This window comes from Notolepis coatsorum, assembly GCF_963971535.1.
Source record: "Notolepis coatsorum genome assembly, chromosome: 6".
Classification (NCBI taxonomy): Eukaryota; Metazoa; Chordata; class Actinopteri; order Aulopiformes; family Paralepididae; genus Notolepis; species Notolepis coatsorum.
In genome coordinates, this window is record NC_140170.1 from 57644419 (window position 1) to 57716507 (window position 72089).

The 72089-nt window shown below is 42.4% G+C and overlaps 1 protein-coding gene across 1 annotated transcript; it reads left to right on the forward strand.

The window, feature by feature from the left end:
• Nucleotides 1-11072: 11072 nt before the first annotated feature.
• On the forward strand, nt 11073-52968 carry LOC311229494 (uncharacterized protein; the record flags this gene model as incomplete). The annotated part of the gene is made up of 6 exons (XM_084315575.1): nt 11073-11153; nt 32383-32460; nt 32564-32674; nt 36020-36133; nt 41987-42129; nt 52840-52968. The coding sequence occupies exons 2-6, from the start codon at nt 32430-32432 to the stop codon at nt 52966-52968; spliced, it is 528 nt and encodes a 175-aa protein (XP_084171701.1). The 5' UTR covers nt 11073-11153; nt 32383-32429.
• Between the last annotated feature and the right edge of the window lie 19121 nt (nt 52969-72089).

A 72089-nucleotide genomic window follows, 5' to 3' on the forward strand; every position in this document is an offset into this window, starting at 1 on the left:
ATGGTAATTTACAAAGACAATACCTTATAAAAAGTGAACACTGGAGGATAACCAACCATTGTTTCAGTGCATTTAGAAGTTTGCTGGTAACATTCACGTCACATGAACTACAGGGCATATCTTACTTGGTCTCTCGCATCGATGACTGCATTGTCCATTGATAAATGGATGAAGCGCCAGATGATCTGTGGACCAAAAAATATCCAATACATGCTTCCAAAGTATATAAATAATAGGCCAATGGACTGCATTAGAAAAGTGTGGTATGTTACCTACAGTATATACTTTTTTAAACTGGGTGACTGTCAGCAACCATTGGTTCTGTGCAAACGGTAAAAATGAGGGGGGAAAAAGATAAATAAAAAAAAACTATATACACACACAATGCAAATTATGAATGGAGTCGATACAGCTAGATCGCTAACATAACGTCTCATCTGCAAGTGGTCCAAACATGCCTATGCAATATCGACAACCGTGGCCCAAATACATGTGTTCAACGCATTTGTCTTGTACAGAAAACAGTGCAACTACCCATACACTATACTATACTATACTATACTACAATATACTATACTATACTATACTACACTATACTATACTACACTCAGCTAGCTATACTATGTACCGGTACACATGGTTCTGTCTGTATCACACAATAATGGATTATTTAGAAGTAATCTGTACTTCTGTGTGCCGGATTATTTAGAAGTAGTCTGTACTTCTGTATGACAACTAATAAAGAAACTATTTAGAGAAATCCCTCTTTGTGTGGTACAGAGCGAAGCATTTGTCACGATGCAGGGGGACTTTGCACGATGTGCAAAAATATCTGGTCTCACTCCTGATGCCACGCCTACTGCAGACACGACATTTCCTACACGGTAGCTTTTTCTTCGGGGTGGCTTTGTATGCAACCATTACATGCTTCACAAAGCCACCCACTAATCTGCTCTGCGGGTCCCCCAGTGGGGCCCTAGGGTCGACACGCCCCACCTGCTCAGCCCCTGCCTCCTCCTCATCCCCACCCCCTGCCTCCTTCCCTGCCTCCTCCCCTGCCTCCTCCCCTGCCTCCGCCTCCGCCTCCATCTCCGCTGTCACCCCAGGAATCTTCTTCTCCTTACCGTCTGTGTAGGTCCGCGCCACAGCCCTGGTGAACCGGAAGAGGTTGGAGTAATGCCCTTGTGGGTGCTTTTTTTTGTACAAGACAAACGCGTTGAAGATACATATTTGGATCAGATACATCACAAACTTTTTGGTCCACTTTCCAGTCTTACGTGTAACCGGATAGTACGATATATTCTGATCCAGCTGATCGACGCCGTTCATGAATTTATTGTACTCCAGGATTGATGATGGCTTGAGCATCTCCACCCTCAGCGCTTTGCCCTTCTTCTGCTTCTTCCACACCATCGCCTTTTCCATGGTGTCCTCGTGGAAGCTGCTGATGGTCTTCACGATTCTCTTATCGCGCCATGCCACGATCAGGACCTCCTTGTTGTTGACCGCAATGCGCTCCCCCACACCGATGTCACGTTTGGTAATGTTCTTGATGATGGCTGGCTCGCCCCGGTGCTTCCTGAGGGTACCACAGACGTCGGTCCTCAACTGTCGGAGCCTGGCGGACATACGTACCGAGTTGTAGAAGTTGTCCATGAAGAGCGTATAGCCGGCCCCAGACAGACGTCCAAGCAGACCGACGACCGTGTCCCCCAGGAGCGAGCCTTCCCGACAATATGGCTTAAATGAAAAGCAATATCCTGTGCGTGATTCGCACAGGAAGTAGGACTTGATGCCATAGCGGGTGGGCTTGTTGGGGTTGTAGACCCGGAAGGTCAGGCGGCCTCGCCATGCCATCACCCCCTCGTCAATGGCGAGCTCGCGTTCAGGCTGGTACAGCTCCTTGCACCTCGTGTTTACATGGTCGACTACAGGGCGTACTTTGCACAATTTGTCTCTAACCTCCAGGGAAGTATTGTCCGCAAAGTGGAGGAATCGCCAGATCAATTGGAACCTGTTGCGTGGCATGGTATCAGAGTAGTACGGTGTGTACATCATGTCGTCAGTGGTCCACATCTGGTCCACGCGAGGCTTCCGCAGGACACTGCTAAGGAAATGGAGTCCGAGGAACTTCTTCAGCTCCTTCAATGTGAGGGGCTTCCAAAGCAGTGCCCTGCTACTGGTTAGCGTGGGGTCCAGCCGGGCAATGGACTGCTCAGCGTAGAGGTTGGACTGGGCAACAATAGAGTTCAGAAAAGCATCTGTCAGGAACAGATCCATCCATTTCGCAGGCCGGTAAGATCTGAGTGCCTTGGCGTCCTGGAGCAACCCCGGTTGGGCTGTGAAGGGGATCCTTTGAGGCACCCAGCCCTCACGAGACCAGGCATTCTCCTCTTCCTGACGGATCGCAGCCCTGCTCTTCGCTCCTCCACGACCTGTCAATTATACAAATATACTATAACACCCCTACTGTAGACATTCATATGCCACGTAGTTACAAACTGTGTGAGTGAATGAGTGAGTGTGTGTGGGGTTCAGATGTCAGAGCTGGACGTGGTGTGGGGGTCAGAGGTCAGAGCTGGAAGTGGTGTGCAGAGTGAGGCCAACTTACCGCTCTTAGATGTGCGTTTCCGCCCTGCAACAGGTTCCGGCATGTCCAGACTAGCATCCAGTTCTAGAATCACATGATGTAATACATTACACTAGGGCAACGCATTGTCATTGTATTTACCACCATCACCACCAGACCAGGCCCTGCAGCAGCCAGTCACCACCAGGCCCAGGCCCTGCAGCAGCCAGTCACCACCAGGCCCAGGCCCTGCAGCAGCCAGTCACCACCAGGCCCAGGCTCTAGCAGCAGCCAGTCACCACCAGGCCCAGGCTCTAGCAGCAGCCAGCTACCACCAGGCCCAGGCTCTAGCAGCAGCCAGTCACCACCATGTACAATTACCTGCAGGAGTAGAATGTGATCCTATGTCGTTGCCAGTCTCAGCATCACTATCTGCAGGGTCTGCGCCAGAATCTGAATTGGATTAAATTCATTCAGTAAGTAAGTCTCACAAAACACAATAGTAATACATTTACACATACATAAATGTAGTTAGTACATACCCAAGCATGTTGGTGTATTGGCCCCGGATTCGGTTTCGGAGTGTTCTGCTGTGTGAACACAAAATAAATCAGCGGCCATCAAAGCATGTACATGTGTGTGTGTTGTAATCAATGGAATTTTACATATGCTACACAACCATGCATTTAAATATAGGCCTCGCCATGTGTCCATGCCATTGTGTATGTGTGTGCTGTAATCAATGGAATTTGCATATAGAGGCCTCACCATGTACTGCGAAGTTCAAAGGTGTTGGAGAGGATGCATGTCTTTTGATCTTGTGTGTGTGTGTGTGTACACACACTGCACACACACACACACACATACACACACACATCAAATGGCATGGGGTGAGGCATCTACACACACACACACACACACATCCATGTAACTAAATGTAGTGGCCTGTACATGCCTACTATATCCTATATCATTCAACTATCGATTTGAACATGCACAAAACAATATTCACATTGCAACATACCAATTACCACGTCGACCACCACCACCACGTCGTATCATGCCCAGCATGCAACTATTATCACTTACATGATAGCTACACACTTCAAAGAGCCACTTCAAAGGGCGTGCACATGCACACACACACACACACACGCACACAAGACAACCTAACTGTAGCACATGGTAGCGTGGCCTGTACTGCATGCCTACTATATCCTATATCATTCAACTATCGATTTGAACATGCACAAAACAATATTCACATTGCAACATACCAATTACCACGTCGACCACCACCACCACGTCGTATCATGCCCAGCATGCAACTATTATCACTTACATGATAGCTACACACTTCAAAGAGCCACTTCAAAGGGCGTGCACATGCACACACACACACACACACGCACACAAGACAACCTAACTGTAGCACATGGTAGCGTGGCCTGTACTGCATGCCTACTATATCCTATATCATTCAACTATCGATTTGAACATGCACAAAACAATATTCACATTGCAACATACCAATTACCACGTCGACCACCACCACCACGTCGTATCATGCCCAGCATGCAACTATTATCACTTACATGATAGCTACACACTTCAAAGAGCCACTTCAAAGGGCGTGCACATGCACACACACACACACACGCACACAAGACAACCTAACTGTAGCACATGGTCGCGTGGCCTGTACTCTACATCCCTACTATATCCTATATCATTCAACTATCGATTTGAACATGCACAAAACAATATTCACATTGCATTAGTAAACATGACGTACCGTTGCCCCGTCGACCACCACCGTGTCCGACTCCCACGTCTGAATCGTGCGATGAATCAGACTCATACCTCCGACCCAAGCCGAGATCATCGTCAGATGATTCCGGAGCTAGAATATAATAAATGCATATCAGCGTTAGGTTTGGCAAACTAACGTTACATAGTCACAGAATAAGCGGTAGGTAAATCATCAAATACACGTTTCACACACACACAATCACATGCATATCGCCGGCGTTGGTTTGTCGAACTAACGTTACATAGTCACAGTATGTAAATCATCAAATACACGTTTCACACACACACACAATCACATGCATATCGCCGTTGGTTTGTCGAACTAACGTTACATAGTCACAGTATGTAAATCATCAAATACACGTTTCACACACACACATATATATATATATATATATAAGACCGTGTAATTACCTGGTGGTTCCCAATCGGCGCTCCCATCAGATTCGTGGGCGGTCGAATCGCTGTCCCCTGACTCGCATGAAGAAGCTATGACCACAGCGGCAGCCTTCCTCTTCCTCGAACTGCGTCGGGTAGAGCCGCTCCCGGTCCCGGGGAGAGACGCGTTACTGGGCCCAGCAACGGTCTCACGGCTCTCTCCGATCGGAGCTACCAAAGACGTTGGTGCTGTTGGTGCTGCTGCTGCTTGAACAACCGCGGGTCCAAACGCCAGCTTCGTCTGAACAAAGCGACCCGCCGCCGGATTGTCCCCTCGCTTTCCTACACTACGTCTCTTCATACTGATCTAAATGAAACTACTAACTGATCAAACTACTATTACTACTACTGAAATATACTACCTAGACTACACACTAATCCCTCGAATAGTACTACTACTTAGCACGACTAAGTACTTTCTAAAGCACAGCTGAAACCTTACAATTAGTCTGATACTACCACTATACTGTATAACACTATAAATATAGACTATAGGCTGATCTCAATTCAAATCTCTCTCTCAATCTCTCTCTCTCTCTCTCTATCGCTCTATCTATCTCTCTCTCTCTCTCTCCTCCAAAACCTCGTAGATTCTGGGATCGCGCTAACGTTTTATACCTGTGGTTACATTGGCCAGGTATGCTGGCCAATCAAATGCCAGATTCATTGTGGGGTACAATATTCCCCCTATTGTGATAGTGTTAGAAAATAGGGGGACACTGCCACCTAGTGAAATTTGAGAGGAAATGCAGTTTCCGGTTAAAATTTTCTTCCAAAAGCTCGGCGGTGAAGTTCAGACGGGGAAAATCGAAAAAAGATGTAAACAGATCAAAGACGCTGTACAGCGTCCTCGGCACCTTGAGCATCGCCAGCAAAGACGTTGTAAATCGTTTTTAGGCAGTCAAAGTGTTAATATAGATTAAAATGGCAAAAAGAAAAAAAAAAAAAAACTGCCGAAGGCATTCAAAATATGTGTGTTCTACCCAAATAATGACCAGAAGTAAGTCCTTACTTTTTCTTTCCTCCTTATGTTTCTCAGGCCAGGTGGCCCATTACACCATGAGCCCATCTCCCGTTTCCAAAATGCATTACAGACTGTTTGAAAAAGCTGTTTTGCTATGATAATTGGTAATGAAATATCAAAATAATGTTCAATAAGATGTACTTGTGTTTAATAAGTTATTTTATTCAGAAGTTAACACAAATACATAATATTACCAGTACAGTACAGTATCTAGCACACTCTCAGGAGCAAAACAGAAAGAATCATTTCAAACTTGAACTATATGTGACATGGCTTGAATCAACTGCTCCAGTGGAGTTGCTCAGTGGCCAATTGTGTCAACCAGTGGTGCAGTGGCAAATTGACAGTAGGTCAAACGCTCCACGCGCATGCGTGTGCGCGCGCATGCACAGTTTTTTTTGGCTGCTCTCGTCCTGCAGCTGGATACTATTGCCTCACAGCGCGGCCGTCAGCGCGCGGCCCAGAGAGCGCCGCTGGCTCTGCGGCTCTGCAGCTGCATGCTTCTCCGGGAGTCCGGTTGGATAATGCCATGTAAAAAGCGATTGCGCGTACTTCAGCCTCAGTGAGCGAGGTATAACGCCGTTATACCGAGTTATACCAGCATTGCAACACTGGTGTCAACTGTGGTTGTACTGGGAAGCTCCCAGGTGTGAATGGAAAAGAACATCTGTGCTCAGCGAACCTACCCTGGGTAAATAAAGGTAGAAAAAAAAATGTAAAAAAACAAAAAAAAAAAAAAAAAAGGGTTTTTTTTTTAGATTAATGCGTTAATTATATTATCGCGCGATACTAGTATAGCGTTAACGCAGCACGTTAACGCCGTTAACGGCCCAGCTCTAATACAAATATATACGCCTTATGAATTCATAATACAATACAATAATACCTACTCATAATTAATTCATAATACAATACAGCATAATATACTATTTAGCTTTTACATACATTATCTATGTTCATATCAGCCAATTATACAATATTTTAATAATATATCCCTATCAGACACATGCCTTTTCATCCATATATACCTATCTCTTTATCAGACACATACATTTTCATTTACGTACACACTATCTATTAGGGAATGTCAATTTCTTTGGTTGAAAATGTTGTTTTACCACGATTTTGAAACGACATTTACTATTCTCCTGCTTAACATGTCTGGGAAGAGAGTTCCATTCCTGCATACCACGGAACATGACAGTTCGCTTCATTGCATTCAACCTCACTTTTGGAAGTGTAAAACCTCGTGCAGAAGCATGTCTGGTGGAATGGTTGTGTCTGTCAAGACTTAAAGATAAATTGTTATATAAAATTGAGGGGATCTTTGTGACAAGAATATTCCTAGTGAATACAAGGAGTGAGCAGAGTAATTTATGTTTGACAAGTAACCAAGTTAAACAACTGTGCATCGCTGCAACATTAGTTCTGTACTCACAGCGAAGCGCTATACGTGCTGCTTTGTTTTGTACCATTTGTAATTTTTTCAGTTTATTCGTCGTTACATTCGACCATACTGCAGGACAATAGTCAAGATTTGACAAAACCAGAGCTTGAATTACCTGTTTGATAGAATTTAGTGGTAACAAATGAGCACATCTTTTAACAACAGAAATCCCTCTTCCCATTTTCACTACTATATTGTTTATATGGTGTGACCATGACAATTTACAGTCTAATGTTACCCCTAGGAGTTTAGTCTCCTGGGCCCTCATTCATCAACGTGTCTTACGCACAGATATGTGCTTAACCTGTGCGTACGACCATTTCTAAGCAAAGAGTGGGATTCATCAATTTCAACTTGAACTTGACTTCGTGCTTATGTGTACGCACAGCTCTGAGCATGCTTAGCTGACGCCCAGTGGTAGAATATATTATTACAACAAGGAAATGAGCTTCTGTGCATTAGTTTCAACACTGGCATGTTCTGTATGAACCGTAATTCATTATAGTTCATTGTAAAATAGCAACAGTAGTGTAATTATGGTCAAAACCCTATAAATAGCATTTGGAATAATAGATCTTTCTCTCAGAATGAATGCAGCATGGTTTATATAGCGTTATCGGAATATACGGGGTGTACTGACTGACTGCGCTCCGCGTAGCTCAACTCGTTATTATTTTGCGCACAGACCGCAGAAACACGGGAACGTTTTGATTATATTTAAAAGGCTTTACGTTAAACGAAACAAGTGGAATTTCGAAGCTGTAAGCAGAATACAAGTCATATGAACACCCACGATATAGTATTCTTCCCCCTTTTTACTGTATAAGAAAGAATAAAAAACGCATTGCAATGACACCAGATAGTGGACAGACTATGTAAATATGATGATGGGATTCAAGTTCGCGTTTTTGTTGATCATAGGCATGCTGTCAGAGTATGATATCTTAATCAAACATTCTAGAACATTTGTCTCACAGATCATGTCATAATAGAACATAGGCTATGGCATGGTCCATCGTGATATTGTGTAGACTGTTATTACTGTACCGGTACCACCCATTGTGACAACAGCCTTGTGAGTCCTGCACACAAACATGATGGAATTCAAGTTCATGTATTGAAAGGCAGGCTACATCATACATGCAGTGAGATTCATTGTTCTTGTATATGCTCTCGTATTATTGTTTATATAGGCTACCCAATACTGACATCAAAATAGATTGTAGTATGCCTCTAGAAATCATATGCAGCAGGTAGAAAATTGACGGAAGATCCATTGCGATTTGGAATAAATTGAGGAGAACTTTAATCCCTGGGTATTAATCAAACAACACGGGAAAAGGCAGTCATATTCCAGCACGGTCTTTATTAGTGTTTGCGCTGCCCAGGCAGCAATGGTTAATAGATATCATATCCGACATCACCGTAAGTGTACACGTCTGTCAGCCTGTCTCATAACACGCTTCCCTTGGCTTAGTCCATTTTTCCACATTTCATGGGGGTATTCCATTACCGTATATGGTTAATCGGGGCGGTTCTGGTATGCAAATACTTAAAACAGTGCACGAGCTCAAACGTAGGATCAAAGTCATATTCATCATGACAGGTGTGCGTAGAACCTGCGTACGCACGTGTGGTGAATCCTGTTTTTTCTGTGCGTGCACTGATTCTACATTCTGTGCTTACGTGTGGAAATAGAACATTTTCTACGCCACGTTGATGAATGAGGGCCCTGGACTTGATTAATTACCACATCACTTATCAAAAGTTTCAAGACTGGGTTCGTTCTTAGAGTATGGTTTGAACCGAAAATGATGCTACTTGTCTTTGATATGTTTAGAACTAGTTTGTTATTCTTTATCCATTCCATCACTGATTGCAACTCTGCCTTTAGGACCGTATTTAATTCATTGGCTGTTGAGGCTGATGTGTAAATCGTTGAATCATCCGCATACATAGAAATATAGGACATATTTAGGACAAGAGCAGGGGTGCAGTGCTGGGCAAACGCGGTCAAACGACGTTTGGGCTTCGTCACTGAGGCCGAAGTGCGCGCATCCTATTATTATGCAAAGTCTAGGTGGTAAATGCCGGCCGGCCACACAAAAATGACTCGTCGCGGCACTTATCACCTAGACTTTGCATAATAATAGGATACCGACAACCAAATACAAGCCCTGTATAGGTGGGGGGTTGCTTGATCTCTCGACTGGAAGGATGAGACAAGGTGTATCGTCTGTTCTGTGCGCAACCGAGGGAACATGTATGCGCATGCGCGGGCGTTTGGCCTTCGCCCATATTACGACTGCACCCCTGGACAAGAGGCATGTCATTTGTAAATATGGTGTAGAGCAAAGGCCCAAGGCAACTTCCTTGGGGTACTCCACACCTTACCGTTTTAACTTCTGAGTAACTCCCATTAAAAAAAACGATTTGTTTCCGGTTTGCTAAATAAGTTTGCATCCAAGATAGTGCAGATGAGGAGAAACCGTAACATTCAAGTTTTTTAAGTAAGAATTTGTGATCTATGATGTCAAATGCTGCAGTAAAATCAAGCAAGACAGCTCCAACCATTTTCTTTTTATCTATCGCTTTCAGCCAATCATCCGTCATTTGGGTTAAAGCAGTCGCTGTTGAATGTAAGAATAAGTAATTGCTTCCGTCTGCTCCTTCTTGAACTCATTTGTTTATCATTTAATGAAGAATGGAATTATTTTGTTTATCCATTTTATTGTGTTTTTATATGGTTGATTGTTCGAGATAAAATAAACTCAACTCAATTATCTGGGGCTCATACAGAACCAAGCATTTCACTCTAATGTACTTTATACGTGACAAATAAAAGCAAACTTGAAACTTGAAGTTGAAACTACTGGGTAATAGTGCTAATCAGTAAGGGATATGTACAGTTATATATATCTACTGTGGCGTTGGGGCAACACAACACAGACACTGTATTTAAGGGGCAAACACCATGTTTATTGTCCATAGGGGAGAGAGAAGAATTGAGGGCAAACTAGACAAATTATAAATATAATTAAAGGGAATATCTACTGCTTTCTACAACTAGCCTACACTGTAATCATAACTATTATTAATTCAGAAATAAGGTTAGAGAACGAAGTAGCCCTGGTACTCTTAATTAGATTGTTAAATTCAGATATCAACTCTTTGAGATAGAGAAGGTGTACTTGGAGGTTGGAAGATTTCCATTGTCTCTCTGTTTTGCGACACAGATGTCGTAATTCAACCAAGGGGAGGAGTCTACGGGGTCACCGGAGCGAGTTACCAGGGGCGTGACGTCATCCAAGATGGCTGTGCACAGTGCATCACTGTTAGCAGCAAACGTTTCTACAGCCAGACTGTTTACAATGAGGAGCTTTTAACTCGCTTCTCTGATACAAACCCGTTATCAAAGGACAAGTTAAACACAACACATGTGTTATCGGTCACCGTCAACTCATCCGAGCAAACATTACTCACGTTTAACCCGATTGTGAACAAGATCAAGGATCCAGACCTTTGTTGTGAGTCGGACCAGAGAGACGTGTTGGAGACAATGAAACGAGTCTCTTTCTAACGTCTCTGTGGCAGAACTGTACCGGACCAAGACTTCACATCTGGATCAAAACCTTCTTCTAACGTCTCTGTGGCAGAACTGTACTGGACCAAGACTTCACATCTGGATCAAAACCTTCTTCTAACGTCTCTGTGGCAGAACTGTACTGGACCAAGACTTCACATCTGGATCAAAACCTTCTTCTAACGTCTCTGTGGCAGAACTGTACTGGACCAAGATTTCACATCTGGATCAAAACCTCCTTCTTGTGGAAACAGATCAGACTGTGGACACCACAGCAGCTGTAAGTACAATTATGTTGACATTGTTTTCCTCTTATTGCTCCTTCCTAGCAGCAGCACGGCGATCGAAAGGAGCCTTGAAGTTGTACAATCACAGCCTAATTGTAAAAAATTCCAAATGTTTTACATTCGTAGTACTTTACCATTTCCATGGTCAACTAACTGCGAGCATCTGCAGCGATGTGATTCTCTTCACAGTAATATTACATTTCTCCCGATACTCTGATACTCTGTGTAGCTGTAAAGACACTCATTGTCAATTCGTTTGTAATGTGTTTATCAGATCAACATACGTATAATAGATGTAAAGAACTTAGTTAGTTCACATCTTATTTCACATCTATGGGCACAGAGGTAACTACTGTAACCGAGGAATAGTCTGCCTGCCTATAGATAGATAGATAGATAGATACTTTATTAATCCCCTTGGGGAAATTCAGGTATCCAGTAACAGCTCAGGCAGTTAACAGACAATAGAGATCGATAAAAAAGGACAACCAATACAACAAACAATGAGAGAGAGAGGGGGGGGGGCAGGGCTGTACGTTAACTTTTTTTGCACATAGCACTGGTGCTACAGAGGTTGATAGTTTTGTAGCACAGGCCAAAATCTTGTAGCACAAGTATAAAACTTGTTATATTTGTAACAGTCACAAATGTGCCTATTGTATTTGTGTTATTTAGTTGCAGTGCCATGTTTGGCTGTCATTTAGTATATCGCCATGTGTTATTATTACTATGATACTCTCATATGCTATTTTCAATTAATATCATAAACAACATAAGGAATATTAGCATAATTTTGAGTGGACTGAAGGAATGAGTCAGCGTTAATAGTTTTAAATGCAAATAATTTATTGAAACATAGAAGTGGGGTCGGTTGGGACACACACACACACACACACAATGGGGGACCCTGATGTAAACAAGACAAACGTCTTTCTCAGGTCTGCATCCCCTTAACAATTGTGTGTATTGAGCCATACTGTACTGTACCCATTCTGCAATCTGTTAAATAAAGTTCTCATTCATTCATTCACACACACTGTTTCAACTCACCACCCCCGCATCATATTGTAGTCTAGTCTGTCTTCAAACTTCCACTCCTCTCGAAACTTGTTTATTTGAATATCAACATTATCTGTCCATCCTCAGTTTACTATAATATACTCCTGTCCTGACTAGTGACTTCATCATCTTTCCAAACGCACGCACGCACACACACACAGGGAAGGGGAGAGAGTGCCTCCCCATTTCCCTTTCCACACTGTGTCTGCTGGCTCTGCCTGTGATCAGGATTAGCTTGTTAGCTTGCTAACGTTGTAGTGATTGTAATGGTACATAAACGTTAATTTCGGGCGATGTGCGCATAAAGGAATGGCGACGGTGCAAAGCATGTAGATGCATTTGACCCGTTGCGAGAAGAAAAAAACACCACGGACTTATTTCGGGAAGTGTAGGCGCACTGCTGTGTTAACGCAGCAACCGACCAACGCGCTGCTCTGCTTGCAGAAGGCGCACGGATAGGGCGGATATGACTCGTCGAGTTGTCACAAGAGTTTTTTCAAAATAAGATTATCATATGCACCTGAACGTTGCTAGCTTTCGGAGCCTAGCTGGAGCTGCGCGTGGGCAGAAATGAGACCCGCTACAGGATTTTCAAAATAAGAGTATCTATATGAACCGAATCCCTATCGCACCAGTGCTACTGAAGTAAATCCATCCATCGCACAGACCGCTGTTGCTGTAGCACGTGCAAGATATATGTCGCACTGTACAGGCCTGGGGGGGGGGGTCATATGGTGTTGAACAGTCTAATGGCTGTGGGGACAAAGGACAGCCTGAACCGCTCAGTCCACGATCGCAGCGATATGAGCCGTCCACTGCGACTGCTCCTCTGTCCTGTCAGCGTGTGGTGGAGAGCTCAGTGGGTCCACACTCCTGCCCAAGGACTGAACAAGCCTTCTTTACCAGCCTGTCCAACCGCACGGTGTTCTTGGCTGACATGTTGCCTCCCCAGCAGACTGCAGCATAAACAACGATGCTTGCCACCACTGACTGGTAGAACATGTACAGCATGTCACTGCACACATCAAACGACCTGAGCCTTCTCAGAAAAAACAACCGGCCCTGTGCCTTCCTGTAGAGCAGTGGTTCTCAACTGGTCTAGCCTCGGGACCCAACATTTTCCTTAGTCATTAAGTCGCGACCCACATTTTTGAATATTTTGTGCAGTAATACACAATCTTTCATGCACTGTTAAAAACATGAAATAAACACAAAAAAGTGCAACAAAAGTGCAACTAGGGCTAAAAATCCAATGAAATAAAATAATAATAAATAACATATGCTTCTTAGCAGATTTCTTAGCTTAACATAACAGACCTAAGTTGGGGGAACTAATGGGATAACATTACTGTGTTAGCACTGTGAGAGTCATGTTCTTTGACTTCTCCAGTGCTTTTGATACCATAAGGCCTGGGCTGCTGCGTGAGAAGTTGTAGGCGATGCAGGTAGAGGCCCCCCTGGTGTCCTGGGTTGTTGACTATCTGACGGGCAGACCACAGTACGTGCGCCTACGGAGCTGTGTGTCAGACAGACTGGTCAGCAACACCGGGGCCCCGCAGGGGACCATTCTCTCTCCCTTCCTCTTCACTGTAGTGTCTACACCAACGACTTCCACTCTCGATCAGAGTCCTGCCACCTTCAGAAGTTTTATGATGACTCTGCGATAGTGGGATGTATAAAGGACGGTGATGAGAGGGAATACCGGGAACTGGTAGTGGACTTCGTCACATGGTGCGATAAAAACCACCTGCAGCTAAATGTGGCGAAGACCAAGGAACTGGTTGTGGAGCTGGGGAGGAGGAGGAGTGCACCTGTGACCCCCGTTTACATCAGGGGAGTTGATGTGGACATGGTTGAGGTGTACAAATATCTCGGTGTGCACATCGACAACAAACTGAACGGGTCAAAACACGCAGAGGCCAGAGCCGACTCTACTTCCTCAGAAGGCTGAGATCCTTCAATGTCTGTACAAGGATGTTGAGGATGTTCTATGAGTCGGTGGTGGCGGGCGCCTTCTTGTACGCTGTGACCTGCTGGGGCAGCGGACTGAGAGCAGGGGACACAAACAGGTTGGATAAGCTGGTTAGGAAGGCCAGTAGCGTGGTTGGGGTGGAGCTGGACTCCCTAGCGAGGGTGGCGGAGAGGAGGAGCCTTGCTAAGCTCCAGGCCATCAGGGAAAACCCCTCCCACCCACTATACACAGACTTGGTGGACAGGAGGAGCAGGTTCAATGCCAGGCTCACACTACCTAAATGCAGCACTGAACGGCACAGGAAGTCCTTCATTCCAACAGCCATCAGACTATACAATGCATCACTGTGCCTCACTGCATCACTGAGCACAGAGTGGCAGTTACCATCTTCCTAGATGTATTTATTTACTGTATATTTTATTCCATTTTTATTCTATTTTACTCTACTCTTATCTTAGGCAACTTGATTTGATTTGTTTTATTATTCTTATTCGTGACCTGTTCTGTCTAAATGTTTAAATGTTGAGTGATTTGCAGTGTCAAATTTCCCACGGGATAATAAAAGTATTTCCAATCTATTCTATTCTATAACTGGGGTTGCAACAAAAGTGCAACTAGGGCTAAAAGTAAAAACCCAATAAAATTAAATAATAATAATAAATAATTATGCTTCTTAGCAGACTTCTTAGCTTAACATAACAGACCTACAGTAAATTTGGGGGAACTAATGGGATAACTGGGGTTGCAACAAAAGTGCAGTAGGGCTAAAAAGTAAACACAATGAAATAAAATAATAATAATAATAATAAATAATATATCCTTCTTAGCAGATTTCTTAGCTTAACACATTGGCGGCCACTGGGATGAGTCTAATTAATCTCAAGAGGACCGGGAAATGTAAACAAACGTGGGGCTGTTTGTACAGCTAAATCTATACTTTATAGTATTGCTATCTGTCCATTCTCATTGTCAATTGAGTCCATAAACCGTCCCTTCAAAATGGCTTAAAGAATTATTTTTTTCATCAATACGTTCTCATTTTATAGCGCCGTGAATATAAGCGTTATACGGGATTTGGTCTAGTATATTTTCTGGAAGGCTAGATATAGGGCTAATAGCTGCTAACGTTATATCCAATGGCATTTCCGTTTTACAGATGCTACAGTTAAAACTCAAACTGCATATGATCGGCACGATCCTCAAGCATGTATGCATGAAAGGGGGGGGGGGGGGCGGGGGACGTCGTTTCTTATTATTGATTACCAATAACCGTGTTCGTCTAACTAGCCACATAAGCCGATCGGATGGATGGCTATCAAAACAAGGCCCGATCGGGATGTACTTTACGTGAAAAAGATCTTACTGTGGGCCGGTGGGATCCCCCCGAGCATTTCCCTGTTATCGATCGCCATCTGGTAGATCGATATGTCCATTGGCTGATGATAAATCCCCTTATTGCATGGTGAAATCTGCGATGCAAAACGTAATCCAAGGTACAGGCTACACTGTACACATATAGAATCCAGCTACTGGAAACTCCAAAAAAAGTCAAAAAAAAGAATGCTCCCTTCAGCCACAGTGCACACTGCATTATCGCGATAGCGCCCCTAAGAGGATCTGGCCGGTATTGCACCTTCTCTAATTCAAAGAGTAGGGTAAATCTGCAGTGCCGCTCGGCGACCTTGAATAGGTTATTAAAATGGAATAAAAGCAATAACAACTTGCCACTTCTGTCCACAACGGGTGGAATCGAAACACGGAGATATCCGTTGTTCGTCCCCATTGTGTAACATCCCAGGGAACTAATGGGATAACTGGGGATGTTGTTTGCTCCTGACAAGAGTCTCAAAGTCTGGGGTGATGGTAGACAAAGCAACACTTTTTTTGTGACCAACTTTTTATTTTATCTTTTTTTTTAAACAAGTTCAGAGGAAAGACATTCACATCAGCATTTCATATTAATTCCCACAGTGGCATAAAAAGTGTCTTTTCAGTATATAGATTGTCCGTCAGTATAGTCATATACTGTGTAGCCTGCCTGCTTGCAGTTGTGACAGTCTTTTGCTCTGTTCCGGCTTCTTAACCCCCCTCCCAGCCCCCCGGGTTCACATAGACATTTTAGGGGAAGGGGGAAACCATGATGCATACATGTATAGAATACAATTACCATTTTTTTCCCTTTTCTTTTCTTTTTTTTTCCTTATTTCTTTTAATGCAATGAAATGAAAAACCAAAGTAAATCATAATTGTGTTTGTTAGATAACCTCTGATCCTGTTACAAAGTAATAGGGAAAAATAAAATAAAAAGCAACAAAAAATACAACAACAGTAAACAGAAAAGAAACAACAACATGCTTTGTGTTCATTCTCTGGTGTCAAGGTACAAGTGTTCAACCTAGTGAAGTACTGATTTTACCTTCTGGGCCGCAGTAAGTAATATTTGGATCGATTCTGTTTCTGTCCTTGCGCCCTGTGCTCTAGCACTGGATGCCTCTAATCTCAATACTTCGTAGAAGGACAGCTTCCAATGGTAAATATGACTATGAGGTGGTTTCCATCTCATTACGAGCATTTTCTTTGCTGCCGTTAAACCGGCCAGAAACACTCTCTTTTTGTGAGGTGTTAATTTTAGAGATGAATCATCGTTTAATAATAAAATGTGTGGCAAACAAGGTATGTTTATCTCCGTTATATTAGTGAGAAATAATGCAACCTTGGCCCAAAAAGCTAGTACTCCTGGACATTCCCACATCATATGTATGCACTTTTTGCAGACATAAAGAACATAGGGGACTTTGTAAAATGTGTATTTGACAGAGTTTCCTGGGTGACAGATAAAATCTTTGTATCAGTTTGTAATGAGTTAATTGATTATTATAATTACGAGAGGTTAACGGAATATTATCCCATACATTCTGCCAATTTATGCAGGCGTTGTAATCCTTTAAATCTATGTTCCAGACAGTGGTATTACCTGTAGTTCTGTTTAGTTTTCCTTGTATTTTATTATATAACCCAGTAGGGCTGACCTTCGAATTTTTTTTGGCAATCGAAGCTTCAGGGCCGAGCTTCGATTTTAATTCGAAGCTTCGAATTAATTTTTTTTTCTTTTTTTTTATATATATATATATTTTTTTTTAATCTTATGTTGTGGGACTTGTACAGCACTTTGGTAAACTTTGTTGTTTTTAAATGTGCTCTATAAATAAAGTGGATTGGATTAATGAATTAAGTAGCCCCTTTCGTGACTGTGACGCAGCCAACACGGCTGTGTGATTTAATTCAAGGTGGATCGCTGTTGTCGTTTTGAACAACTTCATAGTTCATGGGAACTACCAATCCCCCAAATCAAGAATGTTTAAGATGAATGAAGTAAGATTTTGATTATTTGAAATATGGCCTGTGTAGACTAAACTATGCACAGAATTATGTCAGTCTACAAGGTCCGGATTCTACATGGTCCGGCAATGTAGACCTTGTAGACTCCACTACAGACCAATTATCAGTGAATGTTCATGCATTTTTAAGAAGGGCTACTTCCACAAAAAAACAAAGAACTCACCAAAACATCTCAGTAGCACCTTATCTAAATGTTCTATTTCATATATGGAGATTCATATTTATTTATGTATTGCATGCATTTCTACATTTTATTTCCTATTTTGTTTATTCATCCCAGTATCTTTCTTTTTTATGTGTGGAATTCTACAAGGCATTTACATTCACATTTACATTTAGTCATTTAGCTGTTCTGTACGACAGGTCATCAGGAAGGATACAACTCTATCAGCTGAGTAACAATATTCATCAAAGTGTTGCGTGTTACAGTGTAGGTTAGTTTATTAGGACAAGTGCATGACAGTAAGGTTAGTTAGGGTTAGATTTTTTAAATTTTATTTGTTTAATTTTATTTCAGATAATGGTTGAAGAAGTGCGTCTTTAGTCGACGGCGAAAGATTGGATGGGATTCGGCTGTCCTAACTGGGGTGGGTAGTTCATTCCACCATTGTGGGGCAAGGACTGAGAATAGGCATGTAGGTGGTGTATATGTGTTTGAGGATGATATCCTTCAAACAGGCAATAGTAGTGATGATATAATTTGGGCAGTGCTGAGCTGGGTTACTTTCCTCCAGTGTATTTGTCCCCCGGGCCCACCCAATGGCCCCATGCACACACACACACACACACACACACACACACACACACACACACACACACACACACACAGAAGTAAAAAAAAAAATTGAAAAAAAATTTTTTTTAAAGATTTTTTTTTTTTTAAACTTCGATTTTTTTTAATGTTCGAAGCTTGTGCCATCGAACGAAGCTTCGAAGTATTTAAGACAGCCCTATAACCCAGAAACAAAACCATTTTAACATTTATGCCACTCACTATAATCATTAAAGGTCCCATGCATTATAAATGTCATTTTTCAGTCTCTAGCATTGTATTATAGTAATAGGAGTTCGTATCAATGTGTTTTTGGGCCTAAATACTATATTGGCGAATTCCTCAGTTACAGCCCATCCCCTCTTTGCCTCTAGTAAATCGGGTCATTTTGATTTGACGTCCCTGAGCACGTCACTGGGCGCTGTGGATAGCGCACGGTGATGCGATTGGCTCTGTGGTTGGAGCTAATGCCCGCCCCCATTCTTGCTACCTACAGCCGACACCTACTACCTAGAAACAGGAATGCCGTCACTCGCCTATATTCCACGATGAGCAAACCCCGCAGAACATGTTCCGTTCCTGGCTGTAAAGCTACTAAGACGTCTTTGCATAACTTCGCCAACAATGGAACAAGTTCGTTTTTGGCGACCCTCCAAGTTCTGTCGCAACATCTAATACTCGGGTTTGTACTGCACATTTTTCCACCGAGGACGTTACCAATCAAGGTATTTTTGATGCTGGCGTGGTATCCATGTTGGTGCTAAACAAAGGAGCTGTACCTTCAATACGCGACCCGACACAAATAGTAAGTAGATATGTCGTAATTAGCCATCTAACTTACTGACTGTTGCTAGCTACGTTCACTGTTTGTATGTGTGAGGGAACATTGGGGGTTGGGTGAGATATGTTATCATAAATACAATCTAACGTTATAGTATATAACTGCTGCTCTTTATAAAGTAACGTTATAGAAAACTATTGAAGCAAGCTAGTCATAACTGCTAAATAAAAGAACACAACTAGTGAGAGGTAAACAAGGTAACGTTATATTTTGTGGCTTGGAATATATTGTAATTGTTTTACTATTTGGTCATTCTTAGGCCACAAGTTCCAGCGCCAATGTACGCCTTTCTCCTGCTTCAAGGGACTTCAGTTGCCAGACAGACAACCCAAAGATACGTTCTGTTGGTACACAGCTTTCTATGAAAACACTACGTTCACATGTCAAGAGTCAAGGTAGGTTTGTAACTCAGTGTGATGTAATGTAATAATGTGACCCAGGATTGTTTAGATTGGCCCTTTCACCCACCGCTTTCACCCAAAGCTGTAAAGGAATGTGGATCACCCACTTTCAAAACATCTCTCAAGGGACACCTACGGGAGACTGCAATTCAACACTGGCCCCTGTAAATATCCTAACCCAACCCCCTCCAATGTACAGTCATTTACCTAGTATGGTTTTGTCAATAGTCCAATGTACAATTTTGTTTGTTTGTATAGTGTCTCCCCCCCCCCCCCCCCTCAATGTACAGTTTTACTTGTTTATACAGTGTGCCCCCCCCCCACCTCCAATGTAAATTACCCAGTATGGTTGTCAATATACAGTATATATACAGTATATACAGTCAAATGTATATACTCCCTTTTCTTGACTCCTTCAGTATCACAAACAGTACTGTATTTGCAAATCAAATCTGGTATGTCATAAATGTATAGATGTAGCAGTACTGACTATCTGTATGTCATGTATGTCATATATGTCCTGATGAATTGAAAATGGGGGACCCTGATGTAAACAAGACGAAAGATTATTCATCTGTGTGTGTGTGTGTGTGTGCGTGTGTGAGTGTGTGAGTGTGTGAGTGTGTGAGTGTGTGAGTGAGTGTGTGAGTGAGTGAGTGAGTCAGTGAGTGAGCGGGTGGGTGGGTGAGTGAGTGAGTGAGTGAGTGAGCAAAGTTTTCAATAAATCCCTTGTTTGACTAAACTATGTTTTGTAAATAGGTGTTCAGGCGAAAGTCGTGTCTGTATCTGTTGGGGTTGGGACCCCAAATACTGGATACTGGTCTAATCAACAGGGACCATCCACGTCAACACCTGTGAAGGGGTTTAGACCCAGTAAAAGACCACGACTGGAGTCTGATGACGATGAAGTGACCTACAGCTCGATAGATGTTCCAGAGCCGCAGGATTCCACGTTCAACATTGACTCTTTGATGAGCGAGCCCTCAATTGTAGCGTAAGTTAGTTGTTACAAAGATCTCCATGGCCCGTAAAAATAGAAAAGCTGTATAGTTGTGCCGTGTTATTTATTTGTGTTTTTCTCGAGCAGGGAACCGTCAAAACCAATCTATGAGGTCCAGAAATACATCGTTTACGAAGACAGTCTACTGGAATTATTCCAACAGTGTCCGGTGTGCGATGCTCGATGTCATATCAACAAAACTACGCGAGGGACCTTCTTGGCTGTCTCCCAAGTTTGCCCCGGTTGTAAATACAGCCGTAAGTGGGCAAGTCAGCCTCTCATCGGGAGCACACCAGCTGGAAATATTCAGCTTTCTGCAGCAGTTTTTTTCACTGGCTCATCTTTCACCCAAATGGAGAAGGTATTTGATTTGATTGACAAGTCAGATATACATTATGTTTTTGTTTGTGATTCACACGTGCATATTAACAAAGCGTTATTCATTTATTCTTTTAGGTCCTAAATGCGTTACACGTCTCCACAATAAAGTACAGAGCGTTTCGGGAACACGCCAAGAAGTTCTTGGAACCCGCTGTTCTCAGCATGTGGTCTAAGGACCAAGAGGTTACCCTCGCCAGATTAAGCCAGAAAGAGACGGTGATAATCGGCGGTGACATGAGAGCCGATTCTCCAGGTTAGAAAAAGCTCCCCAATGTCAAATTTCTACTTTATGAATACATTTTTAATATTGCACTACATTGATTGAAATTGTTATTATTATTTTCAACAGGCCACAGTGCTAAGTACGGAAGTTACTCTGTGATGGAACTCGCCACCAATCATGTCATAGACGTCCAACTAATTCAGGTAATTAACAAGTCTGAAGAGACACCGCACCCTTCATTGTGCTCAAACGAACACAAAGCTCTCGGTCTTGAATCTTGAATCGCTGTAGGTGTGAAGTGGTCTGGCTGGCTGTGTGTGTGAGCGGGGGTTAGGAAATGGAAATTGTGGGATGGTGGAATTTTGAAAAGGCTATTTCATTGCTCTTCCCTTCCTTGTACCTCAACAGAGCAATGAGGTGGGAGGCAGCTACCATATGGAATTAGAGGGCTTGAGGAGAAGCCTCGCTCTTCTGAACGACCGATCTGTGACCTTGGACTGTATTGTCACAGATCGTCACCCGCAGATTCAAAAGTACCTGAGAGATCTGGGCATCAAACACTTCTACGATGTGTGGCACGTGGCCAAAGGTATGTCGAAAGGCATCCCACATTCAATCCCACCCCTCCTACCCACCCCCCCCCCCCCCACCCACCCAACCACCTCCAATGTACAGTCCCCCCCCACCCCCACCTACCCAATCCTAATGTATATACTCCTTTCTTTCTGGACTCTTTTTGTATCACAAACAGTACTGTAATTGCAAATCTGGTATGTCAAAAAATGTATAGATGTAGCAGTACTGTCTATCTGTATGTCATGTATGTCATACGACTGTTATGTAATGTTATGTTATGTAATTCAAGGTCTGTCTAAGAAGCTAGACAAGGTTGCACAAGCGAAAGACTGCAAGGTGATAAAAAAAATGGCGCCCACACATATCAAACCACCTCTACTGGACTGCTGCCACATCGAAGACGGCCGCTGAGAGGGTGGCTAGGTGGAAGTCATGTCTCAATCACATGATGAATGTACATGAACACGACGAAGAACCACTCTATCCGCGTTGTCTTCATGCTGACCGTGTATCGAGAGATAGTAGCAAGTGGGTTAAACCTGGTATGTCTGTCTGTCTTTCATCATGAATATATACTCAACATATTTATTTATGTCCTCATTCTAGATTGGTGTGATTTACAAATGTATACTTGCTTGAATAATTCTAATCTACTGTAATATACTCTAATGAAATATCTGAATGCAATTTCTTTTTTACTTTAGACTCAAAACCGGCCCACCAGCTCGAGAAGGTTTTGCTAAACACAAGGATCATCAAAGATGTCGCCAAACTAAGTCCACACCATCAAACGTCTTCATTGGAGTCCTATCACAGTGTGATTTTACGTTTTGCCCCAAAAAACGTTGTTTTTTCATACATAGGAATGCTTTGCAGGTATTTTATATTGTGTACAAATGACTAATTATGGACTCCTGATTTGTCAAATAACTCATTATGTTGCATTAGATAACCTCAGATCAACTACAAATATATTGCTTGTGCTTATTGAAATTTTCCTTTCAGACTATACCTAGCTGCAATGCATTTCAATGAAAACTCAAATCGCCAGCAAGCCACAAACGCTTCGGGAGCTCCGGCTTACAAGATGAGTTTTCCAAAGGCCAAAAAGGGTGGACACACTATTAAACCAAGGAAAATCCCAGCGACAGTCAGTAAGTCAAAATATCAACATTTATTATTGCACACACATGACCTATATAAATAGAAAAATATTTCCACTTACAGTGGAACAGCATTAATAACAATAAATTGAATAAATAATAACCTTTTTAACATGACAAAACAAATAACAATTTCTCATTTACAGACTATGTCAACCAGCTGATGGAGCTCCTGTTTGACTCCGTCCTTCGTGACCCCCAACCATATATCCAGGTGGTAGAGGCGATTCCCATCCCAGAACATCTGTGCGCACAGTTCGACAGGCCTTCCATGGAAGAAGCGGTTTCCGCCTATGTGTCACGCTTCAATCTTGTACCGGTCTGAAGCCAGTATAGACACCATCAGCATCCGGAAATTCGGTGCGGATTCGAACCACTACACAGGAAGGGATTACTACCCTCACTCTGCGGCCTAAGTATCCCCAGCACCACGCCACAAAGCACCTGTACGCGATATATCTGAAACGGCTAAAGAAAAAGAAGTATTATATTTATGCACAAATAAAATAAAAAAAAAGCTGGGAAATAACCATTTGTCATGTCATGTCATTGGACAGTAGCAAGCATTGATTATATGTGATGTGCAATAAGGATTAGATTGTGTTTGCAAGAAAGATTAGTATAGTCTGAGAGATGCAAGATGGAGAAACACCTGTAAAAAAATATATAAATCTGTAATAAATATTATTTACTTATTGATTCCGCTTTCTGGTATCCGGCCAAAATCTGCCTTGTAGATATTAGTTGCCATTTGGATGGTATAGGGGTTGAAGCACACTGGATCCAATCCCGGATGATCAACCATGCACAGTAGTCCAGTTGGTTCCTGGTTAATTCGACGTCTGACCTATATATATAGAAAATTAAATCGTTAGCCATATGCATGGTTTTCAGTGCTACCAAGATGCAAGGTTGTGTTACTACTTTACCTGTGGAACTTCCATGCAGCATACATTCTCAGCCTCTGTTGGCATCCGTTCACAATTTCCGCACGTGCACCTAGTAGATTGATTTGAGGGTGAATGAAATTATCAATCAATGATCAAAATTGCTACAATACAGTACTGCTCAATACCAACACAACTGCTATGATGGAGACCAGAGAAAGACTTTCGTCTTGTTTACATCAGGGTCCCCCAATTTCAATTCATCGTAACATATATATAGATAGACAGTACTGCTACATCTCTATATTTATGACATACCATATTTGTATTGCTACAATACAGTACTGCTCAATACCAACACAACTGCTATGATGGAGACCAGAGAAAGACTTTCGTCTTGTTTACATCAGGGTCCCCCAATTTCAATTCATCGTAACATATATATAGATAGACAGTACTGCTACATCTCTATATTTATGACATACCATATTTGTATTACTACAATACAGTACTGCTCAATACCAACACAACTGCTATGATGGAGACCAGAGAAAGACTTTCGTCTTGTTTACATCAGGGTCCCCCAATTTCAATTCATCGTAACATATATGACATATAGATAGACAGTACTGCTACATCTCTATATTTATGACATACCATATTTGTATTGCTACAATACAGTACTGCTCAATACCAACACAACTGCTATGATGGAGACCAGAGAAAGACTTTCGTCTTGTTTACATCAGGGTCCCCCAATTTCAATTCATCGTAACATATATATAGATAGACAGTACTGCTACATCTCTATATTTATGACATACCATATTTGTATTGCTACAATACAGTACTGCTCAATACCAACACAACTGCTATGATGGAGACCAGAGAAAGACTTTCGTCTTGTTTACATCAGGGTCCCCCAATTTCAATTCATCGTCAAGTACCGTTATTTCGGCAACCGTTAGACTAATGGTGGAATCAACTAACCAATCGTAAACTATTTGTAAGCCTCGATCGCTGTTGTTTGGGGGGGGGTGTCAGTACAATCTAACGTTAGTGTGTGTTTTCGACGGGCCGCGACAGAAGTACACAACCAATCTTTCGCCGTCGACTAAAGACTCACTTCTTCAACCATTATCTGAATTAAAAAAAAAAAAAAAAAAATCTAACCCTAACTAACCATACTGTCATGCACTTGTCCTAATAAACTAACCTACACTGTAGCACTCAACACTTTGATGAACATTGTTACTCAGCTGATAGAGTTGTGCTCTTCCTGATGGCTTGTCGTACAGAACTTGTAAGTCGCTTTGGATAAAAGCGTCAGCTAAATGACTAAATGTAAATGTAAATGTAAATTAGATAACAGTAACTAACAGTGCAATCAATCAACTTACCAATCGGAAACGATGTAATGTAAGCCTCGCTGTAGCAAATCGACTTCTTCTTCTTCTTCTGAATCATACTGTGGGTCGCTCTCTGGATCCCAAACATAATGTACAGCCATGTTGTATTAGTTAGTAAAATCGGTATATGTTTTTGCGTGTCGAAATAAAAACCTGAAACCTGAGACCTTCACCTGGATGGAATGACGGGGAGATGGGCGGAGCTATTTGGTGGGTGGCTGTCACTCAAAGCATTCTGCTAGTATGGGTGGAGCCAAGCCAATAATAGCCTGCTTTCATGAGGCTGAAAATGCTGGTTTTGAGTACAAGATTAGAAATATAAAACAATGATTATTTTTGGAATAAAAATTACAGATGTGTTACATAGACTCACAGGAATTGTGTAAAGTTGCCCAAATAGTGCTAGGAATAGCACTGCATAGCACCTTTAAGATCTTGAGGTAGAAAAATGCGGTTTTTAGTACTTGATCAGAAATACAAAACAATGAATTTTTTTTTTGAAAAAAACCTAGGTGTTCCATAGACTCACAGGAATTGTATAAAAGTGCCCAAATAGTGAAAGAAATAGTAAAATAGTTCCCCTTTAACATTTTTTAAATAAACATTATTTTTTTAAATGGCTAAAAGTGATTTTGTAATTTTGCAACCGTGGGTCTCACAGGGTACTTTTAACCCTGTGAGGCCCAAATAAAAAAGACATTAGCAACTTCAGAGGCCAGAGGGTGAGACCTATAAACACATGAAGGGTGCCGTGACTGAAAAAAAAGTTGAGAAACGCTGGTATATGGTGTGGCTCTTTGTGGTACCACAGTCATTTTTGTGGCTCTTAGTCTCTGACTGGTTGGCCACCCCTGACCTAGATCAACATCACATAACCGGGATCTGTTTGTGCCAGTGTGATCGCCCAACGCTACGAGGAAGCTGACGTTACTTTCAGCCTGTTTGTTTACCATTTTCGATACAAACTGCTCTGATCAATATATGACCCATACTACATAAATGATTTAACGTCGGCCACGGAATTATAAACGACCCCCCCCCCCCGTTCATCCGCGCATGATGAGTCATAACGTCTAGGATCATGTACAGTTGAAATTTTGTATCTGCCGTCGATTGGTATCAAACTGCATTTGATGATCTATGCATTTATGGCTATATCTCACGTTCTATGAAATACTGCAGAAAACGATAAAAACATATTTATACTCTAGACCGTATTTTTGTACGAATGTGTGAATGAAAAAGTAAAACGTTCCTACATCCTGAACGATAGATAATTGATGTTGAATGGGCCATAGTAATGTCAATTTAGCAATACAATTTAAAAAAGTTATAGCCCTGCAAAGAAGGTGAACATCTCCATAGACAAATAGCGCTGGCAGAGAGGATACAGAGCTCCGGCAGAGAATGGGGCCTTTAATCAATCAATCAATCAATCAATCAAATTAAAGTTTACAACACAAATAATAACTGTGCACTAGCCTGTCGGGCCATTAAACTATTTATTCTTTCACTTAATGGTACACAGGGAACAAACTCCATAGTGAAGTTTGCAGACGACACAGTGGTGGTGGGGCTGATCTCTGACAACGACGAGAAGGCCTACCGGGAGGAGGTTGAGGTACTGGAACGCTGGTGCCAGGACAACAGCCTGCTCTTGAACATTGGTAAAACCAAGGAGCTGATCGTGGATTATAGGAGAGGACAGCAGGAGACACACACACCACTGAGGATAAACGGGGCCACCGTGGACAGGGTGAGCAGCTTTAAGTACCTGGGGGTCCACATTTCAGAGGATCTGACATGGTCAACACACATAGACACAGTCGTAAAAAAGGCGAAGCAGCGCCTCTACCACCTGAGACAGTTAAGGAAGTTCAGAGTATCGGGGAAGATACTCCAGTCCTTCTACTCCGGAGCTGTAGAGAGCATCTTGACTGGAAACATCACTGCCTGGTATGGCAACAGCACGGCACAGGACAAGAAGGCCCTACAGAGAGTGGTGCGCTCTGCCGAGCGTACCACGGGTATTGCACTACCTCCCCTGCAGGTTCTATACAACAAGAGGTGCAAATCCAGAGCCTGCAGAATAATGAAAGACCCTCACCACCCCAGCTGCTGAGGTCAGGCAGACGCCTGCGAACACCAGCTACTAGGACAGAGAGGCTTCGGCTCAGCTTCTTCCCCCAGGCCATCAGAGCCTTGAACAATGAACACTGAGGGTCACAGAACACTGAACTCTCCACACACAAGCACACATTAGCACACACACGACACGCACGCTGTGCACACTCGCACACTAGCAGCCACTTTAACATGAGAAAGCACTCACTCATGCTGCACACGCCCACACTTATGGCCACAAAGGAAAGGTCACTTTAAAAATAGTATAGTAACAGTGTATTGCACTACCAAGGGACCTAGCATGTCCTTCATGCTCTGTAAATAACTATGTACAAATACCGTGATGTCCCACTATGTTACCTGTTTATTGCACAATGTTGTCTATTGGATTATATTATATGTTGTACTAGGGCTGGGCGATATGGAAAAAAATCATATTGCGATAACGATATGATAATGTTATCATATTTCTCTATATCGATAATTATCGAATTGTTATAAGTATTAAAAAAAAATAAAAAAAATTAACAACAGATGTATGTTTATTTTGCAGCAATTCTTTGTCATTGCCGCCATCTTTAGTGTTACATTCCCTCACACTCCAGTTCTCAGGCTGCAGCTGGTTTAAAAGCGAAAGTAAACCGGCTTCTCTGCTGGCTGTGGCTCCAGGGGAGTTGAACAGTTCTGGCTCTGCTAGTTTATTTTCGATCTTTTGGCGCTTTTTTGGTGGACAAACCACCGCACATGTGCACCGTGACTCGTGACTGGAGTCTAGTTCTGCTAGCACACATAGCCTACTGTGTACAGACGGTTTCAAACTGTATTTTAAATTAGAAAGCAAACAAAATAAATGGACAAGAGAAAAATAAATCTCAATTTGGTCAGTATTGTCATTTGGACAAGCAAAGCCATTACTTTAAGTTGCAGGCAAGAAAGACAAGTCTGTTCACTGTCTCTGGTTTTAAAACTGCCCTGTTGCAGGTCACAAAAAAAAAAAAAAAAAAAATATATATATATATATATATAATTTTTTTTTTCGATTTTCTTTTTAATTTCGATATTCGATATCGATTATTAAAATATATCGCGATATTTATCGTTATCGTTATATCGCCCAGCCCTATGTTGTACTACTGTATTGCACATCGTTGCGGGCAAGACCACCCGCATTTCATTGTATACTTGTATGCCGTGACAAATAAAACTCTTGACTTGACTTGACTTGAACTTAACTTTTTGACTTACCAGCCATTTGGCTGGTAGATTTTAAAAACTACCAGCCAGGCAGAATTTTTACCAGCCAAAAATTATAAATGGCTTTTTAGTATATCGCCATGTGTTATTATTACTATAATACTCTCATATGCTATTTTCAATTAATATCACAAACAACATAAGGAATATTAGCATAATGAGTGGACTGAAGGAATGAGTCAGCGTTAATAGTTTTAAATGCAAATAATTTATTGAAACATAGAAGTGGGGACGGTTGGGACACACACACACACACACACAATGGGGGACCCTGATGTAAACAAGACAAACGTATTTCTCTGGTCTGCATCCCCTTAACAATTGTGTGTATTGAGCCGTACTGTATTGTACCCATTCTGCAATCTGTTAAATAAAGTTTTCATTCATTCATTCACACACACTGTTTCAACTCACCACCCCGCATCATATTGTAGTCTAGTCTGTCTTCAAACTTCCACTCCTCTCGAAACATTATCTGTCCATCCTCAGTAATCCTCAGTTTACTATAATATACTCCTGTCCTGAGTCCTGACTAGTGACTTCATCGTCTTTCCAAATGCACGCAGGCACACACACAGGGAAGGGGAGAGTGCCCCCCCCCCCCCATTTCCCTTTCCCCAGTCCACACTGTCTGCTGTTTTCTATGGCTCTGCGCCTCTGCCTCTGATCAGGATTAGCTTGTTAGCTTACGCTAACGTTGTAGTGATTGTAATGGTACATAAACGTTAATTTCGGGTGATGTGGGCATAAAGGAATGGCGATGGTGCAAAGCATGTAGATGCATTTGACCCGTTGTGAGAAAAAAAAAACACCACAGACTTATTTCGGGTCATGTAGGCGCACTGCTGTGTAGCGCTGCTCTGCTTTCAGAAGCACGGACTGGGTGGATATGACTCGCGGAGTTGCTTCAAAATAAGAGTATCATATGAACCGAACGTTGCTAGCTGCCGGAGCCATAGATATTATGACTGGAGCTGCGCTTGGGGCGGAAATGAGACCTGCACAGGATTTTTAAAATAAGAGTATCGATATGAACTACACGCCAGGTGGCGGGCAGACCTCTCATTTTTTAAATCTACACGCCATTGGCGCTTGGCGGGTGCTTATTTTGTTCCCTGCACGTACATACATAAACTAATACTGTTGCAATCTTGCGCTCTTGCGATACTTGCGCTCAATAGAAAATATACGCTCTCTGAGCTCACCCCCTCTCTGGAAAATGTTAACACAAGTGAAAAGGAGAATGAAATCCCATATGAACACTAACGTTACTATTGCGAGTAGGGTGTATAGCAGAACGGGGCCCACAGCTTGTTGGACGAGGCTTACTCCCGTTCTGCATTTCGCCACCAGTTTCATGTTGGTGTGGGAAGTGTACTTGAGTAGATGCGTGTGGTCACTGGTCATGAAAACGCTGAGCTTGTGAACAAACAATTGATTATGGACTAAAAACTCAACTATTTGAGGGAAAAGAGGCGTTGGACCAAATGTGGTGAGTTTTTCCGAAAAGATTAGAAGAGAGTAGGGGTGTAACGGTACGCGTATTCGTCCCGCGAATTTACGGTAGGCCGTCACAGGGCGGTACGCTCAGCCATACAGAGAATACGCCGCGCGTCGCCAACACACACACACGCCGCGCATCGCCAACACACACACACGCACGCGTCGCCAACAAACAATAACAACATTCTCTCCCGCCGGACTCACGCTGATCAAATAAAAAAAAGAAACATACTTTTTCGGACTGATCATCTGAGTTCCTCTCGACTCCAGTTGAACTGCTATTGTGTTTAAATCCAAATAATCCTCTGCCATTCTGTCATCTGTTCTCTAGTATTCAGTCTTGTGCAGTTAAATCCTCTCTAGAAGTGAAAGTGAAATTTACCAAGCCTATAAGTTGTTAAAGGGGGCACTAGGCAATTCATTTACTCTGGATGCCTGAATACAGAGTGACACCACTGACTATCACGACAAGCCTATAGAAAATTATTCTATTTAATAATTATAATAATTATCATAAATATAATATATAAATTAAATTAAATTAAAAAAAATTATAAAGAAAATTGAATTTATATTAATAATAATAATTATAAATATTTATTTTCTGTTGTACCGAACCGTGACCCCAATACCGAGGTACGTACCGAACTGTGGCTTCTGTGTACCGTTACACCCCTAGAAGAGAGTCATTGCCTCCAGGCGGGTCGTGGCCGCTTTTGAAGTGAACCAGTCCCCGACTCTGTATACAGTCCCTGTTAGCATGCTGGTGGTTATCTGACTGGAGGTTAGCATGCTGGTGGCTAGCTGACTGCAGGTTAGCATGCTGGTGGCTAGCTGACTTGAGGTTAGCAGCATGCTGGTGGCTAGCTGACTGGAGGTTAGCATGCTGGTGGCTAGCTGACTGGAGGTTAGCATGCTGGTGGCTAGCTGACTTGAGGTTAGCAGCATGCTGGTGGCTAGCTGACTGGAGGTTAGCATGCTGGTGGCTAGCTGACTGGAGGTTAGCATGCTGGTGGCTAGCTGACTGGAGGTTAGCATGCTGGTGGTTAGCTGACTTGAGGTTAGCATGCTGGTGGCTAGCTGACTGGAGGTTAGCATGCTGGTGACAAGCTGGCAGCTTAGCAGACTGAAGGCGAGCATGTTTGTGGCTAATAGGTCTGTGGTTAGCATGTTGTTAGCTAGCTAGCAGGGCACTGCGAGGCAGGCAGGTCGACTGGAGGTCCTGGACAAGGAGACAGGCAGAGGTTTAGGACATGGCAAACAGAACAGAATAGAATATTCAGAATAGCAGGGTTAAGGCTGGAGTCGCGACTAACGTGTCGAACGACAAATTGAAAATGGGGGACTCTGATGTAAACAAGACGAAAGTATTTCTCTGGTCTGCATCCCCTTAACAATTGTTTGTATTGAGCCCTACTGTAGTGTACCCATTCTGCAATCTGTTAATAAAGTTTTCAATCAATCAAGTCTATAATACAGTTGGGTTGGAGCTTTATGTGGCAGCAGTAGACTGAGAGCTGGAGCTTTATGTGGCAGCAGTAGACTGAGAGTTGGAGCTTTATTGGCAGCAGTAGACTGAGAGTTGGAGCTTTATGTGGCAGCAGTAGACTGAGAGTTGGAGCTTTATTGGCAGCAGTAGACTGAGAGTTGGAGCTTTATGTGGCAGCAGTAGACTGAGAGTTGGAGCTTTATGTGGCAGCAGTAGACTGAGAGTTGGAGCTTTATGTGGCAGCAGTAGACTGAGAGTTGGAGCTTTATGTGGCAGCAGTAGACTGAGAGTTGGAGCTTTATGTGGCAGCAGTAGACTGAGAGTTGGGCTGCTCAAAAGCGTGTCATACTCTATGTATCTAACAAAATAATGTGCAAAAAAAATAAAATAAAGACTAATGGGTAAAAGTGTGATGAAATAACGTACTTTGGGGAGCTCAGCTGAAACACAACCTCTCCCTATGCTGCCTGGCCACGCCCCCCACTAAATGTATTGACAGAAGATTATGACAGAGGAGGTGCCGGATCCGATCAAATAGGTGCCGGTCCCAATCTGGCAGGTCCTGGCACAAATTAAGTCCTGCATTTATGTAATCGGCTTTGAATAAAAGCTTGTCAACTAATTGGCCTACAGTTCCCATTCTTTTCCCCTCCATACTGTGATGTGATTGGTGGAGAGAAGTCTCTATATATGTCCTGGCTGACCAGTCAGTTCCAGTCTTGGATCTACAGTATGGGCTCTCTGTGACCATCTGCATTTATCCTTGTAGCAAAACTCCAGTTCCAGTAGAAGACGCACAAGATCACACCTACTAGAATGAAGGAGGAATCAGACCAGCAGGACCTCTGTAAGTCAGAACAAGACCTCCTACTGAAGATACTTTAGTTTACCCTCCAGACCCAGAAGTAAACAAAGACTAGTATGTTGAGTTGTGTTTCCCTCTGTCCCAGATCCACCCAGAGACCTACTGATTATTAAAAAAGAAGACCAGGTCACGCTAGAGCCGCCCAAGGATACTTCCTTTGAGATGAAGGAGGAGCCCACAGACCACCAGGAGATCAGTATGTTGTTTCTTTCTCTTATCTTGATTTAGTCTTCTCCTTCCTCTGCTCCAGCATGTTTGTATGTCTCAGTCTTTGTCGCCATTGCTTTCTCTCCTCTCATTCTTTAATTTGATCAAACTCTTGTTCACATTCAGCCTAACTCTTTGGAGCACTTTATTCTGGTATCTCTTTTATAAATGGAATGCCTTTGTCCTGGTTCCCCTGCTGGATTGAATAGCAACCAGGAGAACTAAGCTGATAGAAGGGATCCCAACTGTGATGTATTAAGCCTTAGCTAAAGGGGTCAGTGGTCTTGTTTAACTTAAATAAATGTAATGGAGGAAAAGGAAGTATGTTTGATTTGAAACACAGTTCAGTATATAAATATAATAATTTGTCAAATAATACTGTAAATACTAGAGCAGTGGTTCTCAAACTTTTTACACCAAGTACCACCTGAGAACGTAGCTGGCTTTCCAAGTACCACCATATGACCGGCGTTAAAATACAGTCTATTCAGCTATGCACAGTTCACGCAGGAGGCAAATGTATTCCTAATACCATTATTTATTGTTAACTTTTGTCAGACACAGCCACAATGTACAAAGGGATAGCACTAGAACTAGCAAACGCTTCCACACAACTCATACAATGCAAGGGGCATTGAGAACATAATAACTAACATTCTCACATAGCAAGTGAGAAAATTAAGAACAACTGTATTTCAGCAAATGTACTTGATTCTCTCTCTCTCTCTCTCTCTCACTCTCACTCTCACTCTCTCTCTCTCTCTCTCTCTCTCTCTCTCTCTCTCTCTCTCTCTCTCTCTCTCTCACACAGCAAGCAATTGTCCGTCATTCTCTCTCTCACACACACACACACACACACACACACACACACACACACACACACACACACACACACACACAGACACAATTATTCTGTTACAAAAACTTAATTTCCTGCATTCTGGTGCAGGATTTTTTTAATTTTTACCCTTTAAATGCCAGTGTTTGTGATGGGCATCACAAATTATTGTAAAAAAGAAAAGAAAACACATATTCAATAAATTTTTGAATGTTTACCCTTTAAATGCCAGTTTGTGTGATGGCATCACAAATTATTGTTAAAAAAAACACAAAAAGTAAAATATTTACAATATATCAAATGCAATATATCAATGATTAGCAGCAACACATATTTTGATGGATTTTTTTGTAATGTCAGATTTAACACCAACTCTTTTCAGAAAAGTGGGAGTATTTCATTTTTTATCTGACATTACAAGAAATCTAAAAATAAATGGTTATGATCAGGGCTGAAGTTGAATTAAAGATGTATGACTGTTTAGACTGCATTACTCTCTGTCACAGTGATCTCCTGGTTGTTCCCCACTTAGATTATCTAACTATCGCGCTGCCGCAACCAGAAACACTGGCCTGGCCTGCTTCTAAGTTCAGTGGCCTGACTGCAAAAAGAAAAAAGAAAAAAAAATATTTAGCTTTTTTGGAAATGTTTTCAAGTACCACCAGCAGTACCACCAAGTACCACTAGTGGTACGCGTACCACAGTTTGAGAACCACTGTACTAGAGTATTTCCTTAGTTGCTGTCTCCCTCTGCCACAGATCTACCTCCAACTTCCTATCAATCATGAAAGAAAAGGCTCAGGACTCAATTACATCCTGTATTAGATTTGTTTAACACTTTCAGTGCCAGCATGGGGCGCACGATTTAGTGCTTGAATGCCCACCATCCACTTCAATGTTAGCGTTAATTACGCCTAATCTATGTTTTAAATTATGGCAAAAAATTATGGCTAAATGTGTCTAATCTGCCCGTCGCTTATCAATGACTCGTTTTCCAGTCAACATTGTCGAAGCGGATTGTTTTTTTATCGGTTCATTTTCGTTTGATAGCATTTTGAAAAGCCCTCGTTTTCAAGGAAAATAAAAAGATTCCATGATAAACGCCCTGTACTGGAATATTCTAGAATACACAAACACTTAGCCTATTTATGAATCGTTTTCAAATAAACGCTAGATTATCGATAGTATATGTGTACGTATGCACGCTATATAGGCGATCTGAAAAATCGGTTCTCTGAATTCCTCAAAGCGATCGCGCACACTTTATATTTATTGATAAAGGATTTGCACTACAACTCGTACACCTACTGTAAATTGTACCTAAATTGCACCTCATCCTATTTCTGCCTTGCACTATATAGTATTGTATATTAGTACACTACACAGTATTGTATATTATATGGTAACTCAGTTACGTCTACTCTGCATCGAACATTGTACATATGTCTATACTGAACACTGTGACCTCATTTTTGTACTTCTAATTTACATGCTATACTATGTTATTTTATTTCATACTTATCTTGTCTTGCACAGTCTCTGGAGCGTAACAGTAAGAAGCATTTTGTATAAAAGTATTCTGTACTTCTGTATGACAACTATTAAAGAAACTTGAAACACATACAGACCCATCACACATAGGGCGAACGCTGAGATCTCAGCGAATACAACTCTGATTATCCCAAGACTTGTAAAATAGATTCCTTACCTCAGATCAGATGTTCTCCAAAAAGATCATTCCAATTCCTGATTCCAAATCATGCCAAAAATCGATCGCTTTTATTTAGGGATGTCCGATATTATCGGCCGACCGATATTATCGGCCGATATCGGCAGTAAAATGTGATATCGGAAAATATCGGTATCGGTTTAAAAAAAAAAAACAATAACAATATTTGTTATATATATATCCAGTGAAATTATTAGTTACCTGAAATTATTAAGTTTTTTGGACGGGGAAACCCTGCATATATCGGTATCGGTTGATATCGGTATCGGAAATTAAGAGTTGGACAATATCGGAATATCGGTATCGGTAAAAAAGCCAATATCGAGCATCCCTACTTTTATTGATCCAATGCTACATACTGTAAACACATATTCCACACTGTTCTGAGGGTCCACAATGATTCCGGATTTTTCTTTTCTCATCCATTTTCATTGAGTCCATTCCAAAAGGGTGCATTACCATCTGGGAGACGATAGGGGGCGGTATCTTCACATCTGAGCTCCTGATGGGGCTGGTTTACCAACGGGAGACTCGGTTGATGAAATATGAATTCAGATCGCTAATAAAAAAATAACACGCTAATTGTCGTGGTGGGCATTCAGGCGTCAGGCTGATAACACGTGTTATCACGTGGTGGGCACTGAAAGTGTTAAAGATAAAGAAAAAAAAAACAGTGTGAAAAATCTGTAATCACAGAAGAAATCAGAAAGTGGACAAATACTTTTTCATGCCACTGTAAATACTTTTTCTGTCTCCCTCTGCTCCAGATCCACCCAGCGACCTAGTGATGATTAAAATAGAGGAGGTTCAGGACACGCTGGACCCACCCACGGATATGTCCACTGGGCTGAAGGAGGAGCCCACAGACCACCAGGAGACCAGTATGTTACTTTTCTTTTTATTGTCATCTTTCTTTCTTTTTCTTAGACATATTTTTAAGTCTCTAGATGTGAGGTTAAGAATGTACCTATGCGAATTCTTAAAAATTTATATGATAATTATTTTTTTTATTATACACCTATTGATTAACACTTTAAGTGCCGAAAACGTGTTTAGGCGTCTTTCCTAGCCATGTTCAAGTTGCCTAGGACGCCGTAACTCATCTTTGATATCAATATTTCAAAAATCTGTGATCGGAATCATATTTCCCCTCTGCAGCCTTCACACACAGTTCTGAGCTCCTCTCAATCCTCTAGCGGTTCAAGAGCGCCATCTGGTGGCCGATCGGCAGAAGCGCCAAACAGGAAGTCATGTGGATGAAGTGGTGATCACCCATATTACTTCCTCAGAAAACATGAAAATGTTGCGCGTTTCAGAAATAGGTCAAAAATAGAAATATTGCATTTTTGAGTGCTTTGAAACATTCTCTATATGTTTCCTTATTTTCAAAACTTAATACAACTTGTACATTAAGTAATTATTGTTAACTAAGTCCAGCTGTATTTCCTCGCTCAACGTAAAAGGACTACAGTGACAGGGGGAGTGGCTATTTTGGTCTCGGTCCGCAGTTTCGATGGCGGGTGACGTCATTTGGGGATGACAGGGCTCCAATGTTGATGATCAAATGGAGAGAACGGCAACACAATAAAACAACACCTTGGCTTTCATAATATGAAATTATTATATGAATAAAATATGAATTATTTCTCATTTAGCCTGGGAAATATAATTGTGAAGCGTAGAAACGAGATGGTTCTGAAATGTATTTGGTTACAGGCGATTATAACCGCTAAAAGCCGCAATTTCTTTTGAAGAGGGGGGGGGGGGGGGGGGGGGGGGGGGGGTGGTATACTGGCTACGCGTCTTGCTCGCTCTATTGGATAGTACTCGTTATACCTATTGTATACATTGAAAGTATTTACCATGCACCTTGCATCTACCCGGCCACGTCCACTCCTGGTCACGCATATAACCGCGACGTGTGGCCGTGCTCAACCCTTCCTCGTTCTTTCATTCGAGAGTGTTTGCTCATAGACACGCTGCAGTATCTAAGACAGAGTTTAGTATAGTGTTCTACCCGTTCGCCTTCCTGGGGCCTCCAGCGGAGGATATGGAGGAAGCGGAGTGCCCCTTCCCCGATGCCTCATACCCGGACCCCCGGAGATGTTCACTTGGAGGAAGAGAGGCAGCAGGATGAGCTTTGTTCTCTCTTCCCCAAGCTGATGGCGATGGCGGCCAAGGCCAATGGTGTTCCGTTGCCCGAGCCGATTCCTGTCCCGATGGCATGGTTGGGCATTTTTTTTTGATGTGGCACCCGGACCGAAAGCCGATGCTGAGGGGGAAGTCGGCCCGACAGCTGGCGGTCTGGACGGACATGGCCTACGTCGCTTTCACCCACTAACATCGCCGAGCTCTCTGCCTTTCAGTCAAAGCTGGTGACGGGTGGAGAGTCCCTGGGCCCGGACCTCTGTGAAGCGGGCGGGATGCGTGGTGAGGTAGACGCTGGTTTTTTTCACGCAGTCTACTCTCTTTATGCATTTTTCGGGTACTGCACCTTTTTTTCCGCATAGTCTGTGTTCTATCCCTCCGCTCCTCGTTAGGACGAGTGCAATCGGATTCAAAATGGCAGATTGAACTCTGCCATTGGAAAGATTGTGCCCGATCCATAGATGTGCAACATGGCTATAATAAGGTCATTTATATGCCTGATATTCTAAATATTTTAGATTCTATAATAATAATTTTCAAATTGCATGTGTCCGGATGGCAGAATTCAGTACTGTATCTACAAAACCTTCTGTTTAATCATCTTCCCTTTATTCATTTGCTTAGATTTTTTGTCACGTGATCTCAAGAAAGTGCTGAACGAGCTCAGTGGTCTTTCATGTCTGGTAATTTTTTGCATGGTGTTATTGTGAAAAATCATAATTTATATTCTCCTTGTTTCATCACAATTTACTCAAGCCTAGTAACAGACGCAATATTTCTGACACTGGGAATCGATTCCCTGAGATCCATAGATGTCCCTAGATACCAAGAACATGCAAATGGACCTTGTAGAAGTGGAGCAATCTACATACCACAGCACCCACATGACAATAATAATACATTTATCTCTACTGTCTTACACTACCAGACATCTTACACTACCCTTCAGTGTAATGCAGCGCACGTTGGGCTAATGCTTGGTAGAATTAGGTATTTAGCTAACATTAGTTGTGTAATATTAGATGGCTAGGGGATGGCTTTTGTAGCCAGGGGAGCAGCAAGCTAACGCCTAAAGCGGACGTTGACTCTCTGACTCTGTTTACACTTCACGTTAGATCAGGAGGATACTAAAATGACGTCAAATTAGACAAATACACTGCCAGAAAAGCAAAGATGAAGATGCTTATTTGTCAATAAAATACTGAAAACAAAACATGCAGACAGACGAGCAGCTCTAAGGAGGCAGCGCTAGAAAGCAGTAGTTTGTTTACAAAGATGTATAAGAGAGGAGCTTACAAATTAGGGATGCACCGAATATTCGGCCACCGAAACATATCGGTCGAAAATGGTTAAAAAAGCCGAAAGGGTTTTAGCAGAAAAAATATCACGAATGTCAAAGAACAGGGTTACGTTCATAACCTAACTTATTGTTGTGATGATGTAATCAAAACACATTTCATTAGACACAGACCAGCTCGGACCTTTAATTGAATTGATGCGAGCCGCCAAGCTAACTCACGTTAGCCGCCGCTAGGCTAACTAAGGTTAGCCATATTAGCCGTATGGCTGGGCGATATGGCCTCTAAATGATATCACGATATTTTTTGCCTATGTTACGATACACGATGTACATCACAATATTTTGACATTTCCTCTAAAGCCCTTAAAAATGCTTGATTTAACCCTTTGAAGCATACAGTCACGCCAACATGACGATTAAAATAGTGCCTGCAACATATGTCTGCATTAAACCATGAAGATGCTTTAAAAAATAATTTTATTAAACGTTTCTAAAAGTATACTGACACAGTAATAAAGAAAATGTTTTATTAACATCTAAGACAATTTATATAAAAACTCTTGGGTGCCTAAGACTTTTGCACAGTACTGTTTTCTATCCACTTTAGCAAAAAATACACACACACAACTGGAGAAAATAATAATCATGTAACCGAGGAATGGTCCGCCTATACTTTTAATATATTAGTAATATAAAATCACGGGAGACTTTATAGCTTAGACTTATGATTTTTATTATCAGCAATGTTATAACATCCTACTGGTAAACAAAACACTGTAAAGGTGTGTGTGCATCATCATCATTAGGGATGCCCCGATCACGTTTTTTGCCACCTATACCGTCTATGAGCCATATAGGCCGATACACTGCCGATACCGATAGTTTTTGGTTTAAAAAAAATTTAAAATAAAAAAATTGTAAAAATATAATTTTATTTTTATAAAATATATATATATTATATAATTATAATTGTAGTTGTATTATCTGCGAGACATCGCCCCCACGCAACAAGTCAAAATGCTCGCTATCTGCAAACAGCTCCACTGTCTGTGTGGTTAGATTATAGATATAAAGACGGTACCCCCCCCCCCCCCCCCCCCCCCCCCCCCGCGTCAGTGTAGCTGGGGCGCCGTGACGTCATCTTCAACGTGACAGAGGATTTCGATGCTAGCTATCAAGCTACTGTATGAATCCAGTGCCTTATTAGCTCAATTACGCTAGCTGCAATGCTAACCGTTAGAACGTGAGGCTACTTCCAGTTCATCCACCTCGGCGCCTCCATATTCCGACGTTTCTGAATAAAACATGTAGGGCTAACGTTTAAACTCGCGAAGCTCTCTCCACTTCTCTCACACTCTCGTATCCCCGGCTGTCTCCTCAAAACAAACCTGTGTGTGTGTGTGTGTGTGTGTGTGTGTGTGTGTGTGTGTGTGTGTGTGTGTGTGTCTCAAGACTAACTTTTTACATTGGTTGCACCAATGCGCCTAACTTTTTCATTTAGGTGCACCAGCACATAATTTAGGTGCACCCAACAATTTCCACTGCGCCTTAAAAACCATCGTTTCTAATCATGCAAACAATTTGCTCCTAAATAGGGAGGTGTAGTCTGACGTCACTTTTGACCGCCTGCGAGGTCCACCCGTATAGGGATTTATCTTTGGTAAAATGGATTATCTATTGTTACAATTCTACCTAATGAACATTTGGAAAGCTTTCCATTTTTGCACAAAATGAGTTCCCTTCTATCACTAACATTAATAATTTTTGGTTGAAATAAAATACAGCGATTTTTTTCTTTTTTTTTTTACAATTAATTGCGAATATTTTCATGTTGAGCTATAGATTGTGGATGAATACGCACAGAAAGGTACACCATGCAAATGTTGATGCTTTATTTTTTTTAAACGAGACGATTTAGAAATGGGCAATGGGCAAATACATTGTGTTTTCAAGATGATGGACCGGCCGGAAACAGCAATCATGTAACCACTACACCTCCCTATACTAATAGTCTTTCGGGTATTTTATTTAGAAAAATTGCCACTTCCGTCCACGCCTGGGTTGCAGCGTACTGTCGAGTCTTGACTAGCAAAGTTTAGGCACATTGCTGCGGTTGAGTAGTAGACGTATCTACTTACTGGTCACGAATAATATAACGTTTGAATGATAATCCATTTTGTGAATACATTTGTTGAAACAGCTTTTTTGGCAGACTGTTCCTGCTATCTTAACATTAGTTAAAGCTAAAGGGCTGCGCCCTAACGTTACATAGCTTAATTAACGTGTATAACATACCTGTGTAACGTTAAGCAGCTTGTGTTCCGCTGGGAAAAGCATCACTGCATACACTTTGTTTAATCCAAACGTCCATTCGTATGTATTATGAAACCAGTATGAGACGCTGTGCTTTTTTATCGTTTATCGGAAATTTGATGCTCACATGGCTTTTTTGTTTATCCCGTCATTCAGCGAATAATAATGGCAGGGTGATGATCAGAGCCAATCAGAGGCAGATCGGGGCTGGTCTTTGCATAATGCACGTGTTATAGCCAATCAAAGGCAGAGCTTTTTTTTTTTTTTACGCACATGACCACGGGGGAAAAGACGCTAAACACACACACATACACACAGACAGACAGACCTGCTGGGAGCTGGGAGCACACACCAAAACAGTCGCACCCAGGAGCACTGCAAAGTAAGTCATCTCAACCGCGGCGGCTTATAAACTGATGTGAGGGATTGTGAGAAACATCACGATGTCCGCGATACGTTTAAAAAGTGTATTGTTTATGAACTGTACCCGATATTTAATATCGTCATATCGCCCACCCCTAGCTGTTAGGGATGGATACCTTTCACATTTGAACCGATACGGTACCGGTACCTGTGAATCGATACCGGTACCCAACGGTACTTTTTTCGGTACTTTAGTCTCAAGACATTTAATTTGCCTACCTCAGTTGTGAAAAAAAATCCAAACTTCAAATAACTACAATTTCGACAGTTTCCGGCTTGCCATTGCTCCGACTGCTTTGTTGTTGAATTAAGTCAAATCACAGGTAAGCATATATTGTGCCTACAGAATCAAAACAAGCATGTGGAAAAGACGAGCAAGAGACAAATTGGGAGCAGAGAAACCTTAAACTTTGTTTACAGATTACAGCAAAAGTAATATGACATTACTACATTTCTAGTGTACAATTGCTATTGCTACACCATACAGCCTAATCTAACTGAAATGTTACATCTGCTTTCAATTATGATTTTGTCTGTATGGACTTTACAGAGCCATGTCCAGTGAAGATGTCCCAGGGAAAGAATGACCTCAGTGACGGCCCCAACAAACATGTCGGAGCTGTTTCACCAGCTGCAGACAAGAAAGATGACCACATAGCCGGTCCTAGCCAACACCATATGCTCTCAGAGGTGGTATTATGCTTCAGTTGTTATGCTTAGGGTTGGGCTATATGAACAAAATCTCATATCACCACATCTTTCTTATGTTTGACTAGTGGATGAACAAAATCTCATATCACCAGATCTTTCTTAGGTTTGACTAGTGGATGAACTAAATATATCACCAGATCTTTCTTAGGTTTGACTAGTGGATGAACAAAATACAGCACATATATTCATTAGGTTTGACTAGTGGATGCAGGACTTCAGGGTTTCTTGAGACACCTACCATTGGAGTCAAGCAGAGTTGACGCATCCACTCCAATGATAGAAGTGAGCACATATTGGCCATTTTGGCTACAGAGCTACATCTGAGTTCACTTGTTTGGTCCACACCAGAGTTCGAATGAGCTTTCACACCACCCAAAACCAACCAGACTATCCGAGGAAACAAACCAGGGTTCGATTAAGGCGGACCAAAGAGCTCAGGTGTGAAAGCGACCTTAGACTGTAGGCTACAGGCAAAAGTTGTAATCATCCACAGCAGAAAACATTTCCTATGCTTCAGAGTGACATGATGTGTTGACCTAGTCTCAGTGTGACGTCACTAAATGCTTCAGAGTGACATGATGTGTTGACCTAGTCTCAGTGTGACGTCACTAAATGCTTCAGAGTGACATGATGTGTTGACCTAGTCTCAGTGTGACGTCACTAAATGCTTCAGAGTGACATGATGTGTTGAACTAGTCTCAGTGTGACGTCACTAAATGCTTCAGAGTGACATGATGTGTTGAACTAGTCTCAGTGTGACGTCACTAAATGCTTCAGAGTGACATGATGTGTTGAACTAGTCTCAGTGTGATGTAGTCACTAATGCTTCAGAGTGACATGATGTGTTGAACTAGTCTCAGTGTGACGTCACTAAATGCTTCAGAGTGACATGATGTGTTGAACTAGTCTCAGTGTGAGGTAGTCACTAATGCTTCAGAGTGACATGATGTGTTGAACTAGTCTCAGTGTGACGTCACTAAATGCTTCAGAGTGACATGATGTGTTGAACTAGTCTCAGTGTGAGGTAGTCACTAAATGCTGGGTCTTGAAGCAGAGAAAATGAAGCACCCTGTTTTCTGCTGTGGGTGATTAAAACTTCTGCCAGGTCAGAACTCCGACCACGAGACTCTGTGTGTAAACTGAGGGCACTGCATCAACTATACTACTATAGTATTTCATACCACTTGATGTCCAAAACTCTAAACTATCCCTTTAAGGCAGGGTTCGAAATTAACGGGGGCTTGGGGCAAAATGCCCTCAAATGGACCAAATGCCCTCGAAAATCAGTTAAGGGGAGCAAAAAAAAAAACAGACAGTTTACTAATTATATATATAATTATATGCTCTACAGTGCGAGCATTTCACTTGCATTTGCCCCTAAAAATATGTGTATGCTAACCGGAAAAATTATTTACTCGCATAGTGTGCGAGTGAAGATTACAAACTCAGTAGTGCTTTTTTCGCTCTGCTGCTACAAGTCCCACATTCCACAAGCCGCATAAACGTTCCAATCACAGTAGAGTTTCCTGTGGTGACGCGGCTGGTTTCATGCGAGAGAAAGGATAGATAACACAGTACGCGCTGGAAAAGAAAGTCGCGGCAAGTTATACATTCAGAATCGGACAACGCTAAAAATTCAGCCAGCCATGAAGCCCATTCATTTTTATTTTGAGTGAAAGAGAGACGAGGAGAAAGGAATCCGGCGAGGCAGCTAATGTTACTGAGGTGGATAATGTTATATTGATGGCTGATAACGCTAGCGAAGTTAGCACACACACATACGCACACTGTGGGCCAGCCAGTGACTTTGGTGGTGTGTGCTATTGCACAGATGTGTGTCCCGTTCCCGTTTGCACACGCACATGCACACACGCACATACAGTAGTAAGCCATCACTGGGAACGCTCAGGAAAGGGAGGGCTGAGAATATCTGTCTATCTGTGTGTGTGTGTGTGTGTGTGTGTGTGTGTGTGTCGCTCTCTCTCCCTCTCTACATCTCTCTTAGAGCCATATGAAATCCGTTTTATTATTTTCCAAATTCCATTGAATTTTTTCCCAAATTCCGTTTTTTCCGTTTTAATATTTCAGAATTCTGTATTTAGCTTTTTATGCTAATTTGACCATCAGAAATAGTGTCTAATAAGTGAGAATGAATAAATGTCCACAATTAAATGAGATATAACAGTCCATTTAATGTTTTTAAGTGCTGCAACTCAGAAATACAGTTCAATACAGTTCAAATAATATTGTGACAAAATAAAAATGCACACAAAATAAAAATACACATTTCAAGTGTAAACAATAGATACAGCTAGCTACTACTGACATTATCACAATGACAATGTCAGTAGCCTATCTATTATATTGTGATGAAATATAGTTTGTTTGTACTCCTGCTCCCGACTACTGTCAGCGACTTCGGGTTATTGAGAAGCGCTATATAAATTAAATTAATTATTATTATTATTATTAATGCATAATTTAGGCACCTTTAGTTTATTTCGTTTATAAAGGACGGTGTGTACTGACAATCATTTGCATTAAACAAATGGATGGGTGCACCAGATTTAGCTAGAAGCTATCATTTCCATCTATAGTCCTATGTACTGTAACGTTACATAGCTATTTAAGTTTATTTCGTTTATAAAGGACAGTGTGTAATGACAATCGTTTGCATTAAACAAATGGATGGGTGCACTAGATTTAGCTAGAAGCTATCATTTCCATCTATAGTCCTATGTACTGTAACGTTACATAGCTATTTAAGTTTATTTAGTTTATAAAGGACAGTGTGTGATGAAAATCGTTTGCATTAAACAAATGGATGGGTCCACCAGATTTAGCAAGAAGCTATCATTTCCATCTATAGTCCTATGTACTGTAACGTTAGCTATTTAATCACAATAGTGTTGCACGTGTTTTTGCGGGTCCAGTCCACGGAACGTTGACAGAATTAGCAAAACACCTTATCGCCGGAGGCATAAAAGTCATTAGGATACTGCTCTGCTCTGAATTTAGGGCTTATTGCGGAATTTCTTAGCTTATTGACGATGTTAACATCAAAGCAGCCAGACGGCAGACGCTTGGACACTGCTGTGTTGTGTGTAACACGCAGCGGTCCCCGTCATGTTTTGCTTTGCACCAAACGTTCCACCCAAAAACGGAATTTCAGTCCAGATTAGGCCAAATTCTGCAATATTCCACGTTTTGTAGTTGATTCCATTTTTATTGGTCAATTCCGCAATTCCGTCCGCGATTCCGTGAACGCGGATTTCATATGGCTCTAATCTCTCTCTCCTGAACCTATTTCATTCAAAAGGAAGATATTGATGGACAGTAGCTATAGTATAAATTATAGCTCAGTTGTAGCTGTAACAGAATAATTGTATTAACTATTATTCAATAGCGTTTCAATTATAATGAATTAAATAATTGTATAAAGGCTTTTCGATGTTCTGTCATCTATAATAATATATTCCATTACCTTTCCTATCTGTATCAAAGTCAAAATGTTGGTATCGTGACAACACTACAACATACAAAAGCAGCTTGACAACCGATATCCTTTTGCGTCTAGTAGGCATGGGCCAATGTGTGATTTTGTGAAGTGTTTTAAAAATTGTATGTTAATTTTCATCATACAAATTCTGTGCCCCGAAATACAAAAAAGCCCCGAAAATCAATTAAGGGGGGGCAAAAAAAGCCCTGGGGGAAAAAGTAAATTTCTAACCCTGCTTTAAGGTCACACTCTCATCATCAAGTACCAGTGACAAGACACTTAGCCAAACCGAAGGTTATCCTATAACCTATGAATATTGGCGAGTGCTCCGCTCACTTTTGGAATGTTCCCCTATATCATATATGATTTTGAAAACCATGCACCCACATCCGTCCGGCCACGCCCACATCCGCCCACGAATATAAGCAAGGGGCATGGCCGGATTGGCCGCAGCTCCTTCCCTTTTCAACGCAAAAAAAGGAAAACCAATAGGGGTCCTCAGTGAGTGAAGAGTGGAGCACTCACCAATACTCATATAACTAGGGTTATAGGATAACCTTCGTTATATAGCTTGGTTCATGCTCCGCTCACTTTTGGAATAAAAGAGCGGAGCAGAGATCTAAGAGCTCGACAAATGTACCCGCTGAGGTCCCCTACAACCATCGGAATACGGGTGGGAGGGGGACAGGACACCGACTGTGCGAAGAGGGAACAGCACCCAACAAACGCACAGGGTGAGCAGACCGTGGGACAGAAGGGCCCGCGACTACCCGGTCCCGTGCCCCGCACGCTACCAGGGAACGTACGTGAAAAGAAAAAGCCAGCGTCACAGCTCCCACACCTCATGGGGTCGGGGTCGTTAGACCCGGACGCTACCCGCGAGGTATCCCGAGGGGTCGGGATTTAAAAAAAAAAACAGACCACGCGGGTGAAACCGTAGCAGCGTGGCGCGGAGGAGGTCCAGCCCCAGGCCACACCGCCGAGTCCGGGGGCTAGGACCCCCAGAAAAGGGGCCTGGCGAGGTCAACGAGGCCGCGGCATCGAGACCTCTCCAGGCGTTTACTGGTGACACCTCCCTCCACATCGCCAGTGTATCGGACAGGGCCTACCCCTCACAGGTGAAGGCCCTTCTCCGCCTGGCACGCCGCGAAGACCCCCTGAGGAAGAGGCTCTGAAAAACTCCCAGAGGAGGAGGCTCTGTAAACGCATCCCTCGCGTTCGGGTAGCTCAGACCACTTGGTAGGCGGGAGCCGACGGCCGAAGCAACGGGTTAAACTGATCCAGTCCGGCGCGACCAGGACGAGTCCCGCGCCCTCGTCACGTCGCCGCCTCTCTCCAGAGGAGAGGGTTAGGTACACGTGTCGATCAAAAAACATCACAAGGGGCGCCACCAAGACAGTCAGCACGCAAACGCACAGCTCCCGGTGGCCCACCTAACAGGCGTGAACCCCCGCCAATGTTTGATCTACCCCGTCATTTCCCCCCGGAGATGCACGCGAGTCTTCGAGTCTAACCTATAGTGCGCTGGCGCTCGGTAGAGATAAAAACCTCCTTCCCGGCCGACCGCATAAAAAACGCAGTTTTTATGTTGTTGGACAAACCAGGGCGCGCCGGTCCCGAAGGCGGATTCAATCATTGAAAAACACGCTCGGGCCAGCGCTGATACCGGCCTCGTAAGACCAAACGCTGATTTATGAACAGCGTGTATGCTCGTGAAAAACCCGAGAACGGCGACGGCGAGTTTCTAACAAGAAAAAGCCCCACAACGTCTCTCCCCGCTGTCTGGGACGACCAGCAGGGAGCTGGTCCCGAAAGGCACAGACATGGGTTTCTACATAACGAGCCTGGGAATAAACCGCATCAATTCCGCTCTTTATGTGAGAGGGGAAGACGTCGGCCTTACCCCAGAGAGACCTCAACGTGAGTGACACAATCGAAAAAGGGTTATTTAACAGAGTGGAAAATGGGCATAACAGCCCAACATACACAACCGTTAAAAGAAAGCAGAGCAGAAGGACCACACCCTCGACTGCATCGCGCTACCTCTCATTTACAATGTCAGTGGCCTGCAGTGCAGGTCCTATAACTCACGGATACATCTCACTGCCAATAAGAAAACATGAAGCCTGTGACGTCTTCAATGGCCAGGGATCCCCCAGTCCCACCCACCAATTCGGTGTGGGCTAAACGGGGAATCCCCCCCCCCCTGCGACGAGCGAGGATATACACACGTCGAGGAGACTGACAGGACGAGCCCTGCTTCCAGCAAGAGAGAGGGGCGGTCGATTTTCGAACCACAATCTCCCGGTCAAGTCATCTTTGTAAAGGATAATCATACCCGTGGGGGGATTATTCTACACCCCTCATTAACTACCCCACATTTGATACAAAACAGCAAGCAAATGCAGACAGAGATGCGGCCCAGCCGTGTCATAAATGAAAAGCACATACAAGTAGGGATGGGAATTGATAGGATTTTATCGATACGATTCCATTATCGATTCTGCTTATCGATTTGATTCTTTATCGATTCCCTTATCGATACCTGATCAAATTATAATTTAAATAAATAAATTGGAAATGCAACAGAACTACATTTAGTCATTTAGCTGACGCTTTTATCCAAAGCGACTTACAAGTTCTGTACAACAAGCCATCAGGAAGGGCACAACTCTATCAGCTGAGCAACAATGTTCATCAAAGTGTTGAGTGCTACAGTGTAGGTTAGTTTATTAGGACAAGTGCATGACAGTACGGTTAGTTAGGGTTAGATATATTTTTTTTTATTCAGATAATGGTTGAAGAAGTGCGTCTTTAGTCGACGGCGAAAGATTGGACGTGATTCGGCTGTCCTAACTGGGGTGGGTAGTTCATTCCACCATTGTGGGGCAAGGACTGAGAATAGGCGACTTCTCTTTGATCACCCTCCCGGAGCTCGGATAGGAGTAGGTCTGAGGCGGCCAGAAGATGCAGAGCGTCGGGGTCTAAGCTGGTTAGAATAACAACATGCAACTTGACATTTCTGATTGTCATTTATTGTTGAGCCCCCATGTCAGAAAAATACAAAAACTGTAAAAAATAAAACATTAACTATAGCCTACACTTAAATAAAATAATGTATTTGAGATTCTCTTAAAATGTATTTATTTTTTTATTCTTAAACTAATTTAATCTATTGAATAACAGGTTGTTATTCCTCTGACTTCTGTCTCTCACTCACACTCTCTCTCACACACACACACCCACACACACACACACACACAGAGAGAGAGAGCTCCCTCCCCGGGCCCCTGTCCTTTATGTATTGGCTTGTGTTTAGGCCTGTTGCAATAAGCAATAAATCAATTTATCGCGCAATAATGAAAATGAATGCAATGATTTTGACGGGCGCAATTAATTGCTATTTGCGTGTTTGTTTTAATGAGGCGGGAACCAGTACCTCTCCGTGTGGGGAGGCGGGCCGCTGGCGTTACTACAGAGTACAGCACGAGAGCTCCTGTGAGCACCATGCGTATGTTGGGCAGTAGCAACGCTACATAGCTTAACTACATTTCTCAGTAGCGTGATGGTAGCGTCGCTCCTTTTGAACCAAGTAGCGTTCTTTGTAGTGTAGCTATTTTTAGACCCAAGTAGTGATGTAGCGTGAACAAACGCTATACGCTACTGCCCGGAGAAACTGGACTGCTAAATAAAGATTAAAGATCTAGCGTTGATGCTATGACGCTTCCTCCTCATCGTTGATTGCCTGTAGTAGCTGCATCTAACGTTAGTAGCTAACGTTAAAACTAACCTAAAGTTAGTTGTTCACCAACAATCTCAACATTTGTTTTATCATTAGCTCAAAAACACAGAAACGGACGACACAAGTTGTCCGCTCATAGGTTCTGCTAGGATAATAACAACAATACTTCCGGTCGGTGGGTTTCAAAATAAAAGAGCAAAGTCTAAAACACCGGAAAAGACATTTATTTTGTACAGCGTTTTCCTCCACGAGTACTCAAGTACATCATGTGATCAATCGATCTGTTTTTTTTTGCCCATCCCTAGTTTATCCTGTGCTGAAAAGTCTCCATTCCAATAGAGATAGTATATATTTGTGTTTATTTGATTATTGTTGAGCTATATTTTAATCGAGAGTAACTGGTAGTGTAGCTTACTACATTTTCCAAGTAGCTTGCCCATCACATAATCCGCGAGCCACAGTAAACAAACGCGAGCCACAGTTAGGGTGACCAGGTGTCCCGCTTTTGGTTGTATACTGCACAGCCATTTTACCTAATGTCCCACGTCCCGCATATTGAGAGGATGTCCCTCTTTTCGAAGCAAAAAATAAAAACATGGGTCTAAAAGCCCCTTCCTACAGTAAACGTAGCAACCCGCCTTTTGTCCACACACATTGCTCTGCTCGTTTTATCATTGCTCTCACGGAGATAAAACTGGGAACGAGGTTACCAATGGGAACCGGTTTTCGATTCCCATCCCTACATACAAGCGTATCCGCTTCATATTTGCACGCCAAGTACAGCCGTTAACCCAGTCTGTGTAAGAGACGGTTCTACCCACGGCTCTGGATCTACCACGTAAAGTGAAAACACAGGTGGAATAAAGAGAGGGATCTACATGCCACATGTACAAGCTCTGCAAGCCAACAAATAGCAACACCAGTCGCGGATTTCAGTGGCTACGTTTATTAAAAAAACGTGTTTCACCACATGCAACGCACAACTTTATACAAGGAACACGTCGCCCGTCAGTACTTTAGCTGCAGGCCTATTGCTTATTTCGCACCCCCACCCCAAAATACAGTGAACAATCACACTTTTTGTTACAACAAACAAAAGTTGCCTCGAAGGAGGGACCCTTATTCCAGCAAATGTATTGGGTGGGGGGGGGGGGGGGGGGGTAGGAGGGGAGAAATAACAGTGTTAATATACAGCCGGAGCCTCGCGTAAAAAACAAATGTATGAGGCCTCTTTTTTGGAAGCACGAAGCGGCACTTAATAGCCGCAAGTTGCGTTTTACAATGAAAAGACATCATGAACGAACATAGCAGCCAGCAACCGTGAGCACAGAAAATTGCACCTGTTCAAAAGGCGCGTTTCCCGAAGCCCCACGTTCTCCGTGTCACCAGCGAAAGACTTGTCGAGTCATGCCTTTTCACATTAACACGTGAAAAAAATATATACCGACTGAATGAAAAAGAGAGGGGCAATGCAAGCTAACATAAATAGCAATGTCAATTGCGAATTCAGAGTCCACGCCTGTTATGGTTTGTAACCGACCTCAAACGCAACGGCACAGACAGGAAGTTCAGAGTTAGCCAAAAGCTAGGGCGTATTTATTTACAGAGTCACAAGATGGATGAGGTACAGTAATCAAACAAACGGGGATCTGGCAAGTGACGATGTAGCGGCTCTGCAGATACTCCCAGTAGATAGTGGTGAGGAATTGGCATGTGACGTTGTAGCGGCTCTGCAGATACTCCCAGCTTTCACTCACGGTGGAAAAAGGGAGAGAGAGAGAAATCAGAAACAGCCCAACGAACACACAGAGGCAGAGAGGTGACTGAGTCCAGTATTAATCCCAAGTGACTTGATCTTCGGTGTACCACACACAAGTTAGCTGAGTCCAGTGAAAAACAACACGGTATTCTTCAGTGTTATTCTAACACACAAATCAGCTGAGTCCAGTGCGAAACAAAACGGAATTCTTCAGTGTTATCCTAACACAAATTAGCTGAGTCCAGTGCGAAACAAAAATGGTATTTTTTCAGTGTTCACCAAACACACAAAAAACTGATAATCCAAAAGGACTGTTTCCAAAAACTCACCAGAGCGCAACGCGTAAAGCGGGCAGATAACGAGGCGCAGCTCCAAACGGGGAACCAGGTTCTCCACAGCGGTTCTCCACAAAAAGGTCCTGGAGAGAAAGAAGACAGGAACAGCGACGGGGAATGGCAGGTATATGCAGTTGTATTCGAGAACGACCCAACATCGATAGCAAGGAGGTCTGTGTATATAAAGCCTTCAAGGGCGCTAATTACAAACTGTGACAGCTGCGGGATGAGATTGATACTTGCTCCAAAAGCGTGTGGCGGGGAATGCACCAACCAACACGGCACCTTAAAGGAACGGAGCGCGTGGCAGGGAATGCATCAATCAACATAGTACCTTAAAGGAACGGAGCGTGTGGCGGGGAGCGGACCAAACCTCACAACGCCTTGTTTTAAAAGGCGTGTTCTCAATGAATCCCAAACTTTCTCACACAAGAGAATGCCACCCGTCAATTTGAGCTGTTATCAACAGAAAAAACAACGGGCCCTCATTACTCATTTCATACGAGAGCAACTTCAAAATACAGTGAATAAACACACGCACGTTAAAAACTCGTCACTCCTTTAGAGGGACCTTTCTCATTTTAACGTATAGTATTTCGAAGGCAGAACAGAGAGAGAGAGAGAGAGAGAGAGAGAGAGATGCAAGAACCTGCTGCTGCAGTGACAGTACCAGGACAGTGAACCACTATAAGGTGCCGTCGCCGGCCCTTACCTGAACACGGCCCAGTTCGACTACTGAGTGCCATGTGACGTTTCACCAGTCTACCGTCACAAACTCTGAAGAAAAGTCCAGCAGCGTCTCTCCCCATGATTACACCCGTGTCCACTTCATGCAACATCTGTGATGTGCTGGTAAGAGATGCAGGGCCTCAGCATTTCCCGCAGAGACCGCGGGACCTGAACCCCGTGGTTCACGCGTACCCTTCCTCCTACTGCCGACCACCTCACTCGTCGGGGGTCCGTTTGATGTTGACGCCGGAGCCGACGGCTTCTGAGCAGTACCACACTCATAGCGAACAGCGGAGGCTGGGAGAAGGAAATGCTGGTGAAAACCACCCGACCACCAGTCACAGCTGCTCACCGAATGACGGGAGCAAGCAACGACGGGGGGCTTGCGCCATAAGTCAACCCCAGAGGGACACCGGAGTCGGAGAACCTCTCACTGAAGAGGGGCGCTCAATGGCCTCTGGCGCGTACCCAGCTCTGAGCGCCGCCGAAGCCTACCCTCTTACCACAAAGTGGAGTCAGGGAACCTCCGCGGCCCACAGAGGATGTCGGTGGTGATGTTGTCCTAACTTTTTCTTTAAAGGCAAAAAGAAAAACAGCAACATAAATGACTGACAACTCATTTCAACAGCTGAAGGTGCACGTCACAGACTTTCGTGTGTTGAAAGAAGGGAAGGAGCTGGAGTGCGGCCATGCCCCTCGCTTATATTCGTGGGCGGATGTGGGCGTGGCCGGACGGATGTTTGTGCATGGTTGCTGAAAGTTTTCAAAATCATATATGATATAGGGCAGCAGTTCCCAAACTGTGGTGCGCGCACCCCTTGTGGTGCGCGAGAGCCCTCTTGGGGGTGCGTGACATGAAAAGGCTAATGGCGGTGCTATGGTGTTATTTTACTAATAAATATAACTAAGATACATTATTTCAAATGGGGATTTTCACTGTGTAAATCATGAAATGTACGAAACTTTTCAATAAAAACGTACGTTTTAATAATAATAATAAAAAAAGTTGTATCCAAAATGCACTTTACTTCCTGACAAAAGGCCATAGGCGCGCGACCGTGACCGGTGCGCTGTTATTGTGGCAGCGTATATTAAGCGTTTCCACACTTCATGCGTTCTTGGAGATGAAACGAAGTTGTCATGGGTAAACCTGTAAACAGCCTAATAACACCTCAACCAACTCACTGAGCAGCTACGGACATATTTCCCACCTATGGATGCATCTCAGACGTGGATTCAACCAAGTTTCCCCTCCTGTCCCACAACTGTCACAACAACCGCAGCAACAGCTTATCGAACATCTGATGGAGCTGCTGCTGCTGCAGTTCAAACGAAAGCCACTTGTGGATTTTTGGACCGAGGCAATGACAGCATACCCATACCTGGCAAAGCAAGCCGTGAGGATTGTAATGCCCTTCGCCAAAACCTATCTATTGCGAGGCTGGATTCTCATGCTCACAGCAGTGAAGACAAAATATCGCCAGACTGCATGATGTTGAGAAGGACTTGCGCATTCAACTGTCTTCAATTGCCAAATCACCAAACTTCGCAGAGCTTTGTGCACAGATGCAGGCCCATCCGTCGCATTAGGCCGATAGACGAGGGCAAAGTGCCGCGAAGTGTGCTCGAGTGCGTGACGGCCCGCCCGGTTAACGAGAGTAAGTAATTAACCATCAATATTATTATTGCTACCAGGTTTGTGCTGGTTTTAATATATTCATTTAAAATGAAACGCAGGTAGAACATGACTCCACATAACAGAGAAAACAACATAAACTCAAGCAAAACCAATCGCAATGATTAATCTCAGGCATACTGGGAATAATCCTGTCTTTCTCTCTCTCTCTCTCTTCCACTCCCTCTCTCTGCCCCCTCGCTCTCTTTCTGCAGGCTACTGCACTTGAAAATCCATGAAAATGCATTTTGTTTTCGTTTTTTGGCCAATCTGTTTCTGAGCCAGTAATTCTCATTTTGTTCTTTCGTGTGGTGAAGTATTTTATTTGTTGCAATTTGAGTAAAATGACTGGTGTTACCTACATTTCCGTTAATAACTGCTGCTTATTGATATAGCTGGTTAATTCAAGTTTCAAGTTTCAAGTTTCTTTAATAGTTGTCATACAGAAGTACAGAATACTTTCATACAAAATGCTTCTTACTGTTACGCTCCAGAGACTGTGCTAGACAAGATAGTATCAAATAACATAGTATAGCATGTAATTTAGAAGAAGAAAATGAGGTCACAGTGTTCGGTATAGACATATGTACAATGTTCTGAGTTACCATATAATATACAATACTATGCAGTGTACTAATGTACAGTACTATCTAGTGCAAAGCAGAAATGGGATGAGGTACAATTTAGGTACAATTTACAGTAAGGTGTACGGGTTGTAGTGCAATCCTTCATCAATAAATATAAAGTGTGGGGAGTGGGTGCTACAGTGTGTTTGTTTAAAGTGGGTGTGTCTATAAAGTGTGTGGAGTGGGTGCTACAGTGTGTTTGTTTAAAGTGAGTGTGTGCGTGTGGATGTGTGTGCTATGTGCGTTTGGTGGTTGTTGTTGTGTAGTGTTCATTCATTGTTCGTTTAGCAGCCTGATGGCCTGGGGATAGAAGCTTCTTCTGAGTCTTTCTGTGCTCGCCTTGAGACTCCGGTATCGCTTGCCTGACCGCAGCAGTTCAAAGAGGCAGTTGTTCGGGTGACTGGAGTCTTTAATGATTCTCTTAGCCTTGCCCTTGCAACGCTTGTTGTAAATGTTCTGGAGGGTGGGGAGCCCCCCTCCAATTGTGCGTTTGGCTGAACGTGTCACTCTTTGTAGTCTGCTTCGGTCTTGTGCAGTGCTATTCCCAAACCAGGAGGTGATGTTGCCGGTCAAGATGCTCTCTATTGTACATGAGTAGAAGTTCTTAAGGATCTTCTGACTGACTTGGAACTTCCTTAGGCGCCTGAGGAAGTAGAGGCGTTGTCGTGCCTTCTTCACAACACTGTCAATGTGTGTGGTCCATGTCAAGTCCTCGGATATGTAGGCTCCGAGGTACTTAAAGCTGTTGACTCTCTCAACCGGTGCCCCGTCGATGCTGAGGGGGCTGTAGTCCTTGACCCCCGACCTCCTGAAGTCCACAATCATCTCCTTTGTTTTGCTGACGTTCAGGGAGAGGCTGTTTTCCTGGCACCATCCCGCCAGGACCTTGACCTCTTCCAGGTAGGCCCTCTCGTCGTTGGCAGAGATCAGGCCCACCACCACTGTGTCGTCAGCAAATTTGATGATTGTATTGCTACTCTGCTGAGCCACACAGTCGTGTGTGTACAGGGAGTAGAGGAGGGGACTCAGAACACAGCCCTGGGGGGCCCCTATGTTGAGGGTGATGGATGAGGAGGTGCAGTTGCCTGCTCTCACCACCTGGGGTCTGCCAGTCAGGAAGTCCAAGACCCACTGGCAGAGGTCATAGTTCAAGCCCAGGTCCCTGAGCTTGGCTATGAGTATGGAGGGGACTATGGTATTGAATGCCGAGCTGTAGTCGATGAATAGCATTCTCACATAGTTCCCCTGCCTCTTGTCCAGGTGTGATGCTGCTGTGTGCAGCACATGGGCTATGGCGTCCTCCGTGGACCTGTTGGGGCGGTATGCAAATTGCAGGGGGTCCATGTTGATGGGGAGGGAGGAGCAGATGTAGCCCTTTACTAGCTTCTCAAAGCACTTCATGGCTATGGAGGTGAGAGCTACAGGGCGGTAGTCGTTAAGGCAAGCAGGCTTGGATTTTTTGGGTACAGGGATAATAGTGGACTTCTTCAGGCAGGTGGGGATGACAGCCTGTTCTAAGGACAGGTTAAATATGTCAGTGAATACTGGGGCCAGTTGGTCGGCACAGACTTTTAGGACGCGGCCGGGGATGCCGTCCGGACCTGCTGCCTTCCTGATATTCACTTTTTTAAAGGTCCGCCTCACCTCATGCTCTGTTACCCTGAACACTGCGCCTCCATCAGCAGCCGACCCCCCCCCCCCCATTGCCGTGGCTTGTGAGCTGGTGTTGTTATTACCAGCATCAAACCTCGCATAGAAGGTATTGAGGTCATTTGCTAAGGAGATGTCACTGTTCAGTTTGAGGGAGGCGCCTTTGTAGTCTGTCATCGTTTTGAGCCCCTGCCACATAGCTCTAGAGTCAGCTTGTTCAAACTGGAGTTCAATTTTATCCCTGTAGTGCGAGGATACTGTTTAATTGGTAACATATTATTATTCTCCCAATTTTTGTGAACGTGAGAGCTCATAGGCCTACTGCACTTTGGTATGTGTTCTTATTGGATTAAACCTGATGCCTTTAGTGTGCCTATGAATAGACTGTGTTGTATTTTTTATGTTGGGCATTGGGGGTGCGTCAGCTAGGTCGGGAGGTGACAGGGGGTGCATGGTAGGGGTGGACGGTATGGTCTAAAATTTATATCACGGTATAATTTGAAGCATAGACGGTAACGGTATATATCACGGTATCAGTGTTTCCGTTAGAATATTGTTTTTGCCTGATAGGCAGGCTATAATAAAGAATGACATCCTCAAGGCATGTAGATTTATAATATTTTAACTTAAAACTAGGCTACTTTTGCGTATAAAGTCATTATATTCCAAATAAAATAAGTCCCGAGTCGAGACTCCGTGCTGCTCCCATTGCAAACAGCGAGGCTGGATGCTGGATTTTGCTAGAAGCATATGTAGCTGCAGAGCCGCAGAACCATGGGCGCTTTCAGGAGCCATTGGCAATTCAGCCGTTGGGTGGGGGGGCGCTGTTGAGCGGGCCTGTGACCAGACCTAAAAGCGCCCATGGTTCTGCGGCTCTGCAGCTACATGCTATTCGCAACTCCACTGCTGCAGCCATCCTCCCGCTGTAGCCGTCGTTATCATAACACTACACACATATCATAATGTTTACAGCAAACTGTAGTTGATCACCAGGTATGTTTTATTAACGTAGAATAATTCATATAAGAAAAACGATAGGGAAATCCCTTACCTTTCTCCACTGGTTAAAAATGCCAGGAACTGAAATTGAAACTTGCTGTGCGCCGCGGTGATATGTGTTTATTATGAAATGACAATTGCGTGTTGACACGCCCACTGCGCAAAGCCTCCTAAATAACTGTTTCCAGTTTGCACATATCTATTATCTATGACTAATTCTATCTATTTTTAGGGGCAAATGCGATTGAAATAGTCGCGCTGTGGTTACATGACGTCATTGCTCTTTTAGAGCTGCTCTACCGGTTACACGGTATAGTCAAAATCCATACCGTAGAGCAAATTCATACCGTTTATACCGTTTATACCGTCCACCCCTAGTGCATGGCCAAAAAAGTTTGGGAACCGCTGATATAGGGGAACATTCCAAAAGTGAGCGGAGCATGAACCAATACGCTATATAACTGTCAATATATAATTACTCTATTATTATTATGGGGAGAGTGAACGTTGTACTTTGCAAGACTCTTATTGTTACTATTTGTATCTGGTATTTTTAGGCCACAGCCCCACTGATATCCAGTACATTGGAGGAGATGGCGTCTTGCAGTCACCGCTCTCTGTTGGAACTAAAGGAACTATCTGTCTACTTGGTGGACTGCATTAAAACACCAGGACTTAAAGGAACTGTGAATGAAGGAGGAGGTAAGGCTCTAAAGGGTAAATTAGGGGTGGGCAATATGACGATATTAAATAAATATCAGGTACAGTTCATTAACGATACACTTTTTAAACTTATCGTGGACATCGTGATGTTTTGCACAAACCCTCATCCATACAGTATATATGTGTGTATTTTTGGCTAAAGTGGATAGAAAACACAGTACTGTGCAAAAGTCTTAGGCACCCAAGAGTTTTTATATAAATTGTCTTAGATGTTAATAAATTTTTTTCTGTATTAGTCCGCAGACTACTCTTTAAACATTTTAGAAACTTTTCATTTAATTATTTTTGAAAGCATCTTCATGGTTTAATGCAGACATATATTGCAGGGACTATTATCCATCAAAGGGTTAAATCAAGCCTTTTTAAGTGCTTTCGTTATTTCTTTTATTCACTATTGCCATTCATAATTCATCCAGCAAGCCTGTGGGAAACTCTGGCACTGTCTGATATTGCAACGGCCCGATACCGCCGCCTGGTGGATTTTGGGCGATGTTGCACTCACTTTCTACAGGAAGGTTGGGTCTATGCATCGGTAAATGTCTTCCCGGCGGAGTTATTTTGTAACGTGGATCCAGATACACAGTGGAGTGCATTGAATCGCATTCGAGGCGCAAGAATCAATATGCTTTTTGAGTTTATGGCGTCGGGCAAACGGAAAAAGGATCCAGCAGATGGCAATCAAATAATTGGAATATTCTTCCTGCAGTCTCATCGGCGAGAGGTAAGAGGAATCTAATGTTAATTCCAGCTTGATTGTCCATTTCTTTCATTGCAAACGATCTGATCAGTGTATGGGCTTGTACTAAAGAAAGACGTTATTGACAATCAATTAATCATAAACGAGCCCCCCCCCCCCCCCCATTTCCTTCGTGCATGATAGATTAAGTATAATATGCATCAGGGCCTATAACTCGCGTTCTAGGAATTACCGCAGACCACTCTAAAAACATACTTATATTCACGACGGTATAAAACAACAATGTATGAAAAAATATTACGTTCCCACATCTTGAACGATAGATACCCGATGTCGAATTGCTATTCCTTTCACTATTTGGGCAATGTTACACAATTCCTGGGAGTCTATGGAATACATCTGTAATTTTTTTATTTTTTTTTTCATTGTTTTGTATATCTAATCAAGTACTCTAAATTTCAAGCTGTTTTGGGCTGGGCTCCGCCCATAAGCGCTTTGAGTGACAGTCACCCACAGTCTGCACTGGCAGACAGAGAGGGACATAGAGAGATAGAGGAGGGGGATACTAATTAATTTTGCCACAGGGGGCATAATCCCACGGGACAATGCATTGGTAACTTGTTTCAAATTACAATATATACCCCTGTGAATATTATTGAACGGATCGGAATACGGGCGCGCGCAATGATATTTTGCAGCAGTTTGACAGTGATATGCAAGTGCTCCCGACTGCGTGTGTGTTTCCCCGAGAGAAGCTCCTACCCTGTGTGTGTGTGTATAAATGCTCCGTGTCCCTCTCTCAGTTGCTCGCTCGTTCTCTCACTCGCTCTGTCGGCACCCGTGCCACGTCAACCCGTTTGAGGAAGTGTCTGTATTTCCACTCGCTCTGTTGTTGAGCGAATGGTTGCGCTACAACCATAGAGGGGGTGTTAGTTATGCAGATCAGCTCCTTGCTACATAGGATAGCGAGTCAAATCAGAATGGCTTAGTTCACTGGGGGAGGATATTGTCTCAACTGAATTGGAGCAAACCGCCAAAATGAGAATTAGAGACACAGACCCCATTGATACAAACCCCCACTGCTAGAAAACAATGCTAAACACTGGAAAAGGCAATTTATAAGACCCCCCGTCAAAACAAATAATCTTTTTTACATAGGGTATAAAACATATATACCCATCCTTAACACATGCAGTATGCCCATCTATACCACTCTCTGCCAGTGCTGTAACCCTATGGAGTGGCTCACCTTCTTTGCAGGGCTATAACTTTTTAAATATTATAGCTATATCGACATTACTATGGCCCATTCAACATCGGGTATCTATCGTTCCGGATGTGGGAACGTTATATTTTTCCATTCATACATTGTCGTGTTAGTACCGTCATGAATATAAGTATGTTTTTGGAGTAACTAGCAGTAATTCCTAGAATGCGCGTTATAGGCCCCGACGCATATTATACATAATGGATTGGCGTTTCGTTCCTATACACGCTATATAAAAAAATTCAAATGCATATGATCGCTATACATTATGCTCCATCATGCGTGAAGGAAAGGGGGGGGGGGTCGTTTATGATTCCTTGATTGTCACTAACGGCTTTCTTTAGTACGACACCATACGTTGATCGGATAGATTGCAATGAAATAAATGGACAATCGAGCTGGAATTAACGTTAGATTCCTCTTACCTGTGGCCGATGCGTCTGGTGAATGAAAAAAATATTCCAATTATTTGATGTCGATCTGCTATATCCTTTTTCCGTTTGTATGACGCAATAAACGCCGAAAGCATATTGATTCTTGCGTCTCGAAAGCGATCCCATGCACTCGAGTGTGTATCTTGATCCACGTTACAAGATATCTCTGCCGGAGGATTTTCCCCGAGCACAGAGCGCCACATCCGGTTTACAGTGGAGTGCAACTCGCCCGAAATCCACCAGGCGGCGGTATTGAGGCGTTGAAATATCAGACAGGGTCCAGCTGGCTCCCGGAGCCTTCCTGGATGAATTATGAATGCCAATAGCGAATAAAGGAAATAACGATCATAAAAACGAGTAAACTCGTTGTTGGCGCAAGATGTGTTAATATATATATACAATTATTTAACCTTTTATTTAAAAAAATATTCACATTGAGAGATTTTTTTTTTACAAGAGCGCCCTAGCCAAGACGGGCAAAATCATAATTAACAGGGTTGCAGATATTAAATTTCAACCTTTATTTAAAAATCTTAAGCTTCTGAAGTGTCCTTCAGAAGTGACAAATGTAAACGGTACATAATGAAAGCAATATTCACAGAAAATGAAACGCAAAAGAGTAATAAAGTGTTCTAAAATAATTTATAAATAAATAAATACCAGTGTTTTTTGCGCCTTTCTGCAAGAGAAGGCCAACCCACCCTATCGGGACACAATGGTGAGTATCATATGTCACCATTAATAAACCTAAGAGTTGAGTGATATGCAGAATCCAGAGGTTTAAGAGCTGATGCCGCAGCATGCCTATAAATTACATCACCATATTCCAAAACTGATAAGGACAACAATTATTTTTCTACTAATTAGAGGAAAATTGGATCTGTTTCTGTACAGGAAACCAATTTCTGTCGCAGTAGTTTAGAGGCAAGATTATCCACATGGAACTTAATGTAAATTTCCCGTCGAGCCACAGGCCTGCAATTCTCCCAGAAGGACATTGAGGATCTAACAAAGAAAAATGAGAAAATTAAGTCAGAGAGTACTACTGCTTGTGCTGAAACCAAAACAATGCAGGAGACCTTGACAAAGATGACTGAGAAAGCGGACTACTTGGAGGGTCAAACAAGAAAGAATAACCTTGTTGTGGATGGCATTCCTGAGACCCAGAGTGAAAGCTGGAAGGAGACTGAGGACAAAGTCAGGTGTGTGATCGATGAGAAACTTCACCTGGACAGTAGTCAGATTGTGATTGAATGCGCACATAGGACTGGCAATCAATCTGGATATTCTGGAAAGAGACCTAGGCCTATTGTGATCAAATTCCTCAGATACAAAGATAAAATGGCTATTCTGGGAAAGGCTAAGGATCTGAAAGGCACCAACATCTATGTGAATGAGGACTACACTGAAGCTGTCAGGCACAAACGTAGGGAACTCATTCCAGCCATGAAAGCTGCCAGAGAACGAGGCAACATAGCCTACATCCGACATGACAAGCTTATTGTCCATCCCCCTTCCCAAAGGCTAGGAGCAGGAGATAGAGACTAGCTCTCTGGTTTCCTTAACTTCAGCTCATTACAGACTGTGTGATGATATGCATCTTCTTCCCTTATCAAAGGTCTTGTTATGGCCCATTTGAATGTCTGCAGTATCAGAAATAAGGTACATGAACTTAACTATCTGATTGCAGAAAACACCATTCATATTTTGGCCATATCGGAGACCCATCTAGATGCTACTGTTTTTGACACAGAGGTGGCCATTGATGGCTATAATATATTTAGAAGGGACAGGAATAAACATGGGGGTGGCATAGCATTATATATCAGAAATAACTTTCCGACAACACTGTGCTCTGAGTTCATGTCAGATAGTTTAGAATCTCTGTGGGTCAAAGTGCATCTTCCTCATCTAAAGCCGGTGCTGATCGGCTGCTGCTATAGACCTCCCGGGTCTGATGTGCAATACCTTAATGACTTATGTGTGTTAATTGACAGAGTTACAGATGTGAATGGTGATCTTCTTTTACTTGGGGATATGAACATAGACTGGTTTGCGAATCAATGTCCAATGAAACAAAAGATTGTATCATTAATCGATGCTTGTAATCTGTCTCAGATGATCTCTCAACCAACCAGAGTCTTCACTAACAGTGCTGGCCATACTTCTGCCACTTGCATAGACCATATTTACACAAATATTCCTGAATGCTGCATTAAACCGGTTTCTCGATCTGTGGGCTTTAGTGACCATAATAGTATAGCAATTACCAGGAAAACAAAAATTCCTAAATGCAAGGTCAATATTATACATAAAAGGATGTTCAAGAAATTCATTCCTGACAGTTTTTTGGCAGATGTTGGTGATATTGACTGGGCTGATGTGTATACTGCTGAGGAGCCTGAGGCCTCCTTAAATATCTTTATGGAACGCTTCATGAAGATTGTTGATAAGCATGCTCCTATGAGAAAGTGTATTGTAAAGGTTAGACCAGCTCCATGGCTGAATGAGACTCTAAAGAGCCTCATGAAGGAAAGAGATGAAGCCAAATCTACATTAGTAATGTCTGGATTAGTGGAGGACAGATTAATGTACTGTCAACTGAGAAACCAGGTTACAAAACTGAATAGATCAATGAAAAAAGAATATTACATGCAAAGAATAAATGCTGTAAAGCAAGATAGTAAAGAGCTCTGGAAAACCCTTAATGAAATAATGGGGAGAAGGACAACTGGTGGGGTTTCCTTTGTGGAATCAGAAGGCACGTTTCTGACAACCATCTGATATAGCAAATTATTTTAATGATTTCTTCATAAATAAGGTCTATGCACTAAGGCAGAAGATGGACAATACTGATTATGATTATCTAAAGCTCATAAAAAAGAATGCGATGTTAGACAAGAGTTGCACTTTTAAGTTTAATTGTGTAGATGAGCGGGAAGTAAGGAAGATGTTGAAGTCCCTTCCTGAACATAGCTCAGTAGGTACTGACATGCTAGATAGTAAGGTACTTGGTCTGGCAGCTGACTATGTTTATGGTCCGATATGTCATATATTAAATGCATGCTTAATGAAAGGTGTTTATCCCACTGTCTGGAAAGATGGTAAAATGATTCCCTTACCTAAAGATGGCAGACTAGCACTCACTGGGAAGAACAGTAGACCTATCGCTATTCTCCCAGTTCTCAGTAAACTGATGGAGAGAATAGTCCACTCACAAATACAGGATTACTTTGACTGTAATGGCTTGAACACACGTTTTCAACATGCTTACAAACCTAATCATTCCACTTGTTCTGCCCTTACAGTAATGACAGATGACTGGCTCAAGGAAATTGATAACTCAAAGATGACTGGTGCAGTATTACTTGATTTTAGTGCTGCATTCGATGTCATAGACCATGATCTGCTCATCGGTAAACTAGAATGCTATGGGTTTTGTCCAACAGCCATCATATTTATGAAGAGTTATCTCACAAGTAGGACACAAAGGGTTTATTACACTGGCAGCTGGTCTCACTCTAAGGTCTTAGACTGCGGGGTCCCGCAAGGGAGCTGCCTAGGACCACTCCTATACGCCATCTTCACAAACGACTTACCATCAGTTCTGTGTAAAGCAACTGTACAAATGTATGCTGATGATTCCACATTGTACTATGCTGCAAAAACTGTCAGTGAACTGGACAATGTTTTATCAGCTGAGTTAAATATGGTGTTTGATTGGATAAAACGGAATAAGTTGGTACTAAACATCTCAAAAACCAAATCAATTATCTTGGGTTCGAGTCATAAATTGTCATCAATACCAAAAATTAGTTTGAACGTGTCTGACGAACCCATAGAACAGGTAAATAAAGTAGAATTACTGGGCATAATAATTGATAGCCAGCTGTCATGGGCAGAACACATTGATACCATAGTGAAGAAGATGGGGAGTGGTATCTCCATGGTGAGGAAATGTCTTTCTTATGTCCCTACATATATTGTGGGACAGGTGGCGAAATCTTTAATTTTATGTCACCTAGATTATTGTGCACCAGTATGGTCCTCTGCATCCAAAGGTCAACTAAAGAAATTGCAAACTGCCCAGAACAGAGCTGCAAGGTTAGTTTTACATTGTTCCATGAGAACAAACACCATCACTATGCACCGGCAACTCTCATGGTTAACCGTAGAGAATAGGCTGGTTTTCAACACAGTTAAATTTTTCAGGAACACTGTCTTTTCGTCTCAACCTGTTTTCTTATACAAACAAATTATCAGATGCAGTCAGGTTCGTTCTTATTTTACTAGGTCAGCTGATGATGGACAGATTATGTTACCACGTCCAAAATCAAATGCTTTAAAGAGGACTGTTGTTTATCGTGCCATCAATCATTGGAATAACTGCCCACTGAACATAAGTAAATTGAATAGTAAAGTGTCTTTCAAATACCACCTGAGAATGCACTACTTAAATATGTGAGCAAAATATTCTGATGTTGATAATGATGTCTACAATGTTTTACTGTTTTTAGATTATCATTGTTAATTGTGATTGTCATATGTATCTCATGTTGTTATGTTTTGTGTTTTCTGTTGTCTTTCTATGTGGACCCCAGGAAGACTAGCTCGCCACTTAGGTGACAGCTAATGGGGATCCTTTTAAACTTTAAACAATAAACAATGGGACAACAATTTCTACTAATTAGAGGAAAATTGGATCTGTTTCTGTACAGGAAACCAATTTCTGTCGCAGTAGTTTAGAGGCAAGATTATCCACATGGAACTTAATGTAAATTTCCCGTCGAGCCACAGGCCAAGATATTTATACTCAGTGACTATACAAGAGCCACTCACGGTAGATACCTGCACATTATCAAAGTCAATATTTCTGGCTCTTGAAAACAACATAAATATTGTGTTACTAGCATTAACACATCCTGCGCCAAAAATGTCGTACAACGTGTTTCAAGGTCATGCTAATTCTGCCATTCCACGGCGTACGACGTTATTGAGATCATATTTAATTTTTTCGCCATGATATTCATAATGCCCTCACCCAGCCTCGGCTGATACAGTGGGAGCCTGCACAACTCGGCAACGCTTCAATACTGCCGCCTGGTGGTGATCGGGCGAGTTACAACCGGAAATGGATCTCTGGTGATCTCCGTGTACCGGGGAAATGCGTCCGGCACTCGCATATTGTTGCGGGACTCTAGACACACTTCCGTACATATGGATCGCTGCCATAACTCAATAATCGATATGATTTGGGCGTTTATTATTATTATACAAACCAAGTCAAGTCAAGAGTTTTATTTGTCACGGCATACAAGTATACAATGAAATGCAGGTGGTCGGAAATGGATCTAGTCGATCCACGTCAAATAAGGGATATTTATATTCTAGACGGTATTTTCGTATGAATCTATGAATGAAAAAGTATAACGTTCCTACATCCTGAACGATAGATAATCGATGTTGAATGGGCCATAGTAATGTCAATTTAGCAATACAATTAAAAAAGTTATAGCCCTGCAAAGAAGGTAAACATCTCCATAGGCTTAGAGTGGTGGCAGAGAGTGGTATGAGACGGGCAAACTCTGTGGCAGTTAATGTGTTAAGAACTAATTCAAGATTAACAAGCGCCTCCTGAAGAGCATCAAAAGAAAGCTGCCATTTCTCAATGACCAACTGAACAGAATCGGCAATACAGTACACAATGTATCATCAGAATACAAATGGAAATTACATCCGTACAAAGAAGAAACAATATGATTGATGTAGATCGTAAAAAGGACAGTACCCAAAACGAAACCTTGTGGCATACCTTTATATGGAAAAAAAATCAGATTGGACTTGACCAAACTTCACACACTGACACCTAGAAGATAGATAATCCCGAAATCAGACACAGGCATTACCATCCAAGCCCATGTTAGATTTTAGAAGCAGGTAGTGATCAAAGGCTTTTGACAAATCTACAAAGAGGGCAGCACAGTGTTTCTTCTTATCTAATGCTGAGATTATATAATTTGTAACCAGAGGGATGGCTGATGTAGTACTGTGTTTGGCTCTAAAACCAGATATAAAAACATATAACAATAAAATAAAGAACAAATTACAGAATAAAAAAATATTCATCACAAGTAATCGACATCAGGGTTCATACAAGGGCAATATAAATCAGTCAAAACATCTGCGGCCAGATGTCCCTGCCTCAAAGTCATTAAGAATCACTTTAAATGCATCCAATGAGACCACCTACCAAAGATTCTGATAATTTTGCAACTGTTTCCAACTAGAGGGAGCAACATACTTAAACCCCCTTTTTCCCAATCCAGTATGGGCTTTAGGGACAGATAGTAGGAATAAGTCCTGGGAGCAAAGACAATAACTTCCCATACATTTTTAAAGAATGTAGATCCATAGGTTAGGTATGATGGAAGCAAACCAAGAATAGCCTTATAAATAAAAACCTAAGGATTCTAGTAAAACATTTTGAAATATTAAATTGCAAATAGAATCGATTGTTGTTTTTTCTGGTAAAATAATCATTTAGATTAATCAATAACAAAATAATCTTTAGTTGCATCCCTAGTGTTGGTGCCATGTACAGGAGTTCAGTCGCAGGTGAAGAGGTGTTCAGCATATGGTTCTGACATACGTTGCTTCCAAATAAAAGGAGAAAAGACAAAGTGCCTTCATCTCTATTTAGTCTGCACTCAGGATTATTAAAAAGTAGTCATGTATTATGTGGTTATTTTGTAGACCAATGTTTCATCCAATTTACAGAAATGTTACTATATCGTGATATATATTGTTACTGAGATATGATATTTCCTATAGCTTGATACAAGATTTGATCCATAAGGTGACACTTAAATCTGTCATAACCTGAGACTAATTTAAACCGACCTTAACCGCAGCCATGATGTAATCACTCCTGCTCCAGAAACTGTTCACTAACTGGTGCTTGAAACAAAGTGGTTTAAGTCTAGAACTGTAAACCACTCTGGACTACACTGTGTTCTTAAACTATAAAACACAACTACATACCATTATAAACCTCTTGCATTGAAACAAAAGCTGAATAAAATCACTTATCTTTCTCTCCTTCCTCTGACACTCTTCTCCATCACTATCTCCATCCAGATAGCTGTCCTGTCAGGCCTGGGAAGAAACCAAGAGGCTTGGATGGAAGAAAAGGTCTCTGCTGTGACCAGTGGGGAAAAAGCTTCAGTTCAAAGATGAATCTCAATAAACACCAACGCATTCACACAGGAAAGAAGCCCTACTCCTGTGACCAGTGTGGGAACAGCTTTAGTAAACTGTCTAGTCTGAAAATACACCAGAGAATTCACACAGGAGAGAAGCCCTACTCCTGTGATCAGTGTGAGAAGAGCTTTAGTCATTTGGTTAGTCTGAAATCACACCAGATAATTCACACGGGAGAGAAACCCTACTCCTGTGATCAGTGTGAGAAGAGCTTTGGTCATTTGGTTAGTCTGAAATCACACCAGATAATTCACACGGGAGAGAAACCCTACTCCTGTGATCAGTGTGAGAAGAGCTGTAGTCAGCGACAAGATCTGAAAACACACCAGAGAATTCACACAGGATGGAAGCACTACTCCTGTGACCAGTGTGAGAAGAGCTTTAGTCAACGGTCTGATCTGAAAAAACACCAGAGAATTCACACAGGAGAGAAGCCCTACTCCTGTGACCAGTGTGGACAGAGCTTTAGTCAACGGTCTAGTCTGAAATCACACCAGATAATTCACACAGGAGAGAAGCCCTACTCCTGTGACCAGTGTGAGAAGAGCTTTAGTCGACTGAGTACTCTGAAATCACACCAGACAATTCACACAGGAGAGAAGCCCTACTCCTGTGACCAGTGTGAGAAGAGCTTTAGGAAACTGGGTATTCTGCAAACACACCAGAGAATTCACACAGGAGAGAAGCCCTACTCCTGTGACCAGTGTGAGAAGAGCTTTAGGCAACTGGGTAATCTGCAAACACACCAGAGACTTCACATAGGATGGAAGCCCTACTTTTGTGACCAGTGTGAGAAGAGCTTTAGTCAACGGTCTGATCTGAAAAAACACCAGAGAATTCACACAGGAGAGAAGCCCTACTCCTGTGACCAGTGTGGACAGAGCTTTAGTCAATGGTCTAGTCTGAAATCACACCAGAGAATTCACACAGGAGAGAAGCCCTACTCCTGTGACCAGTGTGAGAAGAGCTTTAGGAAACTGGGTATTCTGCAAACACACCAGAGAATTCACACAGGAGAGAAGCCCTACTCCTGTGACCAGTGTGAGAAGAGCTTTAGGAAACTGGGTATTCTGCAAACACATCAGAGAATTCACACAGGAGAGAAACCCTACTCCTGTGATCAGTGTGAGAAGAGCTATAGTCGGCAACAAGATCTGAAAACACACCAGAGAATTCACACAGGATGGAAGCCCTACTCCTGTGACCAGTGTGAGAAGAGCTTTAGTCAACGGTCTGATCTGAAAAAACACCAGAGAATTCACACAGGAGAGAAGCCCTACTCCTGTGACCAGTGTGGACAGAGCTTTAGTCAACGGTCTAGTCTGAAATCACACCAGAGAATTCACACAGGAGAGAAGCCCTACTCCTGTGACCAGTGTGAGAAGAGCTTTAGTCGACTGAGTACTCTGAAATCACACCAGAGAATTCACACAGGAGAGAAGCCCTACTCCTGTGACCAGTGTGAGAAGAGCTTTAGGAAACTGGGTATTCTGCAAACACACCAGAGAATTCACACAGGAGAGAAGCCCTACTCCTGTGAGCAGTGTGAGAAGAGCTTTAGGCAACTGGGTATTCTGCAAACACACCAGAGACTTCACACGGGATGGAAGCCCTACTTTTGTGACCAGTGTGAGAAGAGCTTTAGTCGACTGAGTACTCTGAAAAAACACCAGAGAATTCACACAGGAGAGAAGCCCTACTCCTGTGACCAGTGTGGACAGAGCTTTAGTCAACGGTCTAGTCTGAAATCACACCAGAGAATTCACACAGGAGAGAAGCCCTACTCCTGTGACCAGTGTGAGAAGAGCTTTAGTCGACTGAGTACTCTGAAATCACACCAGAGAATTGTGGTTTGTGTGATAAGCGATTCACTACATTAGCATATTTCGGAAAACATGAGAAAATTCACTTGGGAGAGAAGATTCAGGGAAATGTCAAACCTTAAGAGGAGATGAACCCTACAGCTGTAGCCAGTGTTAGAAGAGTTCCACTCATAATTAATGTGTGGCCCATTAACGCTTCAGTACGTCATTATAGCTATCAGTCCATCAACAATCATAATAATAATGGTTGTAGTAATATTTGACTGTTCTTTTTAAATGAAAAACTACTACCAAGAGCTTTTGACCTGCACAGAAGCCTCTGTGAGAGAGAAGCAGTACTAGCATCAGGCATTAAAGCGTTCCGTCTCCAGGCGGATTTCAGTCTTTTATTTATATTTTTTTTGTCAATTTGATTTGGTGTCTGACGGAATTGGCTACCTGGTATAATATGATTGGTAGATGCATACAGATGAAAACAAAATGTAGCCAATCAGAGGCGTCAAATATCATGAAATGAAGCATTTCTTTTTCGCGACGGCGCCGCCCCCAGTCATTTGCGAGATGCGGAGCGAGCAATATAATGGCAGGACGCAGCGACCCGAGAGACAGGATTACGCTAATAGTTCGTCATCGGAAATGTATAATAATGGCAGACAGTGTTGGATCTAAATACATGGATTTATGGACACATTTATGCCCGGGCCACAAAGCTTATTGAATGGTTAGTGGAGGCGCGACGGGCCGGCTCTACCGGAGCGCGGCCGTCAACCTGTTATATGAAAATGTAATTGTGCTGCCTGTCACTGACTGTCAGACCGTGATATGGGTTGTCTTTTCCTTTTTAGCTAACGCTCCATAAATATACAGTGTAGGTTAAAATAAGAATGACTTTGCCTGAAAAAATTTTTTTAGTAGGAGATGTTTTGACGGGGCTGATTAGATCACGAAAGGGGCTAAGCATATATATACGCTTAGCCCCTTTCGTGACTCAGACTGTGATGCAAGCCCTGCTTGAATACAGGGCTTGCATCACAGTCACGAAAGGGGCTAATATACGCCTATATTCTCTTTAAACATATACATGTTACAGGACAGACGTTATAGATTTAATCACTTTTATTCTTTTAAACTTGGTCTGACCGGCCTTCAGCATACATAGACCACAGGCAGTAGATCCAGTAGCAGAAACGCATGTGAGAAAACACGAGTGCTCCTATTGACACTTTTATTTATTAAAGCCTATAGCACCTGTCGCAAAGGGTATTATCCTGTAAGGTTTAATTTTCTCACTGCGCCCTACCTCATTAGAAAATATCAAGAGGAGATGGGAGGAGGACCTGGAGGACATTACGGAAGACCTGTGGGCTGTGGGAGGATATTCTACACCGGGTCCATGCATTCTTCAATTAGTGCCGTCACGGACTGATCCAATGTAAAATTGTTTCCTTTTAGCTAACGCTAATAAATAAAAAATCTACGGTGGAGGGTTAAAATGTTGCCTGAACTTTGCCTGAAAAAAAAAGTTCAGTCAGGAGATGTTTTGACGGAATGACGCACCCCAGCGGGAATAGATTTTACCATAAATCATATAGGCTATCGCAGGACCTTAGCCTGTCTCTACCATGCTTTTTGTAAACTTTATGACGTACATTATACCTGTTATGTCTTATTCTTATTACTTGTACTACTTTCACTGTATGCTTGTATGCCTGACAAATAAAACTCTTGACTTGACTTCAGCGTAATAATATAGACCATGAACAGAAAACACGAGTGCTCCTATTGTCGTAAATGTTACAGGACAGTTTTACTGTATTTGCCCCATCGGTGTATTTAGGGCACTGATTAATTTTTAATTTTTTTTACAAATGTTTTTTATTTCCCCTTTTTTAACATGATCAAATGATCATTTAACATGATCAAATAATTATTATAATATTTTTTACTTCACTTTGAAATATTATAGTGAAATATTTTGCAATGTTGTCGCATTTATCTTGTTGAAATCCTCCAACAGGCTCTTTTTTGTAAGTTGACTGGTTTGCACACCAATAATACAGTGCAATAATAGAATAGTAGAATAGATAGTAAAATTATGCAATAGAATGGCCAGAGTAAAATAGTGCTACAGTACAATCAACAGCGTGTATTAGAAGGCTATGGTGAAGAGGTACGTTTTTAGCTTATTTCTGAAAATATTAAGAGATCTAGCTTCCCTAATGTCCATAGGTAGTGTGTTCCATAACTTTGGTGCATAGTTAGCAAAGGCTGCATCCCCGATTTTCTTTAGACTGTGGCTTGGAACCTTCAATAGTAGATGATCGCAATGTTTATACTTTGTATATAAGGAGGAGGACCTTGAAATCAATTCTAAATGTTACCGGAAGCCAGTGTAGGTTATTTACTTGTAACTTTGGGTTTGATCCAAGGAGTAAGTTGCCCCATATTGCTCTGTAACATTTCTCTTTTTGTTATAGGACCGACTAGTAGGATTTCAGTTTTGCCCTCATTTAATTTTAGGAAGTTGTTCGTCATCCATTTGTTTATTGCTAAGAGACAGGCGGAAATGGAGTTTATAGCTGTGTGATAATTTGGTTCAGCGGAGATGTACAATTGTGTGTAATCTGCGTAACTATGGAAACATACATTGTGCTTTCTAATGATGTCTCCTCAATGTTCAATGCAATGTTCAATGCAAGTAAAGCACTTTAAACTTTAAGTATG